Raw genomic sequence first — 72,089 nt, 5'->3', positions numbered from 1 at the left:
CTAGATAAATTTAGACTAGAAATAAGGCACAATTTTTTAACAGTGAGGTGTAACAGTGTTCACAACCCACCCCTCTTCCTGGAGCCCACTTGCCCTCCCCAATAAGGCTCAGAGAGGCTTCCAGGTTGTGCAACACCCGTGTCTTTATTTACTTAGCTTCATCCCACCACCAGTGTCCATCTATGTACAGCTTTACAGGATTAATCTCCTCCTTTACAGGCAGAGCCAGCCTTCAGCTGGGAGGCCTCCAGTTCTTCCCTGGCTGCCACCTAGCCTCTGGCTCCCTCCCAGCCTTTATAGCTCTTGACTTGTCAGGCCAGCAGGTGTTGCCAATCCTCAGGCCAGTATCAGGCCTTTTCCATCAGCCCCAATCTGTTTCCCCTGATTGGAGCTAACTGGGCAGGGGCTAATTAGGTGCTTTTGCACCAGCACCCTGCTACATACCTCCCCGCTTAAGCCTATGCTGGGCCTGATCTTCCCTGGCCCCAGTTTCCTCGGCCTCGGGTTTTACTTTGGGGGTGGCCTCCCTGCCCAGCGGGGTGGTCCCCAGGATCAACTCTGTGGGGTTTTGGCATGCCCCACCCACGAAAGGTGCATTGGATAGGGGGTGGGCCACCCCACAAATCCATCTCTGCCCAGAGGTTGTCACACCAGTCACAACCTGGGGCAGGTCACCCCAGAGGTTCTCTTTCCTTCCCTGCTGGGGGAGATGGTCAGAGCCAACTGCCCTGAGTCTGCCCCCCTATCTCCAGTTAGGGCCCTCTGCCTCTTGGAGTTTGGGCCTCCCCGTTTTGGGTTTCTATTTTCTGATCTTTCTTTAGCTGCTCTGCCTCTATCACTGAGATTCCCTCCCCTGGGTGGTCCTGTCCTGGGACCTCCATTCCCTCAGTCACTCCTGTAGGGTCTCTATCCTGACTGCATTGTCTAGGGTGCATAGCTTTCTCACCTTGAGGTTATGGGGACTCCCCTTTCCCAGTAGGGGACTGGCCCCCTCCCTCTAGGTCCTTCTCTCTTGCTCTCTCTGTTGGTCTCCTCCCCATGCCTTCTTTCCCTTTTGGGGGGAAACCCCAGGACCACAGGGTAGGGCAACCCCTCTATTACCTCCACCTGCTTCCAGGCAAACCTTCCCTGCACCTCCAGGGGTACCTGGGCCACGGGACAATACTCCCTATCCCTGTGGATGCATTCCACCAGCATCCTTTCTCCAGGGATAAATCAATTCGGCTTCACCAAGCACCGCTGTATGAGGGAGCAGGCTGAGGCCGTATCCACTAGACCCCTCTGAGGCTTTTTCCCCACCCGCACGGGGATGGTGGCTATTCCATGCCTCTTTTTCCACCCCCCAACCTTGGTCCAAACACAGAATTCAGCAACCCCACAGTCCATCACAGGGCAGTCACGGCTCTTTGCCCTGGCTGTCCACAGTGCCAGCACACAAGCTGTCCAGGGCAGCTAGGGGTTCCCTTGGGCTTCTCCCATTGCTTGTCTACCGGCTTTCCAGCAGGATGTTCTCTAGCGGGATGCTCTCTGGGTTTCTTGTCTCCCTCCCTCTGTATCTCGTAGGGTCCGATGCTCCCTTGGGGGGAAGTCTGCCTCTGTATACCCCTCCATCCTTTCGACTACGGCTTCCACGGTGGAAAGCTGGTGTTGCCGCACCCAGACCCGCATGCTATCTGGGAGGTACTGTACAAACTGTTTGAGGATCACCTGATCCATAATCTGCCCCACTGTTTGGGCATCAGGCCTCAACCACCGTGTCGCCCAGTCCATCAATTTCTGGGCAAAAGCCCAGGGCCGCACGCCCCCTGCCCACCCCCACCAGGCTGCCTAAACCTTTTGCCGGTATTTCTCTGATGAAAGCCCCAGGCGGTCCAAGATGGCTGCCTTCACTGTGTCATAGTCCCTACCCTGGGCATCTGTCAGGGCCATATATGCTGCTTGCTCCTCCCCAGCAAGATATGGGGCTAGCCAGGTTGTCCTGTCCAATCCTGCACCCAGGGCCACCCGCTCAAATGTGCCCCAAAAGGCGTCAGGGTTGTCCTCCAGGGCTATCTTACAGAGGCTAATGCCCAGGGGCCAGGTGCCATCTCCCCCGCAGGACTCACCAGTTTTTGCAGGAGCTGCTGCTGCACCATTACCTGTTCCTTGATAAAGTCCTGCAAAGTCCATTGTTGCTCAGCCTGCCATGCCAGTAAAGCTTGCCTCTCCGACTGGTGGGACTGCTGAAAGGCCTGCAGTGTCTTCTGCATCTCCCCATGTTGCTCTGTGAGCCACTGCAGAGTGCCCTCCATCTCCTGGTCACCAAACTGTGTGTCTGGCAAAGGATCCCGGACAAGCCTCCACATATAACAATGTTCACAACCCACCCCCTCTTCCTGGGGCCCGTTTGCCCTCCCCAATAAGGCTCAGAGAGGCTTCAGGGTTCTGCAACACTTGTGTCTTTATTTACTTAACTTCATCCCACCACCAGTGTCCATCTATGTACAGCTTTACAGGATTAGGCTGAGAGAACTGGAATTGTTTAGTCTGTGGAAGAGAAGAATGAGGGGGATTTGATAGCTGCTTTCAACTACCTGAAAGGGGGTTCCAAAGAGCATGGATCTGTTCTCAGTGGTAGCAGATGACAGAACAAGAAGTAATGGTCTCAAGTTGCAGTGGGAGAGGTTTAGGTTGGATATTAGGAAAAACTAGAATGGTGGTGAAGCACTGGAATGGTTTACCTAGGGAGGTGGTGGAATCTCCTTCCTTTGAGGTTTTTAAGATCAGGCTTGACAAAGCCCTGGCTGGGATGATTTAGTTGGGGATTGGCCCTGCTTTGAGCAGGGGGTTGGACTAGCTGACCTCCTGAGGTCCCTTCCAACCCTGATATTCTATGATTCATCTCCTCCTTTACAGGCAGAGCCAGCCTTCAACTAGAAAGCCTCCAGCTCCCTAACTTCTCCCTGGCTGCCCCCCAGCCTTCTGCCTGCCTCCCAGCCTTTATAGCCCTTGGCTTGTCAGGCCAGCAGGTGTTGCCAATTCTCAGGCCAGCATTAGGCCTTTTCCATCAGCCCCAATCTGTTTCCGCTGATTGGAGCTGACTGGACAGGGACTAATTAGGTGCTTTTGCACCAGCACCGTGCTACATGAGGTAATTAACCATTGGAACAACTTATGAAGGGCTGTGGTAGATTCTCCATCACTGACAATTTTTAAATCAAGATTGGATGTTTTTTTCTAAAAGAGATGCTCTGGTTCAAACAGGAATTAATTCAGAGAAGTCCTATGGCTTGAGTTATGCAGCTATCAGACCAGAGGATCAAAATGGTGCCTTCTGGCCTTATCCATGAATCTATAAATCCAGTGATCATGAGGAGAAAAATTCTGGAATCAAAATTTTAGCTGACTATTCGCTGCTGCTGCAGAAAGAAGAACAGTGTACAGCTTGCTCTTCAGCAGCTATATTGACTCTGAACTGATAACAGTGAACCATGATTTTGTGAGCAAACTAAGTGAATAAAGCTTAGAAGACTCCTGGGGGCACAGGTAAGTGGAAGTAAACAATGTGCCATGTTCAGAACAGTACCTCTGTGACCATACCCACACTTTGGTGGTTCTAAATGACATTCTAAGTAATCTGTAAAGGATTTAGTACTAGTGGGAAAGGATTCCCAAGTGTCACACACACAACAAAAATGCAATTTGAAGAAAAGGAGAAAATAAAGTGAACAAACAAAGTGTTAGAACTCAGCAGCACAGCAGGAGAGAGAGGAAGAAAGACTAAATAGAGTTTAAGGAAATGTATAAAATGACTGTCTTGATCTCTTTCAATCTCCTTTCCTTGTATTTAACCTTTTATCTTTTCGACTACATTTTGACAGTGCATTTCTTTTTCTAAAAAAACCCCAACAAACCTCTCCATCTTCCCAGTGAAAAGGAACACTCCCTCCACTACCAGCCAGGCCCTCCTACTGAAGTATGTCTGTACCATGTTTAATGGCAGGGCTTATAATCAGCAGTGCAGCAACTAGAAAATGGTTCTAATGTTAAGTATACATGTGAAAACTATCCAGGTGGTGCAATATACTTTTTTATGTCTGCTTTATGCCTGGACTCTGAAAGCACAGTAGGAAGCAGCTGCAAGCATCCTGGCCCGCTTTATAATTACACATATTGAACAGGCTGAGCTTTATCCTAACAGAAATAAAACCAAGAAAAGATACGTGCTGATCATTGCTTTGAGTTTTCTTGCTTTCATTCAATATCTCCAACTGGTTTTCTTCCTTTCCATTCCTAGGTTTTCTGCCTTAAGTGTCATATCCTCAGTCAGTTCTCTTCACTCTCCTCCGGCTCCCCTTCCCTCTGGGCTCTGTCTCAAGGAACTCGATGCACCTCAGGATTTTTTTCTCTCAACCCATATCACCACTCTTTCACCTGTCCTCATTATTTTGTCTTGTTACTTTGCTGCTACATTTTGACTGGAGGCTGGAGGAATTAAAATGACACTTCTACTCGTACTTCACAAGCCAGCCCCAAAAAACTGGCTATACTCTTACTCTTACCGAAATTATTTAAAAACCTTCCATTTGGATTCATGTGGAACTATATGTCCCCCATTTATTCATACAGCACTCAAAGCATGTTGCCTAAGGAAACAATATTTTGGCCCCAAATCTTATCCATTAAAACGTACCACTTTTAAAGGTGGACCTGAAGCAAAACAGAAGAGACAGATAACACACCCCTGGCATTGAGAGAACTGAAAACTTTATGTTACTCCAGATCCAATTTTTTCAATTGTTCCTTGTCCTCATAATGGATCAAACCAGAAACCCAGACTTCAAACACCTCAAACTTTGGCAAGCTCAAAATCCACAGGTGAATTTTGTAGTTTGGATCCTCTCTACAGCATATAGTCTGGTCTTAAACTAATAGAAGTCAACAAACAACACAATACATAGTTTTCAATGGCAATGTTCTTTAGATGTCTGAGAGCTGGTAAAAGTATTTGTTTCAAATAATAGTCTTTATGCTGAGCTGTACTGTGTTGGCACGAAGTCCTAAATTTGAGCTCTCTCCTTTTATAGGTTCAGAGTAGCTGCTGTGTTAGTCTGTATTTGCAAAAGAAAAGGAGGACTTGTGGCACCTTAGAGACTAACCAATTTATTTGAGCATAAGCTTTCGTGAGCTACAGCTCACTTCATCGGATGCATTCAGTGGAAAATACAGTGAAGAGATTTATATACACAGAGAACATGAAACAATGGGTGTTACCATACACACTGTAAGGAGAGTGATCACTTACGGTGAGCTATTACCAACAGGAGAGCAGGGGGAAAAAAACCTTTGTAGTGATAATCAAGCTGGGCCATTTCCAGCAGTTGACAAGAACGTCTGAGGAACAGTGGGGGGTGGAGGGGTGGAATAAAAATGGGGAAATAGTTTACTTTGTGTAATGACCCATCCACTCCCAGTCTCTATTCAAGCGTAAGTTAATTTATCCAGTTTGAAAATTTATTCCAATTCAGCAGTCTCTCATTGGAGTCTGTTTTTGAAGTTTTTTTTGTTGAAGAATTGCAACTTTTAGGTCTGTAATCGAGTGACCAAAGAGATTGAAGTGTTCTCCAACTGGTTTTTGTATGGGCTTCTCCCCGCCCTCATGGGTCATTACAGAAAGTAAAACTATTTCCCCATGTTTATTCCCCCTCCCCCCCCCCCACCGGCCCCACTGTTCCTCAGACGTTCTTGTCAACTGCTGGAAATGGCCCACCTTGATTATCACTACAAAGGTTTTTTTCACCCTGCTCTCCTGTTGGTAATAGCTCACCTTAAGTGATCACTCTCCTTACAGTGTGTATGGTAACACCCATTGTTTCATGTTCTCTACTTATATAAATCTCCCCACTGTATTTTCCACTGAACGCATCCGATGAAGTGAGCTGTAGCTTACGAAAGCTTATGCTCAAATAAATTTGTTAGTGTCTAAGGTGCCACAAGTACTCCTTTCCTTTTATAGGGGAATTCTTACATGCTCTCTACAGCCTGTACGCCACATGCTCTGCTGCTGGCAGTGTATGGCTGGAGCTCCCTTCTTCCCAGCAATCCCTGGCAGCTGTAGCAGTCTTTTACGTGGCTGGCAGTTGCCCAGTTTAGAGCAGCCTCCAGGTGCTTCTTTGGCATCAGTACTGGGGAAGCAGAAAGGACACCTTTGTGACCCTCTTCCTTTGTGCTCCTTGGCTGCAGCTTATGATCTGTTCCCCTATATATATATATGTAGTTAGTTTAGCCCTTTATTCCTGTTAGCAAATGATTTGTGAACTGATCCTGATTTACTTCATACTGATGAACACTCATCAATCTGTGGATTGCAAACTTCATTTTGATTATCTACTATTAATGAATGATATGTGATTGTTTGGATGATATTTTTCCTGCAGCCTGTTTGATGACTGAAACTATTTAAACCCAAGAATACAAAATATTGAGTGACAAACCATGAATAGCACGTACTCCTACTCATGTGCTATTATTTCTGGTTACATTAATTTTTACAGGAATTTTTACAAAGAACAGTCATGACCTTAAACATTTGGGTGAAATGAACCATATTCGTGTGAATGCTTGTTTATAATGAATGAAAAGGCATGAACATAATCAACCAAACAGCTGTTTATGATCTGAATGATTTTTGTTACTGCTCTTACAATGTTTGACCAGCTCTGGTATCAGTTGTTTAAAATTTTAAAAAGTTTAAAGTTTAAACATAAGACCAAGGTTCAAATACAGGAGTTCTAGAGGGAATATGTACAGTAATTAGCTTAGTATTTCTAGGGAGAGGAAGGAAGAATTCTCGTTGTGAATGTTTAGAGTTCCAGTTCAGATTTAGACTATAGGGTATTTATTCAAAGCAGATCAGAAATTTAATGGTTTAATACACATTGACTTACACAGGGAGGAGATTGAATATTACATGGCAGTTTAATATCTTGGGGGGTCTGGCTAGAGTATATATTCAAAGCAGATCAGAAATGTAATTGTTTAATACACATTGACTTACACAGGGAGGAGACGGAATATTACTTGGAGGGTCTGGCTAGTTTCCTAGGGCTTCAGCAAAACGAAGAGTGTCACATCAGGATGTTCACTTGGGGCCAGTGAATTAATCACATGGGATACAGAAGCATATGGGAGAAGCAGCTGCGAGGAAGTGTGTGGGGAGTGCAAGGCCATAGGTCTACTAGGTGCATCAGTACATGTGTGGCACAAAGAGGAAGGGCTTAGTGGGTGGCTAAATGGTAAAAAAGGAGAAGAAGGAAGAGAGCAGAGGAGAAGAAGGAAGCAGGATTCCTGCTGTGGGGGAGGATTAGAGATGAATGCTCAGTGTCAATCCTCCAGGAAACAGTATTACGAGACTAAACTTTAATGATCTAAGTATTCATAGCAGTAACACTCTAAACAGCTAAAAGTCTTTTTGCTGCTTTAAAAATGCCGAGTAGTCATTGTTTATGCTGCATTCAATCATTTTATTATTGTCTTGCAGTTTTTCTTCTGTCATCTTTCTCTTTACCATTCTAGTATTTTGAATGTGTTCTATTCATTTCCCCCTTCACTGTCTTTTTAGGCATGAACAGAATGCAGCGATGTCATTTTGAGACTGCAATGTTCAGCACAAGAAGGAATCATCCCATGTGAATCAAACCTACCTGTTTAGCAATTACATCTGAAGTAAACCCAAGCATGTAGAACTAATTGCTCACTACACCTGCAGGTATGAATAACATATGTTTCCTGTAGTGCACTAAATAAGAGTTTAACAGTCTGTGGTGTTTATTTATTAAATTACTGAGGGCACTGCTACAAAAAATGAGGTTCTGCCATCTTCCTGGGTTGCATAGCCAGTAGAGACCCTCCCAGTTTTTATGAGACGTTCCCCCTTTCTGCTAACCACCCAGACACAGACAGAGATAGGTGCCCAGGATTTTCAGTGACTAGTGACTTTTGGGTGCCTCAGCTTTTGGGTGTCCAACTTAAAGGGTTCATCCTTGGCCAACTGATGCAAAGTTAGTCAGGGCACAACTTCGAAAGGGCCAGCGCCCCACACCCTGCAACTTTCTCTGCAGGATAGCTCTCCTTTGAAGCTCAGACTAGGAGAGGAAGTGCTCTGTAATAACCCACAATCTAACCACCAGTGACTGAGGAAGGGCCCCTGTGGAAGTAAAAGAAAATCTTTTCAAGCTGATTAAAGAGCCCTCCCAAAGCAGGCTGTTCACACGTGGTTACAGCCTCCATCAAGAACATAGCAGCTTGCTCTGGGTGGAAAGATGGATGGCCCCCAGAGCTAAAACTGATCAAAGTAAACATTATAATGGAACAAGTCTCAGGAACGACAACACAGAACTCAGAGCAGTTCGAAAGAAAAAAGGAAACAGTCAGTTATTTAAAAATAAATATGACTTACCCCTTCCATACAGTTTTGTATCCTTTGGAGATCACGATATAAGTATAGTGCAGGTTTAGATGTCATTGAAAACAAAAGAAAATCATTATGAACGTGTCTATTCTTGCAATGTTTACAATAAAGAGTTTTTTAAAAAAGATCAGGGTGTTACATGAGTATTTCTTCCCAAGCCAGGTTCATGTAATATGTTTACTATTTATTTTTTCTTACCATAAGCACCACTCTCATTGTGGCCCAGGCTTCTAACCTCTGGAAATGTATCATTAGGATGTCAGTAAGAGTGCCACAACTAATTCTGACCATCTCTGGGATATCAATTCCTTAAATCCACCTTCTAGGGGAAGAAGAATAGTCTTATGCTTAAAGCACAGGCCTGTGTCCCAGAACAAGTTAGAGAAGTTTATTAAGAGACACAAAAAAATAACCTCCTCCAAAGCAATACTAACTACATCAAGGAAAGGTGGCTTTTCTGCACTTGTGTTCAGTTCTACAGCAAGTCACCCAGAATACATCTAAACTCCAGACAGGCAGAGTTGGCTGTTAATTTAGTTATCCATCACAATGAAAACTAGAGGAATCAATGTGTCTTATTCAAGATATCTAAAATACTGACAATATTTAGGTCACGAAGCAGAAGCACGTACAAAGAAAAAGTAACATGTCATATTATCACATGATAAGGAGTCACAACAGAGAGGAATAGAAATGCTTTATAAAGCAGCAAAACACAGTGGGGAGGCAAATTGACGGGAAAGGTCTGGATCTCACTGGCACTGCTTGTGATCTGCTTTGTTGAATTTCACATTTGTATGTTATAAAGTTAACAATTGCAGAAGCACACAAAACACATTGTTAAGTCTCACAGCCTGGGCAAATAAATAAAAGCTACACAGATAAGTGGATTAAAGACACCCTCTTCAACTTTATTAGAGGTTTAACTTAGCCTGATAGAAAACTGGCCTTCCCCTACCAATACTACTGCAAGACAACATCAGTGACCCCTGCCCCCATCTGCTGGAGGCTGAGTACCACAAATGACAAGTCCCATCTATAAAAAGTGCCTTTTAACTTAGCCCATTACTGAGGCTTGTCCATGTCACTTACAAAAACATTATGGGCCAGGTCCTTATCTGGAGTAAATCAGCATAACTAATTATAGTCAATTGAGGGTATGTCTACACTACAAAATTAGGTCAAATTTATAGAAGTCGTTTTTTTAGAAATCGTTTTTATAGAGTCGATTGTGTGTGTCCCCACACAAATGCTCTAAGTGCATTAACTCAGCGGAGTGCTTCCACAGTACCGAGGCTAGAGTCGACTTCCGGAGTGTTGCACTGTTGGTAGCTATCCCACAGTTCCCACAGTCTCCGCTGCCCATTGGAATTCTGGGTTGAGATCCCAATGCCTGATGGGGCTAAAACATTGTCGCGGGTGGTTCTGTGTACATGTCATCAGGCCCTCCTTCCCTCCATCCCTCTGTGAAAGCAACAGCGGACAATCATTTCGCGCCTTTTTTCATGAGTTACTTGTGCAGACGCCATACCATGGCAAGCATGAAGCCCGCTCAGCTCACTGTCACCGTATGTCTCCTGGGTGCTGGCAGACATGGTACTGCATTGCTACACAGCAGCAGCAACCCATTGCCTTGTGGCAGCAGATGGTATAATAGGACTGTCATCATGTCCGAGGTGCTCCTGGCTACGTCGGTCAGGAGCGCCTGGGCAGACATGGGTGCAGGGACTAAATTAGGAGTGATTAGACCAGGGCATTCTCTTTAGTCCTGCAGGCAGTCCTATTGTACCATCTTATGGTGAGCAGGCAGGAAATATGGATGGCTAGCAGTCCTATTGTACCATCTTCTGCCAAGCAGCCAAGAGATGTGGATGGCTTGCAGTCCTTCTGCACCATCTGCTACCAGCCAAAGATGTAAAAGATAGATGGAGTGGATCAAAACAAGAAATAGACCAGATTTGTTTTGTATTCATTTGATCCCCCCTCCCTCTGTGATGTCCTGCCTGAAATACCAGAGGGAGGGATAGCTTAGTGGGTTGAGTATTGGCCTGCTAAACCCAGGGTTTTGAGTTCAATCCTTGAGGGGGCCATTCTGTGTGACAGTGGTTTTTGTTTCTCTTTGATGTAAAGCCACCCCCTTTGTTGATTTTAATTCCCTGTAAGCCAACCCTGTAAGCCATGTCATCAGTCGCCCCTCCCTCCGTCAGAGCAACGGCAGACAATCGTTCCGTGCCTTTTTTCTGTGCAGATGCCACACCACGGCAAGCATGGAGTCCGCTCAGCTCACTTTGGCAATTAGGAGCACATTAAACACCACACACATTATCCAGTAGTATATGCAGCACAATAACCTGGCAAAGCGATACCGGGCAAATAGGCGACGTCAGAGCGGTGACGTGAGTGATTAGGACATGGACACAGATTTCTCTGAAAGCATGGGCCCCGCCCATGCATGCATCATGGTGCTAATGGGGCAGGTTCATGCCGTGGAACGCTGATTCTGGGCCCAGGAAACAAGCACAGACTGGTGGGACCACATAGTGTTGCAGGTCTGGGATGATTCCCAGTGGCTGCAAAACTTACGCATGCGTAAGGGCACTTTCATGGAACTTTGTGACTTGCTTTCCCCTGCCCTGAAGCGCATGAATACCAAGATGAGAGCAGCCCTCACAGTTGAGAAGCGAGTGGCAATAGCCCTGTGGAAGCTTGCAACACCAGACAGCTACCGGTCAGTCGGGAATCAATTTGGAGTGGGCAAATCTACTGTGGGGGCTGCTGTGATGCAAGTAGCCAATGCAATCAAAGATCTGCTGATATCAAGGGTGGTGACTCTGGGAAATGTGCAGGTCATAATGGATGGCTTTGCTGTAATGGGATTCCCTAACTGTGGTGGGGCCATAGACGGAACCCATATCCCTATCTTGGCACCAGAGAACCAAGCCGGCAAGTACATAAACTGCAAGGGGTACTTTTCAATAGTGCTGCAAGCACTGGTGGATCACAAGGGACATTTCACCAACATCAGTGCGGGATGGCCGGGAAAGGTACATGACGCTCGCATCTTCAGGAACTCTGGTCTGTTTCAAAAGCTGCAGGAAGGGACTTTATTCACAGACCAGAAAATAACCGTTGGGGATGTTGAAATGCCTATAGTTATCCTTGGGGACCCAGCCTACCCCTTAATACCATGACTCATGAAGCCATACACAGGCAGCCTAGACAGTAGACAGGAGCTGTTCAACTACAGGCTGAGCAAGTACAGAATGGTGGTAGAATGTGCATTTGGATGTTTAAAAGCGCGCTGGGGCAGTTTACTGACTCGCTTAGACCTCAGCGAAACTAATATTCCCACTGTTATTACCGCTTGCTGTGTGCTCCACAATATCTGTGAGAGTAAGGGGGAGACATTTATGGCAGGGTGGGAGGTTGAGGCAAATTGCCTGGCCGCTCATTACACGCAGCCAGAAACCAGGGCGGTTAGAAGAGCACAGGAGGGCGCGGTGCATATCAGAGAAGCTTTGAAGACCAGTTTCATGACTGGCCAGGCTACGGTGTGAAAGTTCTGTTTGTTTCTCCTTGATGAAACCCCCCACCCCTTGTTTCACTCTACTTCCCTGTAAGCTAAGCACTCTCCCCTCCTCCCTTCGATCACCACTTGCAGAGGCAATAAAGTCATTGTTGCTTCACATTCATGCATTCTTTATTAATTCATCACACAAATAGGGGGATAACTGCCAAGGTAGTCTGGGAGGGGTGGTGGAGGAGAGAAGCACTGGGAGGGGTGGTAGAGGAGGGAAGGACAAGGCCACACAGCACTTTAAAAGTTTAAAACTTTTTGAATGCCAGCCTTTTGTTGTTTGGGCAATCCTCTGGGGTGGAGTGGCTGCGTGGCCGGAGGCCCCCCGACCGCGTTCTTGGGCGTCTGGGTGAGGAGGCTATGGAACTTGGGGAGGAGGGCGGTTGGTTACACAGGTGCTGTAGCGGCGGTCTGTGCTCCTGCTGCCTTTCCTGCAGCTCAACCATACGCTGCAGCGTATTAGTTTGATCCTCCAGCAGCCTCAGCATTGAATCCTGCCTCCTCTCAACATGCTGCAGCCACTTTTCAGCTTCAGCCTTTTCTTCAGCCTGCCACTTACTCTCTTCAGCCCGCCACCTCTCCTCCCGGTCATTTTGTGCTTTTCTGCACTCTGACATTGTCTGCCTCCACGCATTCGTCTGTGCTCTGTCAGTGTGGGAGGACAGCATGAGCTCAGAGAACATTTCATCGCGAGTGCATTTTTTTCGCCTTCTAATCTTCACTAGCCTCTGGGAAGGAGAAGATCCTGTGATCCTTGAAACACATGCAGCTGGTGGAGAAAAAAAAAGGGACAGTGGTATTTAAAGAGACACATTTTATAGAACAATGGGTATACTCTTTCATGGTAAACCTGGCTGTTAACATTACATACACAGCACATGTGCTTTCGTTCCAAGGTCGCATTTTGCCTCCCCCCACCACATGGCTAGCCCCTCACCCCTCCCCGTAGCTAACAGCGGGGAACATTTCTGTTCAGCCACAGGCAAACAGCCCAGCAGGAACGGGCACCTCTGAATGTCCCCTTAAGAAAAGCACCCTATTTCAACCAGGTGACCATGAATGATATCACTCTCCTGAGGATAACACAGAGAGATAAAGAACGGATGTTGTTTGAATGCCAGCAAACATACACTGCAATGCTTTGTTCTACAATGATTCCTGAGTACGTGCTGCTGGCCTGGTGTGGTGTGGTAAAGTGTCCTACCATGGTGGACGGAATAAAGCTACCCTCCCCAGAAACCTTTTGCAAAGACTTTGGGAGTACATCCAGGAGAGCCGCAAATGCCAGGGCAAATTAATCATTAAACATGCTTGCTTTTAAACCATGTATAGTATTTTAAAAGGTACACTCACCAGAGGTCCCTTCTCCGCCTGGCGGGTCTGGGAGGCAGCCTTGGGTGGGTTCGGGGGGTACTGGCTCCAGGTCCAGCATGAGAAAAAGTTCTTGGCTGTCGGGAAAACTTGTTTCTCCGCTTGCTTGCTGTGAGCTATCTACAACTTCATCATCATCATCTTCCTCGCCCCAAAACCTGCTTCTGTGTTGCCTCTATCTCCATTGAAGGAGTCAAACAACACGGCTGGGGTAGTGGTGGCTGAACCTCCTAAAATGGCATGCAGCTCATCATAGAAGCGGCATGTTTGGGGCTCTGACCCAGAGAGGCCGTTTGCCTCTCTGGTTTTCTGGTACGCTTGCCTCAGCTCCTTACGTTTCACGTGGCACTGCTTCAGGTCCCTGTTATGGCCTCTGTCCTTCATGCCCTGGGAGATTTTGACAAATGTTTTGGCATTTCGAAAACTGGAACAGAGTTCTGATAGCACGGATTCCTCTCCCCATACAGCAATCGGATCCCGTATCTCCCGTTCAGTCCGTGCTGGAGCTCTTTTGCGATTCTGGGACTCCATCATGGTCACCTCTGCTGATGAGCTCTGGCCAGCGTGGCAAGCTGCAGGTGACCATGCAAACAGGAAATTGAAATTCAAAAGTTTGCGGGCCTTTTCCTGTCTACCTGGCCAGTGCGTCTGAGTTGAGAGTGCTGTCCAGAGTGGTCACAATAGTGCACTCTGGGATAGCTCCCGGAGGCCAATACTATCTAATTGCATCCACAGTACCCCAAAATCGACCCGGCAAGGCCAATTTCAGCACTAATCCCCTTGTCGGGGGTGGAGTAAGGAATTATTTTTAAGAGCCCTTTAAGTCGAAAAAAAGGGCTTCATCGTGTGGACGGGTGCAGGGATAAATCGATTTAACGCTGCTAAATTCAACCTCAACTCCTAGTGTAGACCAGGGCTGAGCAACCCTGATTTACACAAGTTGAGGATATTCTAGACCCCACATTTGTTTAGCTTTTCCCTCCTCTCCATTCTCCTAGTCCAACACTGGATTTTAGACTACTGGGTTTCATGTTGTCTTTCCACATGGAACTTGTATACCAAAACTGGATTATAACTGAAAACTCATAAGGAATATATGCATTTTCAAACCAGTACAGATCAGCAGTCCATCTAGTCTTCAGCAGAGTTGTGTCTGTAAAACATTGACACTAGTAAATGTTTTTGTAGACTCACACTATTAAACTGTTTCAATTAAACCATTGTCTAACTATTTTAACCCTAATTAAGAGTCCTTCCTTCCTATTTCAGAGCCCATTGTGTGAGATATGAAAGGAACTGTTACACATTTTAAATGAGTCTTACAAACAGAATTAAATCAATACTGCACTGAAAACATACACAATTAGATTTCAGAGTGGTAGCCGTGTTAGTCTATATCCGCAAAAACAATGAGGAGTCCTTGTGGCACCTTAGAGACTAACAAATTTATTTGGGCATAAGCTTTCATGGGCTAGAACCCATTTCATCAGATGCATGGAGTGGAAAATACAGGAGCAGGTATAAATACATGAAAAGATGTGAGCTGCCTTACCAAGTGTGAGGTCAGTCTAACGAGACAATTCAATTGACAGCAGGGTACCAAGGGAGGAAAAATTACTTTTTAAGTGGTAATGAGAGTGGTGCATTTCAGACAGTTGACAAGAAAGTGTGAGTAACACGAGTGGGAAATTAGTATTGGGGAAATTAGGTTTAGGTTTTGTAGTGACCCAAGCACTCCCAGTCTTTACTCAGGCCTATTCTGATGGTGTCCAGTTTGCAAATTAATTCCAGTTCTGCAGATTCACGTTGGAGTCTGTTTTTAAGTTTTTTTTGTTGAAGAATGGCCACTTTTAGGTCTGTTATTGAGTGACCAAGGGGATTGAAGTGTTCTCCTACTGGTTTTTGAATGTTATGATTCCTGATGTCAGATTTGTGTTCATTTATTCTTTTGCTGTATGCCTTAACTGCTTCACAATCTAGTCAGTGAGGCTTGCGTGATTCAGCATTGAAGACTCTTCCTGCTGAATATGAAGTTTGCTTAGAATAAATAATATGAATCAAATCATGTGATTCATGCGCCAAATTAAAAAGCTGACATTCATGGATGGAAAGAGGATAAATCTGCAACTTCTACGTTCAGAAGTACATGAGTACCAGCACAGCTTATTTGGCAGTAAAAGTCATGGGGATAGTACTTAAATAATTGATGACAGCGTGGTTGCTTTGTAAATTCCTAATCTGCCATTTGCAATCATACCTAAGAAAATCCATTGATCTTCTGTGAAAATTGCTTTCTTTCCTGAGTTAATTGTATCGTTTATAATTCATAGTGTAGCAATTTGAGAGTCCTCTTAAAAGAAGGGTTCTCTGTGTATCTGAGGTGCAGTAGTGCAATGTATAGAATATACTTCTGGGAATTTCCATAGTGGTGGTGTTGTGGCTTTTTGTGCTTTTAATGAGGTGCATTCATCTGGTTTCTTTAGAGGTCATGCATAGATCTGAGTGCAGGCACTCTGCATAACATAGGATAAAAGTGAACGTTTACAGTACAATTTACTTGACTTTTTTAATGAGAAGTAGCGCAGTCACGTTCTGAGTTCCTCGCATTGTTTTCACCTGGTTATCTAATTGTTAGATATTCTTTGCACTCAGTGCCTCCACCAAGCAGCCAGGTACATAAACTAACAGACATTCCCTACGATCTGTAAGACATTACTCATAATAAAGGAAGAAAATCAAAGACTGACAGATTATAAAGCTAAACAAACATTTTATTCCCAGAAAGAATAAGGGGAAACTAAAAGAAAGGAAAGGGACCAGACAAGGGACTTGAGGCTGTCAACCAGTTGCACAGCAAAAAATGTGAACTACTTCTAAGTTAAGTAAAAAATAACTAAAATGCCCCCGAAGTGTCCCCACAGGACTTGCTGGTTGATGGAGCTGGAGCTCAATGAGAAGGGCTGGCATCTCTTGCTGGGAAACTGATGAGTAGCCCTTTCAGATGAAGGGCTTCCCTGGCTGCATTAAGCCCTGGCTGTCCCATGGTACAGGAAAGGCCTAACAGGCACAGTTGGCAATCAGTCCTTCCAGGTGTGGCTGAGTCTTGAGGTTCATTTTGTCCTTTGTGCAGCTGGGGGCTCTGAATCAGTCTCAAGCCCTGTGGCTTGAGAGAGAGACAAAATAGCACCTCCCTTTCTGCAGCATCCATCCAGCACCCTCAAGCTGTTTGTGCCTCTCAAGCACAGACACGATTTTTGTAACAGGTTATGCAGAAGAAATCAAATTCTGGAGTAGAGGGGTTCCTTAACTGTACCGGAGGGCAGAATGGGGGTTAATATGTTCAGATATGGAAGAAATACACTCACGCAAATCGGTGCAATGGAGGTGTGGTGCTCTGGGAATAAATCAGAGTCGTGTAATGAATTAGGCTGTTGTTTATAAGACCTCTGCCTTATTTGTTGTAGAGGTTGGAAGGTGCGTACGTATGGGATATGTGGGAACACGTGGTCCAAGACCCTCCCAAAACATAAGGTCCAGCCCCCCCTAAACCAAGGGAGAGGAACTATTGAGCTCAGGCTCCAAATGATTACTTAGGGCAACAAATGAAAAACAAGGAGTGGGAATGGAGGTCAAAGGTTGAAAATTAGGGAACCAGAATGGGACACTCCAGGCAGTGCGTGCCCCTCCTCAGAAGCATCTAAGGCAGCAGTGGATGCTGCCCACAAAAACTACACTCGGTGACATGATTTGACAAGAGACTAGAACTATGCATCACAGTCATGGAGTACCACTCTCCCCACTCTAGCTTCCCTTGTTGTGTGATGGATGGCCATCTTGGCCAGTGCCAGGAGAAGGTTGATGACTTTGTGGGACCACAGATGGGGTGTGTTAGGATAAATACAAGAGGGGTAAAGTGCAGCCAGAACCTCAGTAAGAGTGTCAGAAGGAGTCAGAAGAGGGGCTACAGCCTGACACACACTACTTCAATGTGCACCAGGGTCTCTCTCTTGCTGCAGAAGGGACAGGTGTCAGGGGACTCCATGAGTTTCAATGCATTCCTATCCGGAGTTGTGTTGCTAGTGGTGTTGATCTGTAATTCAGAAGAGGAAGGAATAGTTCTTCCTACTGTAGGATTTCCTTCACTGTCTGTACAGTCAATGGCTGCTTGTACAGTAAAGTGGGCTGCTAGTAGTTTGATCAAAATAATATTTTGTTCGCAATGACAAATTCTACTGCAATGAATTATGGTCCATTGTCCATCAATAATTGTTATGGAATACAAAAATGACCAAAAGTGCACTTTGGTTTCTCAGTAACATTGTGAAATATTATGTCTTTCAAGTATATTATTTCTATATACCAAGAAAACTAGTCAACAGCAATCAGGTAATGCTGTCCTCTGAATTCATATAGAATCATAGAATATAAGGGTTGGAAGGGACCCCAGAAGGTCATCTAGTCCAACCCCCTGCTCGAAGCAGGACCAATTCCCAGTTAAATCATCCCAGCCAGGGCTTTGTCAAGCCTGACCTTAAAAACCTCTAAGGAAGGAGATTCTACCACCTCCCTAGGTAACGCATTCCAGTGTTTCACCACCCTCTTAGTGAAAAAGTTTTTCCTAATATCCAATCTAAACCTCCCCCACTGCAACTTGAGACCATTACTCCTCGTTCTGTCATCTGCTACCATTGAGAACAGTCTAGAGCCATCCTCTTTGGAACCCCCTTTTAGGTAGTTGAAAGCAGCTATCAAATCCCCCCTCATTCTTCTCTTCTGCAGGCTAAACAATCCCAGCTCCCTCAGCCTCTCCTCATAAGTCATGTGTTCCAGACCCCTAATCATTTTTGTTGCCCTTCGCTGGACTCTCTCCAATTTATCCACATCCTTCTTGAAGTGTGGGGCCCAAAACTGGACACAGTACTCCAGATGAGGCCTCACCAATGTCGAATAGAGGGGAACGATCACGTCCCTCGATCTGCTCGCTATGCCCCTACTTATACATCCCAAAATGCCATTGGCCTTCTTGGCAACAAGGGCACACTGCTGACTCATATCCAGCTTCTCGTCCACTGTCACCCCTAGGTCCTTTTCCGCAGAACTGCTGCCTAGCCATTCGGTCCCTAGTCTGTAGCTGTGCATTGGGTTCTTCCGTCCTAAGTGCAGGACCCTGCACTTATCCTTATTGAACCTCATCAGATTTCTTTTGGCCCAATCCTCCAATTTGTCTAGGTCCTTCTGTATCCTATCCCTCCCCTCCAGCGTATCTACCACTCCTCCCAGTTTAGTATCATCCGCAAATTTGCTGAGAGTGCAATCCACACCATCCTCCAGATCATTTATGAAGATATTGAACAAAACCGGCCCCAGGACCGACCCTTGGGGCACTCCACTTGATACCGGCTGCCAACTAGACATGGAGCCATTGATAACTACCCGTTGAGCCCGACAATCTAGCCAGCTTTCTACCCACCTTGTAGTGCATTTATCCAGCCCATACTTCCTTAACTTGCTGACAAGAATACTGTGGGAGACCGTGTCAAAAGCTTTGCTAAAGTCAAGAAACACAATAAACACAATAAATCACAGCTAGTCTCTCCCAAGGTCTGGTGAAAAAATGCACTTTCATAAAGCTCATTTCTCTGATATCAAATATGCATCAAACATAGCCAGAATCCTTTCATAGGCATTTTTGTGACTGTCTTCAGTAAAGTTAAAGGATTCAAAAAAATGGTCTTCCTGCTTTCCCCATAGCATAAATTAGATTCCTGAATGTCTCCAGTTTCCTGGTGGAGCTTTGTAGCAATTTGAAATGTTGCAAAAATACTGCTTCCAGTCTGTCCATTGTGAAGGTTTATCAAAGTTTATGTTCTCTAGGGCATGTTGATGAGATCCTGCAAACTTTATTGCTTTGTTCCTTTTCTTTGCAACCATTGTTGTTTTGTTCTTTCTATTTGTTCTCCCCTGGCACTAGTTTACTTCTGACATCATGCCATTTACTTCTTGTACACAGAAGGTTGCAGGGCTGCTTCTAGCAGGTCAGGCTTCTGTATATATATATAATATATAGACTGACTACATAGCTTAGTTTTCAGAAAGATATACACCAGATCTTCCATAAGATCTTTTAATGCTCTGTTAGGTATGGGTAAGGTTAGGTTCAATAAGGTATTTTACATACAGCACCACCTGATCGTTCAACAGTATAATACAGTTTAGCATTCCATTCCATAGACAGACAATCTTAATTTGGCATGTTCTAACTTTCTAGGTGTGTGTGTGTGTGTGAGAGAGAGATTGAGATTTACATGCATACACTGACATGCTTTCAGGTTTGACTTCAGTGTGTCTTTATATTGTTAGTACAGAGAGTGAACACCTAGTTGTCTCTGTGCTACTTCCATAAGAGCCTATGGCATGGTTACCCAATAGTTAATTCCAGGTGAAAGGACTGCTTGTGTATGAGAAGTGTTTATTCCAAATCAGAAATGAGTACAAACTGAGAAACATCTTCAGTTTTGGAAGAATAAAATACTGTAATTCAAAGCAAATGTAAAGAAGCAGAAAAAATCCTAACACAAATCCCCATAAAATAGGACCAGAGAACATTATGATTAATGACTGTGAGGAGCAATGAGAACACACAGAGACATACTCTCTCTCTCTCTCACACACACACACACACAGAAGTACCTAACCCACCAAAAACACAAAAATACCCAAACCAAAAAAAAAAAATAATAAAAAAAATCCCAACAAAAACAGGAGTTTGTTCCCTATCATATCTTTTGTACACTGGATTCTTACTGATCCAACAAGTATGCTGACCCTCCCTTTTCAATTTGTATTAATTACAAACTCAAAACAAACAAAAGCTCCCTAATAAACTAATTTCTATTTGAAGAAATTAATTAACATCCTTACCTGCAAACAGAAGAGGATTAAATTTTTGCTGTACTCTTGGCACAGGAGACAACAAGGTCAAACACTCCATTTGCCTGAATTTTCAGCACAGCATGTGGGAAATTGAATATGCAGCTGCCATTTTTAAGTTGAGAGAATGATGCCTATCTTACTCTGCTAGGAGTGCATACAAGAGCACCCATCCTACTGAACATGCACTGTGTATAGAATTTGTCAACTGTCAAAGTACTAGTATTTAAAAAACTATAGGTATATGTGAGGTCAGGAACATGCTAGAATCACAAACAGTTACATGTGGGACAGACAAGATTGTCCAGGACCATTACAGGCTGTTGTATCCTTGCTTTGCACTCTTCACGTTTTTCACATAAATGTTAATGTGACTTGCTTTAAAGAGATTAATAGAGATATGACAAATCTGCTGCCATCATGCTCTGTTGGGGGCTGTTGCTTCTGAGTTGCTGGGTCCAACCTGATGTACTTTCAAGCTTGATTTCAATGTATCTTTATATGGTTTGTACTGGACACCATGAGAATGAATGTCTTGCTATAGCTGACCATAAAATAGGGCTTTGAGTATTCTTGAGTTGGCCTTGTGAAAAAGATGCACAGGCCAACACAGCTGAGTTTTTATGAGCATGCTTTGAATGCCAGAGATCCAACAGTGATTAAGGATTTTGATATTCGGACTCTTGTCCTACCCTTTGACCCTGAAAACAGACTGAAGGCAGTAAGGATGGATCTCACAACTCTACAGAAGCATTGGGAGCACAACTTTCCAATAGACATTTAGCTTAGTGATTATTTTAACACTGCTATCATTCCATAGGTCATGAGACAGCATTCCAAATGCAAAGCTGGCCTTGGCCATGCAATGGGTAATCTCATCATCAGTTGTGGTATTCAGTGACAGCATACTCCCTATGTAGCAAAACTTCCCCATGGACTTCAGCGGAGAGTTGTTTATCTAATTCAGACCAACATGTACATCTCTCAGAACAGGTTGGTCCAATACTTCCATTTTCTTTAGGCCAATTGTGAAAACAAAGGAATTGACTGCACAAGTGAAGTGATCAGTTAAAAACTGAATGTCATCAATCGTGTAGGCAACCAGTGCACCATCATCAGCAAATAACTTCAGACAAACAGACCAAACTCCAACAGAAACTCATGGAAGTATTTCCCTTAGCTATAGAAGCCTCAGTGGAAGTTGAGACAGCCTGGAAACATTTTTAGGATATGACCTATATTATGGCTGCTGAAGTTCTCAGCTTCGTTAAGAGGAAACTGTAACATTGCACTCCATTTGCACATCAAAATATGCTTATGAATGTATGATGTAACTGGAATATGCTTTATGCAAAAGGTCTCTTGTAAGGTAACACTACAAAGCTTATAATCTACTGAGTGTGTTCATCCTATTTGTCTGCATGTATTATATCTATGTGTTGAGTTAGCAGAATAAGATATAAACTTGTATCACTGATGAAACATATTAAGTGGACGCCGTTAAGGGTGCTCCAGAAACGATCAGTTGTAAATGGCCTTAGTTACTTGAAAGCCTTCCTGTGTATGTGTGGGCCAGCAATGGGGAATGGGAGAGTAGGGGTCTTACAGTGATATGTGACCGTGTCACCTGATAATGAAGTCCATCTTAAATCTGGTACTTTTCAATTTAGAAGGAGAGGTGGGGAACCAGAGAGACAAAAGATTCCTGCCTTGTGCCAAAGCTATAAAAGAGGATTGAGCAGGACAAAAGGGGCTGCCAGTCATGAGAAAACCCCTGCTTACCACCTAAGATGTCTGCTGGAACTAACAAGGACTGTACAAGGGGAAAAGATTGGGCCCTGAGTAGGAAGGAGTCTAGTCTGTGAAAAAAGCTTATTGGAACATCTCTGAGGATGAGATATTACCTGTAATCAGTTTCTTAATGTATTAGGCTTAGACTAAGAAAGGGATAGATAATAGGACAGAAAATATCATGTTGCCTCTATATAAATCCATGGTATGCCCACATCTTGAATACTCTGTACGGATGTGGTTGCCCCATCTCAAAAAAGATATATTGGAATTGGAAAGGGTTCAGAAAAGGGCAACAAAAATTATTAGGGGTATGGAACAGATTCTGTATGAGGAGAGATTAATAAAACTGGGACTTTTCAGCTTGAAAAAGAGACGGCTAAGGGGAGATATGATTGAGGTCTATAAAATCATGATTGGTGTAGAGAAAGTAGATAAGGAAGTGTTGTTTACTACTCATAACACAAGAACTAGGGGTCACCATATTAAATTAATAGGCAGCAGGTTTAAAACAAATAAAAGGAAGTATTTCTTCACCCAACACACAGTCAACCTGTGAAACTCCTTGCCAGAGGATGTTGTGAAGGCCAAGACCATAACAGGGTTAAAAAAAGAACTAGATAAATTAATGGAGGATAGGTCCATCAATGGCTATTACCCAGGATGGGCAGGAATGGTGTCCCTAGCTTCTGTTTGCCAGAAGCTCGGAATGAGCAACAGGGGATGGATCACTTGATGATTACCTGTTCTGTTCATTCCCTTTAGGGCACTGGTCACTGTCGGAAGACAGGATACTGGGCTAGATGGACCTTTAGTCTGACCCAGTAGGGCCATTCTTATGTTATGTTCTTATGACTTGCGAGTTTGTTTTATTTTGCTTTTGTGACTTACTTTGTTGTGTCTGTTATTACTTGAAACCACTTAAATACTAATTTTTATACTTAATAAAATCACTTTTGTTTATTAATAAACCCAGAGTAAGTGATTAATGGCGGGGAGCGAGCAAGCAGCTGTGCATATCTCTCTATCAGTGTTATAGAGGGCGGACTATTTATGAGTTTACCCTGTACAAGCTTTATGCAAAGTAAAACAAATTTATTTGGGGTTTGGATCCCATTAGGAACTGGGTGTCTGGGTGCTGGAGACAAATAACTTACAGAGCTGTTTTCAGTTAAGTCTGCAGCTTTGGGGGCATGGACCGGACCCTGGGTCTTTGTTGTTGAGCCAGATATGCTAGCTTGCTGCAAGACAGGGTTTCGGAAGTCCCAAGATAGCAGGGAAAATGGGCTCAGAGGTAATTTCAGCACATCATGTGACAGTCCCAAGGGGATCTCTGTGACCGAACCAGTCAGAAACATCAGGACTCATTTGATGAGAATGACCTGAAATGTGTCAACTCTTGAACTCCTAGGAAGCCTAGGAGCTAGGAAGGCTACATATCCAGTGAGCAAAACAGATGATCCAGCTCAAACTTTGAAAAATGAAAATCTAGTGCGGGGAAAAGAAAGTGGTAGAGTTACAACTGGCAGCAGACCAGACACCAAAAGCTTTTTTTCTGGCCTTTGTGCTATCTATGGCCACAGGTTCAATGGGATACCCCTCTATGCACACTGGACAACAATCAACGCTTAACTGGAAAAAAAAAAAAAAAGAAATACTTTCCCAATGATGGAACATTTCCGTTAACTTCTTAATCACAATTCCAATATTTCTTCCACAACACCCATTAAAAAGAAGAACTTGCAGTAGCACCATCTTATGAGACCCTAAGAGCAATCAAGCAGATGTCAAAAAGGAAAGCATATGGACAGGATGACATTTCAGCAAAGATACATATGCAGGGTGGGTATCACATTGCAAGGCACCTCACATGGCTCTTGCATTATCTGCGACCAGAAGTCAGTGCCACAGATTCAAGGATGCCAACCGTGTCCATCTCTATAAACATAACAGTGATAGGGCAAACTGTGATAAGCACAGATTTCTCTACTCTCTCTTGCTGGGAGAATTGTTGCACAGGTCATATTGAATAGACTTACCTCCCATCTTATGGAAGCCATCGTCCCCAAGTCTCTGTGGATTTCAGTCAGGAAAGGGCACTTTAGACACAATCTTCACAGCCCATCAGCTTCAGGAAAAGTACTGGGTGCAAAACCATGGTCTTTATATTGTTTGTCAACCTAGCTAAAGCTTTTGGTGCTGTAAATCGTAAGGGACTCTGGAAACTTTTGTTCATCTTTGGATGCCCTGCAAAGTTTATTTCTATAATTTGGACCTTCTATGATGGGATGATAGCCAGACTGGTGGAAAATGCTGAAATAAAGAACTCCTTTATGGTCACCAATGTTACCACACAAGATTGCATGCTGGCTCCCATGCTCTTTTCCATCCTTTTTTCAGCTACGCTTAGGGATGCATTTTATGACATTGACAGAGGAGTATTTATCCAGTTCCACACCGATGGGAAGTTGTCCAATCTTCAGTGCTTCTGTGCTCATGCAAAAGTACCAGATTTACTCAAAAAGGAGCACTGAATATTCAAATACATTAAATGTGGGGTATGGGTCTATTTTCATATTGCAAGTTTTCATTTAAATACACCTGCTTCAAAATGGGTCAAAATTCCAGTTTGTTAAATTAGTTTTGCTTTAAGCTTTTAAATAAATATAATGAATAGAAATGGAAAGGATATTGTGTCTGTCTACATACCTCCACAGGTAGCTGCATTCTAACAGTACAGCTGGTATCCCACAGTCCTCTTGTTTACCAGAAATGATCTCAATGCAGTTCTTGAGTTATAACAGTAAACCTTTTTGTTTGAACTATCCCAGTCTTCATTTTGTACCTTTTCCCATCAACATTTGTTATGGGTGGTTAAAACATTTTATAAACTTTTATCCACTTCGCTACAGTTGAACTCACTAACTGGAACCTAACAATCTACCCCAATTCTACAACAGGGCTTATGTGCTTAAGTGCTTTACTGAATCTAGACTTAAATCTTGATTAGTTGGTGAGACTGCAATATTGAAAATAATATTGAGTTATAGCTAGTGTGGGTAGCAGAGTTATTTTGAAGTTAACTAAAGCACATCATTTGCAACTAAAAAGGTTTCTCCTCTAAATATGCCAGGTTGAGTACAGAAGAATCCATCTTAACTAGAGCTATTAGAGAAATAATTGAATACTTCAGGGGATTGATAATGAGATATAAAGCCTTTCATGTCTAAGTCATCAGTTCAAATCAAGACCAGCTGGCAATGAAAAAGCTATTATCTGATGGCTGTTCGGGGTTATATCTCTGTGAACTGAATCTGGCTCTCCCAGACTAGTTCTTTGTAGATTGGTTTGGCTTAGAGTCACTCACTCAGTTGATGATTTTTTAATGAGATTATAAGTTTGGTTGATAAAGGTAATAGTGTTGATGTAGTGTACTTAGATTTCTGTAAGGCATTCGACTTGGCACTTCATGACATTTTGATTTTAAAAAAATTAGAATGATATAAAATTAATATGACTCACACTAACCATTTTCATGTGCTTTCAATAAATATCACTAGTAAATCTCCATATCACATTAAGATACCGTAGCTATTCATATTGGCAGATTATTGTGGTGCAAGTCTTACCACACAGACCAATAATTACAACCCCCCACAGACCAATAATTACAACACAGAATAGACAGATTAGATTACCGGGTTCTGACAGAGTTACGAATATTAATTTTATGGCGGTCGATTACTCACAGTTAACTCACACGATTAACTAAAAAAATTAATCGCGATTAATTGCAGTTTTAATCGCATTGTTAAACAATAGAATACCAATTGAAATTCATTAAATATTTTTGGATGTTTTTTACATTTTTGTATATATTGATTTCAATTACAACACAGACTACAAAAGGTACACTGCTCACTTTATATAATTTTTATTACAACTAATGATAAAGAAAAGAAACAGTATTTTTCAATTCACCACACACAAGTCCTGTAGTGTAATCTCTTTATTGTGAAAGTGAAATTTAAAAATGTAGTTTCCTTTTTACATAACCGCACTCAAAAACTAAACAATGCAAAACTTTAGAGCCCACAAGTCCACTCAGTTCTACTTCTTGTTCAGCCAATTGCTAAGACAAACAAGTTTGTTTACATTTACAGGAGATACTGCTGCCCACTTATTTACAAGATCCCCAGAAAAGTGAGAACAGGCGTTTGCATGGCACTTTTGTAGCAGGCATTGCAAGGTATTTACGTGCCATATATGCTAAACTTTGCATGCCCCTTCATGCTTTGGCTACTATTCCAGAGGACATGCTTCCATGCTGAGGACGCTTGTTTAAAAAAAAAAAAAATTAAATTTGTGACTGAACTCCTTGGGGGAGAATTGTATGTCTCTGGCTCTATTTTATCTGCATTCTGATATATATTTCATATTACAGTAGTCTTGGATGATGGCTCAGCACATGTTGTTCATTTTAAGAACACTTTCACTGCAGATTTGACAAAGGGAAAGAAGGTACCAATGGGAGATTTCTAAAGATAGCTACAACACTCGACCCAAGTTTTAAGAATCAGAAATGCCTTCCAAAATCTGAGCGGGACCGTGTGGAGCATGCTTTCAGAAGTTTTAAAAGAGCAACACTCCGATGCGGAAACTACAGAACCTGAACCATCAAAAAAAAAACCAACCAACCAAAAAACAACCTTCTGCTGGTGGAATCTGACTCAGAAGATGAAAATGAACATGAGTCGGTCCGCACTGCTTTAGATTGTTATTGAGCAGAACCTGTCATCAGCATGGATGCATGTGCTCTGGAATGGTGGTTGAAGCATGAAGGGACATATGAATTTTCAGCTTATCTGGCATGTAAATATCTTGCAACGCCAGCTACAACAGTGCCATGAGAACACGTTATCACTTTCAGCTGACACTGTGAACAAGAAGTGGGCAGCATTATCTCCTTCAAATGTAAACAGGCCCTTTCGATGCTGATTCCCAGTTTACAATTACATTTCAAGATCTATCAGTTAGCCATCCTTTAATCTATGTAATGTGAGCCATATTAATTTTATATCATTCTAATTTTTTTAAAATCAAAATGTCATGAAGTGCCAAGTCAAACGCCTTACAGAAATCTAAGTACACTACATCAACACTATTACCTTTATCAACCAAACTTGTAATCTCATTAAAAACTCATCAACTGAGTTTCCATAAACCCATCTTTTTTCATAAACCCATGTTGATTGACATTAGTTATATGACCTTCCTTTAAACTCTTTACTTACTGAGTTCTATATCAGCCACTCCATTATCTTGGAATATTTTAAAGAAAGGATTACAGGATTAAATGAAGGCTTCTTGCTCTACCATTTTTGGGTGGCTTTGAATACCAAGGACCAGATCTTTGGCAGGTGGAAGTCAGAGTAGCTTCACTGATGTCAATGTAGCTATACTGACTTACATTAGCTGAGAAAGTGGCCCCTGGAGCCAGATTTTCCACTGTTACACCAGCTTTACGTCAGCGTGACTGCATTTGTTAGAGAAGCTAATGGAACAATTATCAGTCATAACTGGTTGACTAGAATGGCCATAACACTACCATATTTCTCAGGATCCTATCAAAGACCACTTTAAAACCTACATAAATGAAGTGTCATACAAATGTTAGGAATATTGTAAACATTTTATTGGTGCACTTAGGCAGTTTTAAATAATGTTTACATACAATAACTCACATTCATTTAGTCAAATATTTCAAACAAAAAAACCCAAAAGAAAACAAGAGGCAGTAGTTTGGCACAGAGCTTTTTCAAGATAGGGAAAGAAACTCAACTAAACTACACAAAATCTAGCCATACTACAGAATTCACACATACATAAGATGATGATGTTTATATGGACTTAAAATATTACACTGGCAAAAATAAGTGAACGTATTCCAGATTGGTACAGAAAAGTATACAATACATATACACAAATAGGGAATTAAAATAAGCAGAAAATACCCTGTTTTAAAAGGGAATCTCCTTTCCAAATAGTTTTGAATTTTAGTGCACACCCCTCTGAATTTAGAGTATTTCTGTATGTACAAAGAGGTACAACAAATTGTTATAGTATTTATTGCAACAAACTAAGCATACCATAATATACACACTTTAAATACCCCCCCAACCCTGTTGATATATTGGCTTCTTATTCCTCCTGCATAACCTCCTCTTTCTGTTGATTTAAGATTAATTTCTCTCAATGAAAGGCACATACTTATCTGCAACAGAAGAAACAGAGGTGGTAATCTTTAAACATATACATTTTTAAACACCTTTAAAAACAAAAGAAATTAAAATATTTTTGCTCTGATTAAACCTGTCCAAAAACCCAATAACTTCTGGTACTGATAAAAGGAGTCTGCCTCATACATAAAATATCCTTCCATCGATTTGTTATACTGTATAATGATGGAATAGTGCATTTTGAAGGATGATTTCTCCATGCTAGGTTTATCTTTACAAAAAGAATAGTTTAAAGACTTAAGATTCTATAGTATGTACTGCAAAGTATGTATTGTATTTAGGAACCAAGGATTTGTCAATCTGAGTTCTTTTAAAACTAATATTGTGTTTCCACAATATTCAAATACACCAGGTCTGATCCCTTTCAATCCAAACATGTTCACTATTATGATCTACTGAAATGCCCTATTTCTAAGTAACAAAGGCTTTTGTGGTTTTTTCCCCTGATTCACAACTTCAGCAGTAAACTTCTTGGCTGGCTAACGTCAGGATGTTTCACCTGCACAAAGTAGATGCTTCTTCTTGTAAATCTTGAAGAGGATACTTGAGGGCTATATTCTAACCTCTGGGACTTTTGCAAGTAATTTGAATGCCAACAAGTATTCTCTAATGCAGGTTGTCAGGTGTTTGTTTTACACGGTGTTTTGTTATTTTAGAGAACCAGTGTGGCAAGTCTTTCTGAAGAAGCAATTTATAGCTTTTTATCTTATCTTACAGAAGAGATAAAATACAAACACCTGTTTTTCCATGACATTTGTCTACAGCTATCAAAGTATCCCACAGCTGATTGTTATCGGGAACTTGGTTTCAGTTTTCAGTGCTGTTGGTTGTCTACTTACAAGTATGTCAAATTGCAGTTCCAAATCATCCTGTACTAACTCTACTGGCTCAACCATTTGTTTCACGACACAGTTCCAAATTGCCCTCCTTGTTTATAAAGCCCTCAATAGAGGAACTCCAGCCGACCTCACATATCTTTTCTTTAGTCCCCTTCTACCTAGCACCAGACTCCCCATGGTTATTTCACACGAATTTGACATAGTGCAAGCACATAAACCTTTGTAGCTCCTCCCAGCTAGAAAAACCTGTATGCAATCTTAGCCTCAGGAACACCATTTATTTTCAAAAAGTTATTCTTTCGTATTTCTCTTGCTCACTTCCATTTTTTAAATTTTAAAATTAGGCAACTACTTCACTCCAAATTGTTTTTGAATAGTTAACAGATACTATACAAATTCAAATCATATGTCAGTCACTAGATTCTTGCAATATTGAAGTACACCTACATACATTATAGCCAGTCATCCTTAAATAGGAAATTTTGTTTTTGTGTTACAATTTTAATTTCACTGTAGCATGTAGTAATTTGTTTTTACCTAAACAATAAAAAAAATAAATGAATCAGTCTGTAGAACAGAAAAGGGTTTATCAGTTTTAAAAATAAAAATAAAAAGGTTTTCCTGTATAATCTGGGTTGGAGTTGCAGCAGATTTCTATGATAAAAATTTTGTGCACATCAACACCACCAATGATAAAAAAAACCTTTGGAAGTAAAATTATACCAGTCAGCCAGATGTTCAGATGCACTAGGTGCCTTCTCTACAGGCAACTGCAAGATTCTCCTCCATCCCTAAATCAACTCTCTAGGCCTTTAAATCCTTACCTGTCATTCCTTTAAGAATAATACAGATCCCGATAACCATTAAAACATACTGGTTGAAAAGTGATGAGTTTCAAAAGATTTAATTACACCAGTGCTTGCCATGAACCTACCAAAAGTCCAACCAGAGTCAACACGCTCCTAATCATGAAGATGTACTTTTTAAGCATCCTACACCCAGGTTTCAAATTTCTGCACTAATCCTCCAAACAATGCCACTGAGCAGCAATACTCAGTAAATACTGTGTGTAAATGGGAATGTTAACTTAGCAGCAACTGTTTGAAATGTTATTCTCTACAGGTAACTCAAATGGACTACCTGAACAAGCAATGGAGGAAAACACTGGAAGACAAAAAAAAGGGGGGGTGGGGTGGGAGGGAAGAAAGAGGGGTCCTAATAAGCTGCTGAATCAACCTCTTGCAAAGGCTGAGAGTTTCTCTACAAGATTAAATAAATTGTGCAATATGAGATAATGTAGCAAGCCTCTGATTTACATAGATTTTCAAGATTAATTTCTTCTTATATTATGGACTGGATGAAATTGGAAGCCCCTGGAAGCCATTTGCCCTAGCTTTTCATCCTGAGATGGTGGCTCAAGACACTTGAATAATGAATTAGGACTTTGTAGCTCTCTTTCCTTTGCAAGACAAAAAAGAACAAGTTCAATTCTCTGCAACACTTTTACCTTAATATTTCTTAAATATGAATGTTTAGCAGGCTATTCTCTTCTGGAGACATTTATGCTATGTCTGTGCTGTGTACATAGTACAACTATAATTTTCTAAATTGGTTAACTGAAACTCTAGGTAAGTGATACTCAGACTGAGGCTTGTGAGCCGCAAGTGGCTCTTTAATGTGCTAAAAAAAAATGCCAGAGACACATAATATGTTATTAACCAAGTATAGTTGATAAAATAATAACACTTGGTCAGTCATTGTGCTGTGAGAATAATATAGATAGAGAGAAGTAAATGAAACAATTCACACTACCGTGGCTCTTTTGGGGAATGTTGATAGCTAATTTGGCTCTTAAGTCTGAGTATCACTGCTCTCTGTTAACTTAAGTTTGGTTAGTTTGTCCAGAGTTACTCTGTCTCAAATCACTATTCTTGCAGAACTCAGATTCTGCAAGCTAGTAAACTGTTGAGGTTTCAGTCTTGTGGAGTACAGCAACTCTACAGAGCAAATATTAAGCTGCAGTCTCCTCTTATAAAAGTGGAAGCAAACACAAGTGATTTTCAAAACAGAGCATGAGCATATCATCACCATGCTAGTATATTATACAGCAAGTATAGGATGGGTCAAAATCCCTTAATCCACGTAATAATAAGAACAAGAATATTTAAAAAGACTGAAGACAGACAAAACTGAAAAGAAATTTTGCTTTGGGCTTTGCAAGGACACCATTAGTAACACATGAAAATAGATTTTTAAAAATAAAATGCTTTTCTATCTAGGTTCTGATACTGTTCCCATCACTGTGGCACCTAAAGCACCTCAAACTGATTTCTTAGTGTGTATCACTTTCCATTGCATTGCTAGTATGGTGCTATAATCACTTTTACCATGGAGAAGTCACATTTCGTTAAATTTTCTTATAAAAACGCCATCTCAAAGTAGTAGTGTGAATTTTACAATGGATAGTCTCTTCGTATCTAACAACTGCGTCAAGGAACAACTGTTATTCTCCGGTCCAGTACATGGTTGGTTCCCATAACCACCACTATTTTCTTTAGTTTTCTTAGATTCAGAACAAAAAATGTCTGGTTCTATTTTCTGACTGAAGCATCTTATTAGAATCTTCAGCAGCAAGATGTGTTTCTTATTTACATTAATAGCTGCCAGAATGTATAGCAATATAAGCAGATAAATTAAATGTGGGTAACAGCTGTCATTCTAAAGACTACAAAATGTTTTTCAAATGAGCAATTTTAATTATTTATTTTATAATTTAATAGTTTATCATCTCTGAACTGTTGGAAGGAAGGTTCCAGTTTCTAGCCACTGCATTGGCAACCTAAGTTCCAGAGGTATATTTTGAAGGGGAACAAATACGATTTACTGAATATCTCATTAAAACTGACTAGATCTTTGGTACGATCCCATTCAGATTTAATCAACTGTCAAATTTGTCCCTTTGGGTTTTATACTGTACAGCGATATATTTAGCCCTCAGGCCGCTAAGGATGCCCATATACACCCTTTACATCACACCTTTTTGGCTGGCAAAATGGAAAAACGAAGGCAGTCTTGATTTTCCAACACACTTGTGTCAGCAGTTCTCTTCTCCGTTTCCTCCTCATTTATTCTGTCAAGGGAGAAAGATACACTGCTCTACTGCAGATATTGCAATCTGCTTTGCACACTTAGATTGAGGTACTTCATGACAGGTTGCATAGCTAAGAGGATCTGTGGCAATTTAACTGCTTTTAATGAAGATGCTTTGCTGAAGACCACCGAAGTATATTATGTGAGAATCTCAGAAATGCCTAAGTCTAGAGAGAAATGATAGGAATACTATGCAAAATTAGATACCGTAGTATTAATTAGCTATCATATAATGGAATAATTTCCGAAATATAAACATACTGGTTTAGAAGACTTATGGTCTAAGTATTAACACTGGGCAATTTGATCCATAAAGACAGAAAAATATATGGAGCAGTCATAAAAATAGAGGCCTTTCTAAAGTCATAGCAGCAAAATAAATAAATATAAAATACTGAATAGTTACAATGACTTTGAAACCAACCTAATAACTATCAAAAAGACAAGAAGAGAAAAGGTTTTTTAAAAAAAATAGGGCACAGAAGATGCTCTCTCTTAGTGCACAGTAAGCTTCAAGCTATGGATTTGATTTCTGGCATATTTGCAGAATGTGAATTAAGTTTAGAGAATGACATACAAAGGTAGAAAGTGGGATAGTGAGAACATCTGTTACATACACTGCAGTGTCAAAATCTAGAAAATCTAATATAATCTGCAAAAGGTTTTTAAGAGGAAAAAAATTAGACTGAGTCATATTATATTCTGCCAAAACAAAGAAAAATATATACAGGAAAGAGATGTGTATCTGTACTTTTGTTTTCCAAATGTAGCTCCTCCATGTGACAGATTGGAGTGGTCTACTGCATTAAATTCTACAAACAGTAATCTGCCTCACCACTAAGTGAGAGACAAGGTGGGTGAGGTAATATCTTTTAATGGACCTACTTCTGTTTGTGAGAAAGACAAGTTTTTGAACTTACACAGAGTTCTTCTCTATATGTTGAGCTTAGTATTTTAAAAACTGTCCTGTACCAGCTACACATTCCTTTTAGATCAGATACTCCAATTCTCAGCAGGTGAGATAACATTTAATCTCTGTATGAAGTGAACTTGAAAGCATCTCAGATTCCTCCTTGCTTTACACAAGACTCATTTACAGGAGTACAAAGTAACTTTACAGCCACAGATGCCAAGAATGGGTATTTGTATCTACATTTCTAAGCAGAGCTTAGACTCCTTGTACACTTTGTGACAGACCCAGACCAGTGGGGTACAGGAGTCTGCTAGAAGGCAAATATACTGGCCACTGGATGAATAGTTTTCTGTTCCCTGAGTGACCAGAGCAAGGGCTGTGCTAGAGCAATCAGGAACCTGCTAGAACCAATTAAGACAGGCAAGCTAATTCAGACACCTGGAGCCAATTAAGAACATACTAGAATCAATTATGACAGACTAATCAGGACACCTGGTTTAAAAAGGACCGCCCACCAGTTCGTGGAGCACGTGCAAGGAGCAGGGAGCGACAAGGTATGCTGCTGGAGGATTGAGGAGTACAAGTGTGATCAGGCTTCAGGAGGAAGATCCTGTGGTGAGGATAAAAAGGTGCTGAGGGGAGGCCATAGGGAAGTAGTTCAGGGAGTTGTAGCTGTCACACAGCTGTTACAGGAGACAGACAGGGGCTATCCACAGGGCTCTGGGCTGGAACCCGGTATAGAGGGCGGGCCCGGGTTCCCCCAACTCCTGATCGGACACAGGAGGAGTTGACCTGGTCTGTGAGCAACACCAGAAGGGAAGGTCTAATTTGGAAAGGGATCTGGCCTGTCCCTGACCCACTACGTGGGGCAACAGAGACTGTGGAGATTGGCCAGCATGGGGGAAATGGAGAACAGTGATGAGGTTAGTTAAGTGTATGGCAGGTTTGAGGCTCTAGTAGAAGTGGCTAAATGGAGGGCTGCCGTGAACCTCTGAGGTGAGCAAATCAGCCAAAAAGTGCAGGACCCACCAAGGTAGAGGAGGAACTTTGTCACAACTTGAAAAAAATTAAGTCATGCCAACTTGTTGGCATTTATTGGAAAGCCTATTGAAGTACCTGCCCTATCTCTAGCTACAAGGAGGGAAAATAAAGTCTTCACATAACCCCGAGCACTAGATTTAGGCACAGAATTGTGAACCACACATTTTTTCTACATAGAAGTGAGGAAGATTGTGGCACAAACACCCAAAGGCAACAACATTAGATTTTTAATAATTGTGCCATTTTCCCATGGTATCTACCCTGATGAATTTTCAGTTAGGAACAGTTAGGTTCTTAAATATAGACTGAAGTGCCTATGTTTAGCATCTATAATGCACATTGAAGCCAAGACTGTAGATGTACACAACTTCTGAAAACTAAGCCACTTTAAAGAGTCCCTAAATTTAGACTCACATTTGTTGCATTTACGTGGTCCACCAGACTTTCTGAAAATCTGAATATAAGCTGAGAGTCCAGATAAAGTAACCATATGCAAAAGCCACTGACCACATGTAAAATTGTAATTTGTCACTTTGCTGAACAAGTGTGATGCTCCTCGCCTAACTACTTCATTTGAAAATTAGTATGTACAATAAGTGCTTTGCTTTTGAATATGTAGTGAAGTTGCTTGACCCCCATCATTCCTCCATCCTATAAGAGTGCACTGAACTTCTAAACACTAACCTTCGAGGATGATTGGCATCAAACAATGTTGTATCATCATCATCGTCATCTTGTTCTAATGGCGTCAACTCCATATTTTCTATGTTGGTGTCCAAAACTCCATACCTTCGGGTCTTTTTGTTTCTTTTTCTGAGGCTGAAATACAACGTTTTTAAAGTTTTAATCTTTAAATTGCTGAAATAGAAAGTTATAACTGTGAGATTACTGTATTAAAGAGAACAGTTTTAGTTCTTTAAATTATAGATCTGTATTTAAATTCTTCATATTTGCACATTTAATATATGCTAATCATTTAAAATATTTTCTTTATCTCAATAGAGTAAAAGTAAAATATCAAAGATTAACATTCCCCTGAGAGCCAAGTTTTCAAAACAGGAAGCCTAAAATACCACAAATATGTATAAAATTTTTGTGAATAATTACTTTAACAGTAGATCCAAGATAGGTAGTTGCAAACCCACATGTTTGAGTCACCTATCTACCTATGTGCAAATACCATCCACGATTTGCAGTAATTTCAGGGCAGGTCTACACTATGGCAGGGATCGACGCTCTGAGATTTATCTATCGGCGGTCGATTTAGCGGGTTTAAAGACCTGCCAAATCGACTGCAGATCACTCTCCAGTCGACCCCTGTACTCTACCCCGACGAGAACAGTAAGGTAAGTCTCCTGTCAACCCCCCTACGGCGAACATCCCGTGATAACTCGACCTAAGGTATGTCGACTCCAGCTACGTTATTCATACTGTGGTAGTGTAGATATAGCTATACATACAAATGTAGGTATGCAATTAAGAATGGACCTCTGGTTCTGAAAACTCTCTGGTCAAACTGGAAAATCCTGTTAACCTTTATGTCACATGCTGTACACTTCTATACTGAAGAATAGATGCACAATGCAGAGACAAGATATCTGACCAAAAAAGGGTCTAATGGAATTGTATCTTAAAAAAAAAAAAGCAAAATGAGCAGAACTATGGATGCTGCAGTGTTTTCACTCACTATCTGCAACTAGACTAAGTAGTAAACACTACAACTCTTATTAGGCAACTATTTGTTACTGAGCCAAACTGTTACTAAGCCAAATGCCAGACAAAAGCACGTAGCTGAACATCTGCAAAGTATACCAATCACTCTTTATAGAAATAAGGGCTCATGATCACATACTTCATATCAATGGCATTGTCAAGGTTCCTTCCCCACTCTGAACTCTAGGCTAGAGATGTGGGGACCTGCATGAAAAACGCCCTGAGCTCATTTTTACCAGCTTAGGTTAAAACTTCCCCAGGGTACAAACTATTTTACCTTTTGTCCCTGGACTTTATTGCTGCCACCACCAAGCCTCTAACAAATATAACAGGGAAAGAACCCACTTGGAAACATCTTTCCCCCCAAAAATTCCTGGGGAAGGCTTGATAAAAATCCTCACCAATCTGCATAGGTGAACACAGACCCAAACCCTTGGATCTTAAGAACAATGAAAAAGCAATCAGGTTCTTAAAAGAAGAATTTTAATTGAAGAAAAAGTGAAAGAATCACCTCTGGAAAATCAGGATGGTAAATAACTTACAGGGTAATCAGATTCAAAACATAGAGAATCCCTCTAGGCTAAACCTTAAGTTACAAAAAGACACAAAAACAGGAATATAGATTCCATTCAGCACCACTTATTTTATCAGCCATTTAAACAAAACAGAATCTAACACATATCTAACTAGATTGCTTACTGACTTTTTACAGGAGTTCTGACCTGCATTCCTCCTCTGGCCCCAGGAAAAAACACAACACAGACAGAGAACCCTTTGTCCCCACACCCCCTCCCGCCTCCAGCTTTGAAAGTATCTTGTCTCTTCATTGGTCATTTTGGTCAGGTGCCAGCGAGGTTACCTTAGCTTCTTAACCCTTTACAAGTGAAAGGGTTTTTCCTCTGGCCAGGAGGGATTTAAAGGTCTTTACCCTTCCCTTTATATTTATGACACGCCCCCCAAATCACAGATAGGGTGAAACGCTAGCTGTGATTTCTTCCTGGAGCTCTAGGAGAAAACAGAGTTAAGACACATGCACCTCTAAATATACTATCAAGTATATAAAGACTAACAATATATATTCACATCTCAAGGACGATTTTAACCATTTGATTCTGGGAAACTTTCAAAGGAGAGTGCATCAGCCACTTTGTTAGAAGCTCCTGAGATGTGTTGTATGTCAAAATCAAAATCTTGGAGAGCTAAACTCCACCAAATAAGTTTTTTGTTATTTCCCGAGACAGTATGAAGCCACTGTAGCACAACATGGTCGGTTTGCAGGTGGAAACGCCATCGCCAAGCGTATGGGCGTAGCTTTTCCAGAGCATAGACAATAGCATAACATTCTTTTTCACTGACTGACCAGTTGCTTTCCCTCTCAGACAGCTTCTTGCTGAGAAACACTACAGGGTGGAATTCTTGATCCAGTCCTTCCTGCATTAAAACTGCTCCCACACCATGCTCGGACACATCTGTGGTTACTAGGAACGGTTTGTTGAAGTCTGGGGCCCTTAGCACAGGGTCAGACAGGAGTGTCGCTTTAAGCTGGTTAAAGGCCTTCTGACACTCTTTGGTCCACTGAACGGCATTTGGCAGTTTCTTTTTGGTTAGGTCTGTCAGTGGGGCAGCAATTTTGCTGTATTGCGGTACAAATCGCCTGTAATATCCGGCCAAGCCTAAGAAGGATTGGACCTGTTTCTTTGACTTTGGGACAGGCAACTTTTGGATAGCATCCACTTTGGCCTGTAGGGGGTTGATAGTTCCTTGACCCACCTGGTGTCCAAGGTAAGTCACTCTGTTTAGGCCTATTTGACACTTCTTAGCCTTAACAATTAGTCCTGCCTCCCTTATGCACTCGAAGACTTTTTGTAGATGTTTCAGGTGTTCTGCCCAGGAATCCGAAAATACGGCCACATCGTCAAGGTAGGCAATTCCATATTCTCCCAATCCCGCTAGGAGACAATCTACAAGTCTTTGGAAGGTGGCGGGTGCATTCTGCAGCCCGAAAGGGAGTACATTAAATTCATACAGCCCAACATGTGTGGTGAAGGCTGACCTTTCCTTGGCGGATTCATCTGGCGGTACCTGCCAATACCCCTTGGTTAAGTCCAAGGTAGAGATGAACTGGGCCCGTCCCAGTTTTTCTAATAGTTCATCTGTGCATAGCCCTGGATAGTTGTCTGGGCGAGTTACAGCATTTCATTTATAGCAGTCCATGCAAAAACATATCTCCCCATCTGGTTTGGGAACTAGAACCACTGGAGATGCCCATGTACAGCCAGAGGGGCGGATTACCCCCATCTGTAGCATATCCTGGATCTCCCGTTCTATAGCAGTTTTAGCTTGAGGAGACACCCGGTAAGGCTGGACTTTAATTGGGTGAGCACTACCTATGTCAACAGAGTGGTATGCCCGTTCAGTCAGTCCTGGGGTGGCTGAGAACGTCGGTGCATAGCCAGTGCACAGCTCCTTGATCTGCTGTCACTGCATATGTCCAAGGGTCATGGAGAGGTTCACCTCTTCCATGCCACCAGCCCTTTTCCCTTCATAGTAGACACCTTCAGGCCACTCAGCGTCATCTCCTCCCTGGGCTGTAAACTGACAAACCTTTAATTCTCTGGAATAAAAGGGCTTTAGAGAATTAATATGGTACACCTTAGGCTTTCGGTTGGAGGTGGGGAATGCTATGAGATAATTAACAGTTCCCAGGCGCTCCTGGACCGTGAGTGGCCCTTCCCACGATGCTTCTATTTTATGGGCCTGGAGCGCCTTTAAGACCATGATCTGGTCCACTACTTTGAAGGAATGCTCTCTGGCATGTTTATCATACCAGGCTTTTTGCTCTTTTTGAACATCCTTTAGGTTTCCTTTAGCAAGGGCTAAAGAGGTTTGGAGGGTGTTTTGTAGGTTGGTTACAAAGTCCAGAATGTTAGTTCTTAGGGAAGGTGTAAACCCCTCCCATTGCTGCTTCACCAACTGTAATGGCCCCTTAACCTCAAGGCCATATGCAAGTTCAAATGGTGAAAACCCTAAACTGAGATGTGGTACAGCTCTGTAGGCAAAGAACAACTGCTGCAACACTAGGTCCCAATCATTGGAGTGCTCATTTACGAATTTATGTATCATGGCCCCCAAAGTCTCATTAAATTTCTCTACCAGGCCATTTGTTTGATGATGGTAAGGGGTGGCAACCAAGTGATTTACCCCACAAGCTTCCCAAAGGCTTTCCATAGTTCCTGCCAGGAAATTAGTTCCTGCATCTGTGAGGATGTCGGAGGGCCAACCTACCCTGGCAAAACTGTCTGCTAGTGCCTGGCACACATTTTGAGCCCTGGTGTTGCTTAGAGCTACTGCTTCTGGCCATCGGGTGGCAAAATCCATGGAAGTCAGTATGTACTGCTTTCCTCTGGGTGTCTTTTTCGGAAAAGGACCCGGAATATCCACAGCTACTCGCAGAAATGGAACCTCAATGATGGGGAGTGGCTGGAGAGGGGCTTTGACCTGGTCTTGGGGTTTTTCCACTCTTTGGCATAACTCACAAGACCGGACATAGGTAGAGACATCCTTGCCCATTCCCTCCCCGTGGAATGACCTCCCCAAACGGTCTTTGGTCCTGTTCACCCCAGCATAGCCACTAGGATGATTGTGGGCTTAGCTCAAGAGCTTGGCCCGGTATTTAGTTGCAACTACCAACTGTCTCTGAGGATGCCAGTCTTCCTGGTGTCCACCAGAAAGAGTTTCCTTGTATAGAAGTCCTCTTTCTACAACAAACCTGGATTGATTAGAAGAGCTGAGAGGCGGTGGGTTGCTCCGTGCTGCCGTCCAAGCTCTCTGGAGGCTTTCATCTGCTTCCTGTTCGGTATGGAACTGTTCCCTTGATGCTGGAGATATCAGTTCCTCATTGGATTGTGGACCTAGGTTTGGTCCCTCTGGAAGCAATGTAGGGGATGGGGCTGTTTCTGTTGACTGGGAACCGCTCTCCGCTGGTGTACTATGTTGGGGTTCAGGCTCCGGCTGAGCCTCTTGTGTAGGGTTATGGGCTGCTGCGGGTTCAGGTTCGGTGCGGCCCTCTGGTGTTGGGGTTTCAAGTATGGAATTCAGTGCTGGCAATGGGTCTGGTGCTGGTTATTCCGCAGGTTCCATGCTGGGGCTGGCTCTGTCTGGATCTCTGGGACTGGATCCACTACTGCTGTTGCAGACGTTGGCATGGGGTCCAGTTCCATCATCTCTGACTGGGTCCTGGTAGACGTTTCCGGAACAGAGCTAGGCAAGACAGCTTCACATGATTGGCCAAGTCTTCCCCCAACAGCATGGGGATGGGATAATCAACACAGACTGCAAAAGTCCACGTTCCTGACCAGTCCTTGTACTGGATAGCCAACTTGGCTGTAGGCAAATTGAAAGAGTTGCACTTGAAGGGTTCAGTTGTCACTTGGATCTCTGGGTTGATTTAATTTGGGTCCACTAAGGAAGCATGGATAGCTGACACTTGTGCTCCAGTGTCCCTCCACGCAGTGACTTTCTTCCCACCCACACTCACACTCTTGCCCACACTCCGCTCTGAGGATATCTGGGCCTGAGGACCTCTGGTGGGATTCCGGTGGAAATCTGTTGGGGTTCTTGGGGCAGCTGGCCTTCACAGGCCCCGGCTCATTACATTTAAAACACTGTCCAGCTGACGGGTCACTGGGGCGAGGTGGGTTGCTGGAGAATGGCGTGGCAGGACAATAAGGTGTCTGGAGTGTTCCTTGGTGTGTAGTTGGGGCCTTGGGCCGCCCCCAGTGGTAGGGTGTGGTCCAAGGGTGTCCCTTCTGGTATCCGCTCTAACTGCGACCAGCGTTGTTCCTCTCTCCACCCGTTTTGTTCCAGCTTGCCCCGCCTCTCTGGCGGTCTGGGACTGCTCGTATCGATCAGCATAAGAAGCAAGACTTTTTGCTGAGTCCATTTCCTTACCCCTTAAACACTGTTTTATTTCCTCCTTGGACATAGTCAGGAATTGCTCCTGAGCTATCAAATCACACATTCCGTCAAAGCTAGTGACACCCCTTCCTTGGACCCATTTATCTAACAGATCCTTCATCTGATTTAGATAAGCCACTTTATTTAGTCCAGGCCCTCTCTTAAAGGTTCGAAATTTTACTCTGTATGTTTCAGATGTAATTTGAAATTGCTTTAAAACCAAATCCTTGAACTTATAGTCAGAAGCCTCACCAATAAGCATCTTATTGAATATGTCCAGAGCTCTTCCAGTTAATTTTGCAACCAATGTGGTCACTTGTGAGCTTCAAAAAATTTTATGGAGAGTGCACAGTCTCTCAAAGGTGAGAAAATATTCAGCAATATCACTGGATTCATCATACTGTGGACATAATCGCTCCCATTTGTGGATTGTTGGAGAAGGATGGTTAGGGTTATCCAGTAGATTCCATTCAGCCTTTGCCTTCATCTCCAGTGCATGCTTCCTTTTTCCTTCTCCGCCTCAGCATGCTTCCTCTCTTTTTCCTTTTCCTCCATTTCTTTTTCCCTTGCCTCCATAGCTCTCCTGTGGGCAGCCTCTTTGGCTGTTTCTGCCTTGGGCTCTGTCATGTTTGTCTCTCTATTTTTAACTAACTTTACACCCGACAGTTAGAAATAAAAAAAAAAACAAAAAAAACTTGGCTTGTCAAAAAAAAAAAAAAAAAGTTGTGCTGTAACCGGATACCTATGTTCTCTGATAGCGATTGTCAGCCTACAGAAAAATCCTTAAAAAAAAACCAAACACACACCTTTGTCTCCAGGCAAATAGAGAGAAAAAGCCTCTAGTTGCTCTTAGCTAAAAAAAACCTCTTCAGGTCTGTGAAGACTTGTCATTTTCCCTGCAGGAAGTTAACTACCCTGCCTTTAGGTAGAGAAAACTCCAGCTCACAGAAGACAAATCCCTTTTGTCTCTGCTCTGGCCCCCAAGCGGAGACAATACAAACTAACTGCTTACAGCTTAAAACCTGCTTTCCAACAGCCCAAAGGAAAAAAAAATGTTTTTTAAAATCTGTGCTTCTGGTTCAAAAAATCTCAAATTGATCTCAAAATGATTTCAAGTTAATCCCACCACTCTGCCACCATGTTAAAGTTCCTTCTCCACTCTGAACTGTAGGGTACCGATGTGGGGACCTGCATGAAAAAACCCCTTAGCTTATTTTTACCAGCTTAGGTTAAAACTTCCCCAAGGCACAAATTATTTTACCTTTTGTCCCTGGACCTTATTGCTGCCACCACCAAGCGTCTAACAAAAACAACAGGGAAAGAGCCCACTTGGAAACATCTTTCCCCCCACAATCCCTGCAAGCCCTACACTCCCTTTCCTGGGGAAGGCTTGATAAAAATCCTCACCAATTTGCATAGGTGAACACAGACCCAAACCCTTGGCTCTTAAGAACAAGGAAAAAGCAATCAGGTTCTTAAAAGAAGAATTTTAACTGAAGAAAAAGTAAAAGAATCACCTCTGGAAAATCAGGATGGTAAATACCTTACAGGGTAATCAGATTCAAAACGTAGAGAATCCCTCTAGGCTAAACCTTAAGTCACAAAAAGACACAAACAGGAATATACATTCCATGCAGCACAGATTATTTGATCAGCCATTTAAACAAAACAGAATCTAACGCATATCTAACTGGATTGCTTACTAACTCTTTACAGGAGTTCTGACCTGCATTCCTGCTCTGGTCCCAGCAAAAAACACACACACACACACACAGAACCCTTTGTTTCTCCCCCCCACCCTCCAGCTTTGAAAGTATCTAGTCTCCTCCTTGGTCATTTTGGTCAGGTGCCAGCGAGGCTGTTTTAGCTTCTTAACCGTTTGCAGGTGAAAAGGTTTTTCCTCTGGCCAGGAGGGATTTAAAGGTGTTTACCCTTCCCTTTATATTTATGACAGGCAACATTTACACACCTGCGCATTCAGATTATGCCACTGTTTTCATTACAAGTCTCTTTTTCTAGGAGTTTAGCACATTATGGTAAACATACATTCCAGACTGAAACTTTATACATGTAATAAAACAAATAAACTGTTCAGTCAAAGTTAATGTTGATGGATGGCAAGACGACACGACTGTCCATGAAGACCACTGGTCCCATATCCAGGAAACAGGATCCTACCTCTGAACACCAACACCTGCTACTTGGGTATTTGCTCTTTTTGTTTGTCTGCCATACTCAGCCCTACATCTCTGCTTTAAAGGAGGACTTTCAGCATTTAGGAGGAACAGCAGGCAACAAGGCTTGTACAGTACACATTTTGAGGCACTAGCACAGATGGGGAAAAAGAAATTAAGTCAGTTATATTGAAATAAAGTCAAGAAAGTGAAAAGACTTATGCCTATCATCACGTCAAAATAGTTGGTGTTTTGATCCTTCTCTCACATCACCCCTTTAGGCTGTGGTCCTGCAAAAGTTTACACGTGCCTAATTGCAGTGTATATAGGCTCATTCAACTTAGGGGGATCACTCATCTACCTACTTGAAGTTCCCCCTAGCAGAAGTCTTTGCAGGATTGGGGGACGTTCAACAGTGATCTCTTTGGAACATGGTATACATCTCTAGTATTCTGTGAGATGCTAGATTCATAAATAATAATGCTGGAAAAATTGCAATTTTTGAAGGCTTTCTATTTTTAACTCCACTAATGACTTCCTTTAAAAGAAATTTGATAGGCTCATAGTCCTCATTGTTACATATTGTCCCCCTTTCCAGAAAGTGCCAAGTAAGTGGGTAGAAAGAGTTATAGAACACAAAGATCAACATGTGATCAGAGATAAAGAAAATTGTGCCTCTTAAATCCATTATTAGTATCTGCAGTAGCACCTATAAGCCCCAGGCGCGCACACAAACTGCTCTTCTTCTGACGAGCTTACAAATTAGTCTAATGGAATTCTTTGAGAAGGTCTATAAAACAATGGATAAAGGAGAAGTGGTTGATACAATTTATTTGTACTTTTAAAATGCCTCCAACGAAGTCCCTCCTAAAAGTCTATTAGGGAAACTAACTATTCATGTATATCCACAGATATAAATCGGATATTTGCAGAGCTGCAGGGCTCTACCAGGAATCTCAGTGGCAAAAGCAGCAGCAGCATGTTGGGCCACCACTCACAGGAGCCAGAGCCTCGTGCAGGCAGCTCCTCCAGCGTGGCTGTACCACCCCAAGCCCTGCCCACTGGGGTGAGCACCAAACTGATGGGCAGCTGTCTCTGGTCGCACTAGTGTGTGCAAGCAGCTCACACACTCCCAGACAAGAGTCCCTTCCATGCAGTGGTGTTTCTCTCTCTTGTCCAGCGGTGTGTGAGCCACTTGAATGGTCACTATTAGGAGATGAAATTCAGTCTTAATAGACGCTAGGTGATACATACTGGAAGGAAAAAAATGAAGTACTCATGCACATTGTTGGGTTGCAAGTTAGCTGTCATCACTCGGGTGGGGGTGGGTCGGTGGTGGTGGGGAAACCAGGATAAAATCCTGGCTTCACTGAAGTTAACAACAAAACACTCACTGATTTAATGGAGCCAAGATTTTACCTCTGGACATTACTGTGGATAGTGCAATATGCACCACTGATCAAATAAGTAAGCAAGATGATAAAATTATAAAAGAATGGGATAGAAAAAGGATACTAAAAATGTTATATTATGTAAGTAAATGGACCTCATCTTTAATACCATGATTAGCTCTGATCACCCTGCTTCAAAGTAGATATAACAGAAGTAGAAGGGGACCAAATATTAGTGACAAATGATTAGATATATGGAAAGATTGACATACAAAGCACTGAAAATACTGGGACTGTTAAGCTTAGAGAGGAGCTAAAAGAGAGGACATGACAGAAGTATATAACAATGAATGGCATACAGGAGGTAATGAATGGCATACAGGAGGTAAATTGGGAGTTTCTATTTACCCTTTTAAAATACAAGTTCGCATCCCATGTAAAGACAAATTTAAAAACTGAAATGGTTGTTTGTCTGTTTTAAAAAAAGCCATAATGTATACTCAGCCTATGGAAGTCAACATCCCAAGATACTGGGGCCGACAGAGTACAAGAAAGGATTAGACTTCACATGGGTGACAACAAGTTCTATAGTTACATGAGGTGTTTTTTTTTTTTTTTTTTTTAAATCTTAACCACTTGAAGAGCAACATGTCAGTATCACACATTAAAGAGTTTAGGCTATTAGCCTAGTACTCTTCTGTTAGCAGAGACATACCTTGTTCAAACAATTAGATAGCTTGGACAACAATTTTACTCCCTCTCTCACCCCGTCCACTAAGTCAAGAGGCTGCAGCAGCAGAAACGGGCTCTGAAAAATCCTGATCCAGCTGGAGAGCATTCACTTGGGGTAGGAACTGAAGACAGCATGTTGATGGCAGGGCTGCAGCAGTGGGACTGTTTCACTAACATAGCAACCCAGAACTGGGTGGGCACAAAGGTGGCTTCAGATCCCCTTAGTCCCATTCTCTCCAGACTGCAAATTCTATACTGCAGTTAAAAGGAGCAGCACAGAATCTCAGATCTTGGATTAATTCAGATTATCCATTTTTCCATTCAGGTAAAAAAGGAGTAACAGTCCTAACAGCTAGATATTTATTACTACTCATCAATACATGTAAGCTCCATTGTCAAAGTAAATAAAATCACTAAAGCCAGTGCGTTAAAATCTTTTAAGAGGAGAGTGAAAGTACTTTACACTTCAGTGTATGAATCATATTTCACATAACTTCTTGGTAAAAGGACAGGGATACCTTGCTGTGATTGAGCAAAGCTGAACAGGTCTTTACAGTTCACTTCAGCTAGTATTTTTTCTAGGACTGGATACCTTCTGATCACAGATTTAACTAAATACCTTAGATGAGTACAATTAATGTACCTGGTTTTTCAAATGCATATACCAAGTGCTTTTACAAACAAACAAAAAAAAACACCTACAATCTGGAGGTCAAGAAATTAAAAATTAAGGCAGCACCTAACCCCCCCACCCAAAAGCACACACACAATATGAACTTTGCCCTTTTATCCATAGCACTCTGTGCTCTCTCACTAGAAGACAAGTATAATTCTTGACAATTATTACAGTTAGATAACATGTTAAGTGCCAAAAAAACAGGCTGGTTTAGCCAGAAATCTTGCTACTAGAGGCCTCAAATCCCATACACATCATTAAAAATAATCAGTCATACAGAGAACTAGAAGTAGACTCCACTACCCCAAGGCTCTGCTTTTCCTCATTCCCATCAGAGGAGAAGTCATACACCAGATAATGAATTCAGGAGGATTGAGATTTTTTGTTGTTTTATTTTTTTAATGTAAGATTCTAACTTAGAGCAACATTTAGGGGAAGGACATTTGGGGGAAGTTAGTCACTTTTCTTGTGGCTACCCTGGTATAACATTGTAAAGTCTGCTTCTTCAGCTATTGGCCAGAAGCGTCAGAGACACAGAGTCTGACCTACAGTCATGCCAGAACCCCACAGCACTGCAGGAAAAAGTCATATGAAAAGTTTATTTAAGAAAGAGAACCAGAGGTACCTCTAAATAGAGAGCAAGAAACTTCAATATGTGCAACTCTGGACTTCTCCTCTTCTCAGCAGGATTTACAAATCTGTTACCCCCTTTTACAACATTAGAAGAAGATGCTCAGGCCAGGAGACAGGGCTAAGCAGACCTCAGAACCTTAGAAATTAAAAAGGATTAGTTCAAGTGTACATTGTTCTGGAGGAGGGGAATGGAACCAAGTAGTTTTCATATAAACACTTCTCAGATGGTTGAGAATTAATGACTGACAGAAAACTGACTCTGCACTCTAGAACAACCCCTATGGAAGAACACTGTGCACATATATGTTTAAACTATAGGATCAAAGCCCATCAGAACCTGAGTGGGCTTTATGAGCAGCCTTCCCGCAGTCTGATGGATCTGTTACCCTTCTTGTCCCTTGCTGAAATCAGATCCATTTATCTGGTTTTAGAGAATAATTCTTTTTAAGAACTGAATTAAATGGCTCTAAATATTCTCAGAACTAGAACCTTCTGCCATTTACCCCTTCTTCCCTGGATAAGGAGAGAAATCCAAGAAATGTATTTGTTAACAAGGCTAGGACAAAAAGAGGTTTCATTAGTGTTGATAAGTAAGGCCCTAACAAATTCACGGCCATGAAAAACGCATCACAGACCATGAAATATGGTCTCCCCTGTGAAGTACTTTTACCCTATAATACACCAATTTCATAGGGGAGACCAGCGTTTCTCAAGCTGGGGGTCGCAACCCAAATGGGGGTCACAAGGTTATTATAGGGGGATTGTACTGCCACCCTTACTTCTGCGCTGCCTACAGAGCTGGGTGGCCAGAGAGTAGGCACCCAACTCTGAAGGCAGCATCCCTCCAGCAGCACAGAAGTAAGCGTGTAAGCAATACCATATTATGCCATCCTTACTCTGCACTGCTGCTGGAGGTGGTGCTGCCTTCAGAGCTGAGCTTCCAGCCAGCAGCCACCACTTTCTGGCCGCCCAGCTCTGAAGGCAGCACCACACCAGCAGCAGCGCAGAAGTAAGAGTGGAAATACTGCGACCCCACCACACAGACGCTAACCTTGCAGCTCCCCCTCTCCCTTTCCCTCCTCCCTCGCTTTTGGGTCAGGACCTCTACGGTTACAACACCGTGAAATTTCAGATATAAATATCTGAAATCATGAAATTTACAATTTTTAAAATCCTATGACCATGAAATTTACCAAAATGGACCGTGAATTTGGTAGGGCCCGCTTCCAGGAAGATTATCTGCAGCATCCTTTCTTAAATGGGACAGACTGTTGGGCTGCTATAGTCTGAGCTATAGCATTTCCCCATCCAGTTTTATTTATGCTGTGTAAATAAAATAGATTGTAGTTTTGTGTGTGTGAGACACAAATCCTGGTATGACGACAATTACAGATATGCAATGCATAACATACTGATTCTCCACAGTGGACTGATATTCCCTGGTACCCTGTACCTTGTGTAGTCATTTACATATGGGCAAAATGGGTGTAACACTTTACTATTCCAGCATTTTACACTTCCTTTGCCCATGTGTAAATGACTACCCTTGATGCAGAGCAACTGGTAATTAAATCTACGGAGGTGAATTTGAAGTTTGCCTTCTGTAAACACCATACTTCAGGAACACCAATTGCTTCCTAGCCCTAGAAGTCAGAGTAAACTGGTAACTAACTTGTATAGAAGTCAGTTCTGTCTGATGAGCAGTCCTAAAATAGCTTTCTACTGGAAATGAAATATTTTTCGGTATATACCCAACACAGAACAACACATACCGCCCCACTTCATTAATTTTCATTTTAAGACTATCATTTTAGATAATCTGGAGAGCTGCTTATTAAGATGACTTACAGGATGCAGCGTGCGAATCCCAGCTTGAGGAGACACTTACGATAGTTCTCATCAAACTAGCATGCTAAAAATAGCAGTGTAGCCACGGTAGCACCACGTACAAGGTAGACAGGCAGTGGGGAGCACTGGGAGGGGCTAACCACCCCAAGTACATACCCAGGGGGTACATATTCAGGTGCCCAGCCTGAGCTGCTGACCATGCTATTGAAGCTGCACAACTATTATTAGCATGCTATCTTGATGAAGCTAGCACAAGTATGTCTCCTACAGCTGGGAATCACACCTCAGCTTCAAGTTCAGACATGCCCACAGGCTGAAGATATTTGATAGCTATAGGTTAGATGATATAGATTCACCACATACCTCTTCTAAAGTGAAACTCTGAACAGGATAACAATCTTTAGTTATGCTCCTTACAAGTAGTAAAATAACTACTATATTTCCCACAAGTTACGTAAGTGCATCATTTAAATGTTTGGTGATCATCCATAAGGGAAAACAGCAGTTTAACGGTCTTGTAAAATAACTCAGTTTAAAGCAACTTATATGCAATACAGTTTAATGTTCCAACAGAACACACTACAAAGTATTAACTACAGCTAATTCGAATTCTTCACTAACGCATATTTTTAACTAAATTGAATAGTTAACTGTGCAGAAAAATTCAATTTACATCAAAAAAGCTGTCATCTTAATTAAAAAACCCTATTCTATAAAAAAAAAGTTATTCCTCGAAAGTGAGCAGGATCTCTCTTCCATGAAGGGCATTCATGAGGTGCAGATTTTATACCCTTGAGAGAAATTTAATAATCACCCTTCAAAAGGGATTTTAAATAATTTAAAATGAATTTTCTAGGAAACTAAGTCCACGATAAGCAGTTTAATACTGACATACATTTTGCATGTTCTGTTCTGTTTTACTCAGTGTGCCAAATTAAGCATTGCACACTGAAAACATCTAAAAAAAATAAGAATCAAAAGCTCTACTTATTTCATTTGCTACAATTTTATTTCCTCACCAACTTTAGAAAACTTATTTTAAGCACTAGGAGAGTTTTTATTTTCCTCACAAATAGGACCAAAATTCCCATGAGAATCAGTAATTCTTCCTCTTCACCAGTAAACGAACCACAAAAGCTTGCCCACTACTGGTTGTCCTATGGCACCTCATTTGTATGGGTTTTTTTTTTGTCTGATTCCTTTGATGGAAGATATCAGGGTTAACAGCTAGGGAGCAGACGGATCTGTTACATGGTAGACGACATTAGAAGGGGCCTAATATGAGAACTAGTTCTCAAGGAAATTAAAAAAAAAAAAAAAAATTAAGAGCCAGCAACAGCTTTAAACCCTTGTATTTATTAAAATGACTCTGATGATATCAGATGATTAATTTTTATTATTGCTTGAAATGGTTACTGCAAATGCTCACTGAACAGTAGTTTAGTTTTATGGCAAGTGTAAGGCTAGTCACCTAACTAATGAGGTTGCTGTGTAAAATGCTGTAAGAGCTAGTAATTCTGCCCTATTTATGTGTGTCAAGTAGGCAAACATCAGTCTCTTCACCACTACTGAGTGGTATTTTCTTTTTTTAAATAAAAACCAGACACTTTAAAATTTGGCTAAGAATATGTAGATATTACACCTTCCATAGCTTATCCCTGAATTAAGGGTCTACCACGCCTCTCTTCAGGAAAGCTTATGAAAAATGGCAAACAAACTTGGTAACACCGAGGAAGTCATCTTCCAAGACAGGCTTTTAGTTAAAGTGTGAGGGTTGAATCAAAAAGTTTATTTTCCAGATTATTAGGGAAGTAACTCAGGGACATGCAAGTTACAACACTTGTAATTCTAAATACCGTCAAAAGCCACCTACAGCCATACATAGGTGCTCTTTTAGTCTTCTTATGTATAAATCAAAAAAGTCAAAATAGATAATATAACTAAGTTGGTAGGGAACTGGAATGAAAGTCAGGTCACCTGGGTTCTATTATTCCTGACTCTGCCACTGACCTGCTGTGACTTCAGGCCTCAGTTCCCTCACCTGTAACAAGGACAGTTATACCTATCCACCAGCATAAAGTAGTTTGAGATCTACAGCAGACAGACATTAAACAAACCAATTATATTTTACTGTAATTTTGGCAAATATTGCTGTAGCTAAAATGCCAGAAGGAAGATGTTTGGAGAGACTTTGGAGAAGGCCATTGGGGAAAATGTGTGTGGGAGGGGGAAAAAGTGTGTTTTCAGGTCTACAGCGGTGAAGGAGAGTGTGGCATCTGTGTAGTTACACCAATGTAGCAGGAAAAGTGAGCCCCTAATGTATATTCACTGCAATGATATGGTTTACCTTGGCTTCCAGCCAGAGAATGCAGCACCAATGCAAGTCAGTCACTTTTTACATTGATGCAGAACCCTCCTGTGTAGACAATGCCTCAGTTCTCAGGAATTCCAGAGAGGATTAACAGGAAGTTTTGGGGTTATAAAAGGAAAAAAAATTAAAAAAAAAAAAAAAAATGGATCATAGAATCATAGAATATAAGGGTTGGAAGGGACCCCAGAAGGTCATCTAGTCCAACCCCCTGCTCGAAGCAGGACCAATTCCCAGTTAAATCATCCCAGCCAGGGCTTTGTCAAGCCTGACCTTAAAAACCTCTAAGGAAGGAGATTCTACCAACCTACTACACAAAGGATCAAGCAGAGGAGACTGAGAATTAAAACTGGTTTGGTCAGACCTTGAGAACCTTGGCATGGATGCATGTTCTGCATCCCCAAAACCACTACCATAATTAACTTATCAAGCTATGACCACAACAAACTGATATTTAATTACTTTGCAGGAATATGTTGCCACTCACCATCTATCATTTTTACTCTAGCCAAACAGCCAGTAAAAAAACAAACACAAATCTAGACAGCTCCCTACTACACAAAGGACAGCAAAAGAATAAGTTTCAGTCTAATAATGGTAGTCAGAAGAAACAAAGGACTATAAACAGTGCTAGAGCGGAAGCCTTTCAGGAATATGACGACTATCTTTTGGATGGAAATGCTGAAAGGCATAATAAGCAATTTTACCACCCATGAATCTACAATATACAGCATCATTCCTTCACTTTGGAGGTCTGTTTCTGTTACAGGAACAAGCATTACAACCTATGTACTGTTGCCAGAATTGCTAGTGATGGTAGAGCAGCTCTCAGAAAAAAGAGACTCCATCTTTAAAGGGCATTCTCAAAAGCATCACCCTCAGAGGAAGCAAGGTTAACCATGGGTCTGATGATGGAATAAGAAGAGTAGTCTGGTCCCTACAATGAGGTGGTTCACTTGTATTGCATGAATTCCATGTTTCTGGAATTGTTTAAAAGAGTAATATGAGGTTACAATCAAAATTAATAAATTAAGAATAAAATCCCTCTCAATGTTACATTTTTACTGTACCATCTTTTACAGCACTTCACTATTTTCAGTAATTTGTATTTATGATCCAAACACAACCCTCACTGCAGTGAATAATAATGACCCATAATAAGCTCTCAGAACTAGCGAAGAGCAAACTAGAATCTACACATAGAAGTGGACACACACTATTCAAGATTAACAGCAATGCGTTTTTTTTTTTAATAGGACTTAAGGGCACGTTTGCTGTTGTACATTCAATCACCATAAAACTAGCTTTAATCAGAATGGCAAGAGGGGTACTGGTGAGTTTACTCTTGGCAGCTATTGTTTGGAAGAACATTTTTATTTTTTAAATCAGGAATCGTATCTTTTTCAGATCAAGTCCACTTTCACAATGAGTCACCAATAGAGGGTAAAAAGACTAATAAATCAAATAATCTTTCATTACCTCACAGACAGTACTTTGAAGCAGTTAAGCAGCCTTGACTAGGCAGCCTTTATTAAACTTCATCAAATGCTTGCAAACTGAAGTGTTTTATTGAAAAACTCCAAACATATCAAGAGCTGGTGGAAGATACCATTTTATTTATTAGAGCTGAGTGAATTTTTTAAGATTAATAGTTTATCTGTGGAAAAATGAAGTTTCAGGTTGACCAAAAGTATTCATGAATGTGACTCAAATTCACTGAATAGTACCAGCCAGTTTTCTTTTCCAGCCTAGAGAGTCACAAGGCAAGTTAGGTGATATTCACAAAACCATCAAAGAAGGTGGAGGCATTGCCACCTCTATATTCCTTATAGCACCAGGATTAGCTACCTGCAATACAGGAAACTTCGGTTCAAGTCCCCATTCTTCCTGATTCACAACAAAATTTTGAACTTGGGTCTCCCACATTGCAGGTAATGACCCTAACAACTGAACTATAGTGTATTTGGGGGTGGGTCATAATTTGTCTGGTTGAAGCTATGCCATGTTGGATAAATAATAAAATATTCAATGGAGCAGAGACTGAAACCAAGGTGACCAACCCTCTACCCCCCAGGATGAGTACTCTAACCACCAGGCTAATACAGAGTCATTCTGTATGAGTATTTACAATAAGTGGAACAGCTTGAATAGAGAGCTCCACCCCAGAATACCCTAGAGTCTACCGGTTATTGCATTCACCTGCAATGTGGGAGACCCAAGCTGAAAAATTTGTTGTGCATCAGGAGGAATGGGGACTTGAATGCAAGTCCCCCACATCCCAGGTGAGTCCTCTAACCACAAGGCTATGGGGTATAACTGCAGCAACACCAACACCAGTTTTGTGAATGACATTTCCAAAATTTGCTTTGCTCTTAATTAAAAAATAAAAAAAAACAGTTAAAAATGCTGGAAAATAAAACTTGTCATTTGACCAAAACCTAATTTTCTTCCATGTTTTTTCTTGCACAGAAAAAACAAAACAAAAAAATCATTTTAGGTCAATGCAAGATGATTTTTGTTTGTTTTTGGTTTGCTGGTCAAAAGAAAACAAACAGCAACACACACACCAAAAAAACAACCACCACGAAACAAACAAAAACCCCACCAAATTCCCCTTCCTCACCTCAGTGATTATTCGCACAACTCTACTTATTATACACTCAAGTGAATGAGATGCCAGGGGCCCTCAATCCCACTTACTTTAATGGATCCAAGGGGAAAATGCTCAAGCTTGCATTCCAAAATGGCACATAAGGCCTCAGTCCTGCAAACGCACCAAGGTGGATTTGATTTAAATCACTAGTCAGGATGACTCAATTTAATCACGGATTTCTACATAAAAGTGCATTCTTGTTGGTTGTTATAACCCTAATACATATTCTTCACAACTCAGAAACAGATGCACGTTTCATTTTTAGAAGGTACACAGTATACATTTTTAAACAGTAATTTATACTGAAAACTTATCAGATTAGTTTTATAGCTAAATCAGAAAATGAATAATTGTTTGATTATTTCATTTACCAAAGGTAATTGAAGCAGATGTTTATGAAGTCATTGGGAGTTGAACTATTTCCAATTGAACAGGTTAATCATTAATATTCGGAGGATTTTCTTGCCATTCTGTATTAGGAGGAGAACATCACCAGACAGATATTAAAATTGTTTTTTTTAAACAACGTGTGTATTCTGGATTTTTTTCTTCAACAGCAAACATATAACATTTTAACAAAACAAGCATATACATTTTTGAATTTAGTTAAATTCAAGTTTTTTTAAAATCAGGTTTGATTTTGATAAAATTGTTTAACTACAATAGTTAAATGAAATATTAAAAAATATTAAATCTACTACAGTCAGCCAGGTCAATACAAGAAACTTAAAATATTGGCTTCTGCAGCTAAATCAGTCGTCTTCACCTTCATTTTCCTGTTTGTTCATAATCTGGAAAAGAAAAACAAGCTTTCCTGCTTTTTAAGGTCCCAAACGATTTCTCAATTTGGAATGAATTAGTCCAAAGGAAGAAAATATTCTTTCTGCACCAGCAGAAGAAGCTACTGCTGTTAAAAGTGAGATCATGACTTCAACAGTGTCTGAATCCCAGCGCTTAAGTGACTTCCGCCAGTTCACTGGTATGACTTTCTTTAAAACATCAGCAGCAAACATATATTTCTTGAATGGTTCTTATTCCCAAACTGGGCAGTCTCTTTTAGGGCCCGCTGCCATTATAGGTTTTCCCTTCTAGTGAGAGAATGGTTTGGTAGATCTCAAATCAATGAAGGCTACACTCAGAAAGACCTCAAGACTTCTGGAATATGCTGCGCAAACAGTTTCACTTTGGTTTCTACTGCCTGTCCCTCCCTTCTCACATTTTTCTCCAGACTTCTTCTCCTTGTCCAGATCTATTCTGCCCCCAACAATCTTCTATTCCTTGAACTTTTTGAAACATTGCACTTTTAGAGAGAGGTAAGGGATTGACTCTGTGTACACAAATGTGCAGAAGGATGGTAGGGTTGAGGTCTGTTATTTCTTACCTCTAGATATTATTTATTTTAAAACATTTTTGCTGTTAACAAGTATATTACCTCTGGAGGGACAAATCACAATTTGAGAACTGCAAAACTAAGCATCTCTGATGGTATCTTCTAGACTGAGCACTGAGTCCTATTGGGTAGATAGAAAGATTAACCTAAATAATCTATACAGAAGCCCCTGGAACTCCATAAAATTGGGTCCCTAATCCATGAACTACTGAAACTCATTTACAAAACTTTTCTTGAACATTACATGATGTCTCATACTATTAGAATTTATAATCCCTATTCCATGATGAGATATCTTTCAGCTATAATGTATCTTAGGTTTTTTCCTCAAAAAACACTTTATCAAAAAAAAAAAAAAAAACTATTTAAATAAATAAAAGACATTGATTTTTATTCACCCTGAAACACACACATACTTAACTAACAAAATCAGACTGATTATGCACATGCTTAAGGTTAAGCATGTGTCTGTTTACAGCATTGGAGCCTAATCCACAAATTGCCTTTATTCACATGAAATAATCCTATTCAGCTCAATGAGGTTACTCTCATAAGTAAGGACTTGTAATATTGGGCCCTGTAAATCTATCAATCCATTTGTTTAATTTGCTCTGAGTGATATATTAACCACTGTAACAGTTTGGCAAATTTCCAGATATCAATCTAACAATATCCCTCTAAACATCCATGGATAAAGAGTGATATTCTTCAGAAAAGAGATTCTTTATACCAAAAGCAGAGTCTTGGATAACCAAAGATAGAATCTTTAAAATACAATTTTCTTTCCACTGTTCATGCTGTTTACTTTTGAATTTTTCTAATCTAAAAAAATGAAATTAGCCCAGTCAGATTCCAGTCTTTAGCTTGGAGGTTCTTAGTGTAGTCATGCAATTTTTTTTTGGAGCACAAACTGCAGGGGAAGGTTTATTTAATAATAATAAAAAAAATCATGGCAAGAGTTTCTATTGGTTCAGTTTTGCAAGTGGAGATTTGCTTGGAAACAGATCTTCGTTCCTTAGATATTGATCTGCACATTCCTCCATCTGATGAATTGATAACACATAATTGTGTACATTGGCTTCTTAAAATCTCTTAAAAGTGAATGTCCTTGATCACGACTGGTGCAAACCTGACTATAATGAAGGCTAAAGTTCTTGAATTATGGGCAATGACAATACGGGCACCAATACAATGGCTAGCTCCTGTCATGAAAGATTCTCTGGGAGTGAAAGGTAATCTGTCAGTCCTTTTCACTAAGGGAACCGGAAATGGACCAATATTCACCACGAATTTGACCCTTATTTCATATGCTGTAGGCTAGCCAATCATACTTCAGAAGATGATGATTGTTCACTACCAAAGTAGGTGAAATTTAAACCTGCAACCTTGACATGAAATCATGTATATCCTCTACCACTCCAAGAGCCATCTATTCTGCCAGGAGCGCCAGTGTTACGTAGTTTTCATGCTACACATGTAACTTTGACCTTGAAACCCTTCATCTTTGCTAGCATGTGCATTTATTCTACAACATGATCTGCAAGATGTTGGTTTAGAAATTTGTTTACCAGAAGTGATGAAAGAAGGTTTCTTAAATTCAGCATTAAAAAGTGAGGCTGTAATATAAAACTATCACTCATGTGCCAGTTTTATTCATACGTGACAGAACATGCAGTGCATAACATTAAGAAACTTTTACCCACATTAGGACAGTGAACATCTATTCTGTAATCTAACTTTGTTTCCACTTATAAAGCCTTTGCTTTTTGAAGTTATTTTTCGGTTGGATACAATGCATGAATTGTCCACGTGCATCATTCAAGGTGCTATGGTGATGGGCTCTATTATAAGAACCTATACAGGTAGGTGAAGACCATCTTAGCTCAAGAAGGGGTTGGAAGAATTGTATATTGCCTTTTTCAATGGCTGATTTTACACTAAGGTCAACAGAAGTGTATGTATGTGGTTTAAGGCAGCATTATGATCCTTCTGGGTTGTCCAAAACCAGTTTTGCACTTTCATTTTTTCTCTTATGGAAGAAGGATTTATTTAAAATACATGACTTGCTGGTTGGTACAAGGATATTAGAGGCAAGGTGGGAGAGGTATGACCTTTTATTGGACCAACTTCTTGCTATTATCTATTAGTAAATAGGTTTCAGAGTAGCAGCCGTGTTAGTCTGTATTCGCAAAAAGAAAAGGAGTACTTGTGGCACCTTAGATGCATCTGATGAAGTGAACTGTAGCTCACGAAAGCTTATGCTCAAATAAATTTGTTAGTCTCTAAGGTGCCACAAGTACTCCTTTTCTTTTTATTAGTAAATATTAATCCTTCTAGTCCTTTCTTTCTGTATATTTGATTCATTTATCTATCAACTATTCTTCAGAATCTTTATAATATTAACTAAGACTAAGTTGAATTCTAAGGCCCAGAACACTGACCGACAAGTAACCCTACTCAGGAATTTTATGCGTTAGGCTGGTTTCAGAGGAACAGCCGTGTTAGTCTGTATTCGCAAAAAGAAAAGGAGTACTTGTGGCACCTTAGAGACTAACCAATTTATTTGAGCATGAGCTTTCGTGAGCTACAAAGCTCATGCTCAAATAAATTGGTTAGTCTCTAAGGTGCCACAAGTACTCCTTTTCTTTATGCGTTAGGCTGTATTTAATAATTCATAGCATCTTCAGGTCTATAAAACTCCAGATATTCTAGGAAACCCTCTCCCCGTTGTTAAAATATAGCCTTACATAAGCATATATAAAGGCTTGGAAAACTAATAAGGGATGATTGTTACAGCAGATGTTTTGTGTTGGGGAATCAAAACAGAAGAATGATCATGGGATAAGAAGGACCCACTGAGAGATACTATCTTGAATTGTTGGGCCTCTCAGCTGTAAAATAATTATGCCTTCACATATAAATCAGGTAAACCGAGAGTGTGTAGAAATGACATCAGAACATATATTTCTTTGGCAAAAACCCTGTATGACGAAACTGGTAGGAGAAGTTAGTTGGGGAATGAAACTGCACATCCCTCCAGATACAGTGAAGAAGAGAGACAGACACACCTTAGATCTGACAACAGAGTGGTAATGTATCTTTTCATTCTGTATTCTATATAGTGCTGTACTAATCTCTGATTGATAATCATTGATTAAATAATTCCAATCAAGACTATTTTTCAACAATCTTGACTTGTCACTAACTCAGACATGCAACATTCTGCTGGTGAAAGAGACAAGCTTTTGGGTTTACACAGAATTCTTCTTCAGGTCTGAAAAGATACTCAGTGTCACACCTAATACAGGGTGGAACAGATTGTTTAGTATAAGGAATTAACATGTTATAAAAGACCATACAAGCTGAAGTGGGCAGTTAACATCTTTGCAGTTCTAGGGCAAAGGAGGGTTAGTGGGTTATAGATTGTTCTAACTAAGCCATAAAACCAGTGTCTTTGAGGCTATGTCTACACTACAGTTTGTGTTGGCAAAATTTGTCACTTGGGTGGAATATTCACACCCTCTCTGAGCAACATAAATTAAACTGACATTAGCATTCATGTGAGAGCGTCTCCTGCCAACATCACTTATGCCGCTTGCAGAGGTGGGTTTTTTATGCCGATAGGAGAGTTCTCTCTCCCGTCGGCATAGAGCATCTTCACCTAATGCGCTGCAGGGCGCAGCTGTATCGGTACCTGTATCAAAAGAACTGCTTCATTAAGGAAAAAAACTGCAGTTGCACACCACTAGTTATCAAACACCTTATGGTGGAAACCATATGGGGTATCATTAAACAATTACAATCTGTGCTTGACAGGGGCCACATCCTGAAAGAAATCTTTCCCAAACTCCCTCTTCTGGCCTCCAAACACCCCCCAACTTCGGCATATTCATTAACAGAAGCAAGTTTCCCACAGACCAAGACACACAAACTCAAAGCAGCACTAGACGTTGCCAGAACAACAGACACAAAACTTGCAGACATACCACCACTGCTATGATGATTAGTACCCAGCCAAACATACCTTTCAAGACATGTGGTGTACCTAATCCATTGCACTAAATACCCCAATAACAAGAATTACTTGTAATAAAAGTAGATAAGAAACTTTCAGAGTGAAGTCAATTTAAAATTGACAGGTCCCCTTAAAGAATCAGATCTGAAGCTTGATGGTACTTGGTGCATGAAAATATGTCTCTCCCCCAAAACAAAACAATAACCATCCCTGTAATATTTCTGCAAATATATAAAAGTAACTGGTTTTAAAAAGAAAGTTTCACACTATATAGTGCTTTCATTCTCCATGTATCTCCAAGCTTTCCAAACAAGTGATAAGTGCATATGTGGAAAATATGCAAGCATATATGCTTGCTACCATTACTATTTTATTAAATGAGAGGAAAATCAGCATGGACTCCAGGATATCAAAAAGAGCGGATAGGGAAAACTAACGTCAGAGAATACAGTCCAAGGTGCAAAATGCCAATTGTGCCAGACTACAGTTGAAAGAAAGCTTTAGGACTACTTAAGTAATTAGGTCACTCATCTTAACGTACCTGAGTGTTCTGGATCTTATCAAAAAGATAATATTCCTTTTTAGAAGAGATGTTATATAATGTAATATACTGGTTAGCATACTGCTGAAGGGCTCAAATATTAACTTTGAAGCTTACATCTTTTAATGAACAATGATCAATCTATCACAAAAGTGAATCAACTTGGTATATGTTGAATCTTTAAGACATTTAGCAAGTTAAAGACTGCAAATCACACAGTGCAGCTCTGCACTGGATCATCTATGCAAGACTCACTCTTTGGTGACATAGGACAAACCAAAGGCATTAAACAGAAATAAATATTTAATTATGGGTTCTTCAGTCTAGCAGAGAAAGATATAACACAGGGGTAGGCAACCTATGGCAAGCGTGCCAAAGGCGACATGCAAGCTGATTTTCAGTGGCACTCACACTGCCTGGGTCCCGGCCGCCGGCCCCGTTCAGCCCACTGCTGGCCCCGGGTCCCAGAGGGCTCTGCTGCCAGCCTGGGGTCCCGGCTGCCGGCCCAGGGCTCTGCTCCTGGCCTCGGCCCAAGGCTCTGCAGCCACCCCCTGGGGTTGTGAGGGGTGCAGACAGTGGCAAGAACCTTAAAACTTGTTCCAGCGCCACTGGGATATTTTTAAGTCCTGATTTGCTGCTTACATCACTATCACGCCACGTGGAACAGCACACTGCATTTGACGTCGTGCGTGCTGTCTGTCGCAATCCCCCCCCCCCCCCGTGAGTTGAGGGGTACATTTGACAAAATGTCAGCTCCTAAGAAAGCAAAGTTAGATGTCTGTTTATTTCAGCCTTCTTGGACAGAGACATTTGGATTTATTCAAAAGAAGGACCGTGCTGTTTGTGCTTTCTGTTGTGAAAGTGTTGTTTGCCACACATCAAGTGTTTGACATTTTGAAACGAAGCACAAGAATCATAGAATCATAGAATATCAGGGTTGGAAGGGACCCCAGAAGGTCATCTAGTCCAACCCCCTGCTCGAAGCAGGACCAATTCCCAGTTAAATCATCCCAGCCAGGGCTTTGTCAAGCCTGACCTTAAAAACCTCTAAGGAAGGAGATTCTACCACCTCCCTAGGTAACGCATTCCAGTGTTTCACCACCCTCTTAGTGAAAAAGTTTTTCCTAATATCCAATCTAAACCTCCCCCACTGCAACTTGAGACCATTACTCCTCGTTCTGTCATCTGCTACCATTGAGAACAGTCTAGAGCCATCCTCTTTGGAACCCCCTTTCAGGTAGTTGAAAGCAGCTATCAAATCCCCCCTCATTCTTCTCTTCTGCAGGCTAAACAATCCCAGCTCCCTCAGCCTCTCCTCATAACTCATAACTCATAACACTCAAGAAAGAAAACCTTTCTTGATGAAGCAGACAAGACTGAATTAAAAAGGCAGTAGCAGGATATGAGAAGCAAAGCAGTGTTTTTAAATGCTTAAGTGTAAGTAAAAATCAAGCCACAGAAAGAAGTTACAAGATTGCACAGGGCATTGCAAAAAACGGAAAGCCGTTTACAGATGGGGAATATATATAAAAAGTTTTTTTCAGCAGTTCTGAGGTTTTGTTCAATGATTTGCCAAATAAAGATACGATTGTATCTAGAATAAAAGAACTGCCGGTCTCTGCCAGACCAGTTGAGAGACATGTAAATGAAATGGAAGAAAACATTAACGAAAAGCAGACGACTGCATTAAAAGACACAGCAGTGTTGAGCGTTTCAGTTGATGAGAGCATGGATATATCGACGTTCCACGTTTGACAGCTTTTGCAAGATATTGTGCTTCCAATGAAATCCAAGAGGAACTTCATTGCCTAAAACCCCTGCATGGCGCAACAAAGGGGGAAGATATAATGGAAAGTTTTGTAAGCCATTTTGAAGGAGGAATTCACATCAGAAAAATATTTTGTGTGACAACAGATGGTGCTCCTGCCATGGTCGGAAAACAGAAGGGGTTTGTGAAGTTACTTGGAGATCAAATTGGCTGCCCGGCAGTCAAATTTCACTGTATCATCCATCAAGAAAACCTGTGTGCTAAAATTTCTAATTCAGAGCTTAATAATGTGATTAATACAGTGGTGCAAAGTGTGAATTTCCCTGTTGCTCTATCTGCTTTGACTCATGGTTTCAAGCACTGCTAGAAGAGATGGACAGTGCTTATAACGACACTTTACTTCACAGCAACATTCGGTGGCTAAGTCGTGGCACGGTTCTGGTGCACTTTATTAAACAGTTTTGATGCAATCAAGGCCTTTTTGTCAGAAAAAGGACAAAACTACCCTGAACTGGATGCTGACAAATGGCTGCGTAAGCTCATGTTTCTAGCTGACATCACCACTCACCTAAACAAACTCCACCTCTGTCTCCAGGGTTCAGGACAAACGGTTCTAGATCTTTTTGAAGCCTGGAAGGTATTTGTTGTAAATCTAGCAGTTTTTTCCTTGGGATATTTGAACTTTGCCTTTCCGCTACTTTTAACACATAAAAGAGCTATCGACACGTTCCACTGTCAGTGTCAATGAGATTGGAATGTACATGCAAGAACTGGAATCAGAATCTTCTGACAGATTTCAAGATTTTCAGCACTCTGGCCCAATGCTTTCTTTTCTAGTTAAACCTGAAAAGTTCAATGAAAGCGACTTGGATTTGTCTGTATTTCAGTGGATGGGTGTTGAAGATTTCAAAATGCAGTTCACTCAGTTAAAAAGCTCAGAATTGTGGACAGCAAAGTTTGGAGATCTGCGGAGTGCACTTGAAGCTACCGAGAGAGCTCATTGGGCCTCTATTCTGACCTGCTGACATCCTTGCCAGTGAAATTTAACTGTTTCAAGAAAATTGCGTTTGCAATGCTTTCCACATTTGGATCCACATTCCTGCATGAACAGGTATTTTCACACATGAAATCTGTCCTGTCCCTCTCTGAGCTGGTTAACAACTGATCATTCAGAAGCCTGTGTGAAGCTTAAAGTATCCAAATACTTGCCAAACATTGGAAAACTCAGCAAGGAAAAGCAAGGGCAAGGATCACACTCAACTGATAAGATCTGAATTTTAATTTAATTTTAAATGAAGCTTCTTAAACATTTTAAAAACCTTATTTACTTTACATTAAACTATTGTTGTGTTATATAACAGACTTGGAGAGAGACCTTCTAAAAATGTTAAAATGAATTACTGGCACGCAAAACCTTAAATTAGAGTGAATAAATGAAGACTTGGCACACCACCTCTGAAAGGTTGCCGACCCTTGATATAACATGATCCAATGGCTGGAAGTTGAAGCTAGACAAATTCAGACTGGAAATAAGGCTTACATTTTTAACTGTGAAAGTAATTAACCACTGGAACAATTTCCCAAGAGTGGTGGATTCTTCATCACTGGCAATTTTAAAATCAGGATTGGATGTTTGTGTAAAAGATACACTCTAGCAATAATCTGGGGGAAGTTCTATTGCCTGTGCTATACAGGAGGTAAGACTAGATGATCATAATGGCCCTTTCCAGCCTTGGAATCTATTAAACATATCAGACTGTATTTATGTATCTCTGTCTCTCATATGCACACGTTATCTTGAACGAAAACTGGTAACCCTATTTTAAATAAATATGCTGAACTCGCAAAAGAGTGTAAAAAGGTGTTGCTCCAGGACTAAACTTGGTCATTTTTCTGATTTAGATTAATAGATTCTAAAGTCAGAAGGGACCCCTGTGATTATCTCCTACCAAACAGGCCATAGAGCTTCCCTAAAATAATTCCTATTTGAACTACAGCATATCTTTCAGGAAAAAAAAAAAATCCAATCTTGATTTAAAAACTGCCAATGATAGAGAATCTAATAGAACCCTTGGTAAATTGTTCTAATGGTTAACTACCGTGTCTGGTTTTAGGATACAGATCATCTTTAATTTAATGTAAAAAGAGTCTGAAAAATAATGACAAGTTAGCAATGAAGAGCAGCATTACTGGCATACAAAGGCAAGTCTACACTACAGCGCTACGTTGGTGCAGCTGCACAGGGTGGATAAAAATCCATAATTTTTTTGATAAAATGCTTTTTGAGGAAAAAACTTACCTAAAGATTGAGTTATAATATAACTTAATTAAAACTAAGATATCTCATCATGGAATAGGGATTATAAATTTTAATAGTATGAGACATCATGTAACGTTTAAGAAAAGTTTTGTAAATGAGTTCCAATAGTTCATGGATTAGGGACCCAATCTTATGGAGTTCCAGGGGCTTCTGTATAGATTATTTAGGTTAATCTTTCTATCTACCCAATAGGACTCAGTGCTCAGTCTAGAAGATACCATCAGAGATGCTTAGTTTTGCAGTTCTCAAATTGTGGATTTGTCTCTCCAAAGGGAATATGCTTATTAACAGCAAAAATGTTTTAAAATAAATAATATCTAGAGGTGAGAAATAACAGACCTCAACCCTACTGTCCCTTTGCAAATTTGTGTACACAGAGTCAATCACTTACCTCTCTCTAAAAGTGCAAAGTTTCAAAAAGTTCAAGGAATAGAAGATTGTTGGAGGCAGAACAGATCCGGACAAGGAGAAGTCTGGAGATAAATGTGAGAAGAGAAGGTGTCAAGGTTCCTTCCCCACTCTGAACTTTAGGGTACAGACGTGGGGACCTGCATGAAAAACCCCCTTAGTTTATTTTTACCAGCTTAGGTTAAAACTTCCTTAAGGTACAAATTATTTTACCTTTTGTCCCTGGACCTTATTGCTGCCACCACCAAGCATCTAACAAAATATAACACGCAAAGAGACCACTTGGACACGTCTTTCCCCCACAATCCCTCTAAGCCCTACACCCCCTTTCCTGGGGAAGGCTTGATAAAAATCCTCACCAACGTGTACAGGTGAACACAGACCCAAACCCTTGGATCTTAAGAACAAGGAAAAAGCAATCAGGTTCTTAAAAGAAGAATTTTAATTAAAGAAAAAGTAAAAGAATCACCTCTGGAAAATCAGGATGGTAAATACCTTACAGGGTAAACAGATTCAAAACATAGAGAATCCCTCTAGGCAAAACCTTAAGTTCCAAAAAGACACAAAAACAGGAATATACATTCCATTCAGCACAACTTATTTGATCAGCCATTTAAACAAAACAGAATCTAACGCATATCTAAGTAGATTGCTTATTAACCCTTTACAGGAGTTCTGACCTGCATTCCTGCTCTGGTCCCAGCAAAAGCAACACACAGACAGAGAGAACCCTTCCCCTTCCTCCCCCCCCCCCCCAGCTTTGAAAGTATCTAGTCTCCTCATTGGTCATTTTGGTCAGGTGCCAGCGAGGTTGTCTTAGCTTCTTAACCCTTTACAGGTGAAAGGGTTTTTCCTCTGGCCAGGAGGGATTTAAAGGTGTTTACTCTTCCCTTTATAGTTATGACAGAAGGATATATGCTTGTTTTGTTAAAATAATATGTTTGTCACTGAAGAAAAAATTCTCGAATACATAACCATTGTTGTTTCAGTTAAATAAAACAATTTAAATGTCTGTCTGGTGATGTTCTCCTCCTAATACAGCATGGCAAGAAAATCCTCCGAATATTAATGATTAACCTGTTGGAGATAGCTCACCTTCCAATGACTTCATAAACATCTGCTTCAATTACCTTTGGTAAATGAAATAACCAAACAATCATTCATTTTCTGATATAGCTGTAAATATAATCTGAAAAGTTTTCAAAATAAATCACTGTTTAAAAATGTATAGTTTGTACCTTCTAAAAATGAAACCTACATCTATCTCTGAGTTGTGAAGAATACGTATTAAGGTTATAACAACCAACAAGAATGCACTTTTATGTAGAAATCCATGATTAAATCGAGTCTTCCTGACAAGTGATTTAAATCATGATTTTAAATCAAATCCACCCTGCAGCTGCACCAATGCAGCTGCGCCACTGTAGCGTGTTTGGTGAAGACACTCTATGCCAACAGGAGAGCGTTCTCCCCTTGGCACAATCACTCCACCTCCGCGAGAGGTAGAAGCTTTGTCAGCAGGAGAGCATCTCCTACTGATATAGTGCCAGGGTGCTTAGGTCGCTGTAACTTGTCTTTTTCACATCCCTGAGTGATGTAAGTTATATTGACTTAAGTGGTAGGGTAGACCAGCCCCAAGTCTCAAAAGGCAAGTCAAGAATAAGCCATAGAGGACTTTTAAATCAATATTTCTACACAGGGACATTAAAAGTGAAGACAAGTAGACACATGCTTGAGTAGATACGCACAGAGGGGTTAACGTGGTCAAAACAACAAGTATTAATCATAGAATCATAGAATATCAGGGTTGGAAGGGACCCCAGAAGGTCATCTAGTCCAACCCCCTGCTCGAAGCAGGACCAATTCCCAGTTAAATCATCCCAGCCAGGGCTTTGTCAAGCCTGACCTTAAAAACCTCTAAGGAAGGAGATTCTACCACCTCCCTAGGTAACGCATTCCAGTGTTTCACCACCCTCTTAGTGAAAAAGTTTTTCCTAATATCCAATCTAAACCTCCCCCACTGCAACTTGAGACCATTACTCCTCGTTCTGTCATCTGCTACCATTGAGAACAGTCTAGAGCCATCCTCTTTGGAACCCCCTTTCAGGTAGTTGAAAGCAGCTATCAAATCCCCCCTTATTCTTCTCTTCTGTAGGCTAAACAATCCCAGTTCCCTCAGCCTCTCCTCATAACTCATGTGTTCCAGACCCCTAATCATTTTTGTTGCCCTTCGCTGGACTCTCTCCAATTTATCCACATCCTTCTTGTAGTGTGGGGCCCAAAACTGGACACAGTACTCCAGATGAGGCCTCACCAATGTCGAATAGAGGGGAACGATCACGTCCCTTGATCTGCTCGCTTTGCCCCTACTTATACAAGCCCCTACTTATACTTATTCTTACAGCAAGACTCTGAATGGGTGTAAAATGTGACACCCGTGCTTGGGGATTAATACTTGACATTGTATTTATGTTTAGGCATCTATAACTATGCAGTCAACATATTAGATTGGTACTTGACCTGTGGCATTCAGTACAAGGGAGATGGTAAAGGAGTGGTCCTCCCTAGAAAGCGCTGCCCAAAGTATCTGCCATCAGTAAGGCGGCAAAGCAGCTAAGGACCCGAAGGTGGTGGGCCCATGGGCGTGCAAGGCTAATGCCAGAGCAGTTTCTCCTGCACAGCACGCACAGCGCGAGGGGCCCGCGTCATACCCCGCGGGATGCCCCCGGGACAGGGTGTGCTGGGCACGCCGTGTTTGGCTCCATAACCCCTCACCTGAGCGCTCATTAGCAACCCCCCCCCACCACTACCCCACCCCGGCGTGTGCAGCGAGAAACCCTCGCACCCGGGTCCGGAGGCGGGACACTGCCGGGGAAGCGCGGACCCCCGCGCCCGGCCAGGCCCAGAACCCGACAGGGCCCAGTTATACCCCCGCGCTCACCGCACGGTCCGGATCACGAAGTAGACGATGAGGGCGGCGCTGGCCACCACGAGCACCGCCAGGGCGCGCTGGGTCATGGGCTGGTTGCGCTCGGGCGGGGCGGACACGGCCAGGCTGCTGCCGCTGCTGCTGCCACTGCTGCTCCGCGTCGCCTCCCCGGGCGTGCCGCCTTGCGGGAGCGTCGAGCGGGTCTCGCTGATCGCCGCGGCAGCCTCCACGCACAGCGCGCCCAGCAGCAGCCGCAGCCCGGCCAGGAGCCAGCGCAGCAGCGGCGGCGGCGGCATCGCGCCCCTTCCCTGCCCGGCCCGGGCACGGCCTCCCGCCGAAGCCGCCGCGGGCTAGGCGCGGCCGGGCCCTGCGGCAGAGGAAGCGGAAATTCTCATCATGGCTCCACGTCCGGCCGGGCCGCCGCTGCCCTGGACGCTCCCCGGCCGCCGCTGTTGCTATCAGGTGACCGAGGCGCGGCGCCCCAGGCTGAAACTGGGGTCGGCGCATGCGCGATTGCAGCTCAAGCCTGAGGGCGCGCGGCAGGGCGCGTGCGTGGGGCCTTGGGCAGGCTGGTTGCTGCTGGCCGTGGCGCTGGGCAGGAGCGGACTGCAGGCGGGAGTCAGGCACGAGTCAGGACGAGAGTGTGAGCAAAAAGGGGGCTGCAGTAGGGTGACCCACCCCAGACCCTGTGCTCTGGGATAAGGCAAGAGCTGGAGGTACCTGGATCCTGCCTGGCTGTCTTTGGCTCTCATCTCCTCCCCCAGTTGCACCATCCACCACCTAGGGAACAAGCCTCGCTGTTCCTAGTGCAAGTACACGCCCGCTCGTAGCCCGTGGCTTCCCAAAGCACGAGCGCTGCTGCAGCCCAGATCTGGATCCATTCAGGTTTTGTCTCTCACTTCCAAGGCTCCTGGCAGGAACAGGGACCACGTGTATCAGCCCCTCCTACTGCGCCCAAAGCATTCCAGACCTTGAGTGTATGACAGTGCATGAGGCTGTGAAATAGATCCGGCACCTAGAGCAAGCGGGATCTTGGCAATTTTTGGCCCTAACCCCCACACTGTAAAGAAAAGAAACAAAACAATTAGAGCGGTTTCTAGTTCGTCATAAATATCTTCCTGCTTCTGAAGAAAAATGTGCCCTGTGAATAGGGTGGGTTTGCCAATTTTCTAATTGCATAAAACCAAACAATCTTGCCCTGCCCCTTTCCTGAGGCCCCGCTTTGCTTTCCGAGGATCCGCCCCTGCTCACACCATCCCTCCTCCTTCCATCGCTCATTCTCCCCCACCCTCACTCACTTTCACTGGGTTGAGGTGTAGGGTTGAGGGCTCTGGTGGGGGGGGGGGTGGACTCCAGGGTGAGGCTAGAAATGAGGGGTTCAGGGTGCTAGAGGGGGCTCCTGGCAGGAAGTTGGGGTGCAGGATGGGGTGAGGGCTCCTGCTGGGGGTGTGAGCTCTGGGGTGGGGCCAGAAATGAGGGGTGCAGGAGGGAGCTCTGGGCTAGGGCAGGGGGTTGGGATGTGGGAGGGGGTGTGGGCTCTGGGGTGGGGCTGGGAGGTTTGGGGTGTAGGAGGGGGCTCAGGGCTAGGGCAGGGAGTTAGAGCATGGGAGGGGTGTGGGGTGCAGGCTCTGGGAGGCAGTTTCAGTCCAGGAGGGAACTCAGGGCTGGGGCAGAGGGTTGGGGTGCAGGTTCTAGGAGAGAGTTTGGGTGCGGGAGAGAGCTCAGGGATGGGGCAGGGGATTGGGGTGCAGGCTCTGGGAGGGAGTTAGGGTGTGGGAGGTGGTTCTGACCTGGGACAGGAGGTTGAGGTGTGGGAGGAGGTTCGGGGTGCAGGCTCTAGCTGAGGAACATTTACCTCGTGTGGCTCCTGGAAGCAGCCAGCATATCCAGCTCCTAGGCAGAGGGGCCAGGGAGCTCTGTGTGCTGAGCACGCCTGCAGGTGCCACTCCCGCAGCTCTCACTGGGAGCTGTGGAGTCAGTACTCGGGGCAGGGGCCACCTCTGCACCTAGGAACCAGACATGCTGGCCGCTTCTGGGAGCCACGTGGAGCCAGAACAGGCAGGGAGCCTGCCTTAGTCCCGCTGTGCCACCAACCAGACACCTGGCAATCTCGACCAGATGCCTAGTAACCCTACCTCTGACACATTTTGGTCCAATAGCATTGGAAAAATTACCAGCTGGTACCTAGCTCATGCTGGATCATGCCAGGTTTTAATCTCAATCTTCTGAATTCTACTATCTGAATAAAAAGTAATGTACGAAATCCTAATGACCTTAAATGCCTGTTGCAAAAGGTACAGAATTGCAAAAACAAGCTGGTTCCAGCGACTTCTTTTTCCCAGTCTCCCAAATCCTACCACCTAACTGAAGAAGTGCAGTTTTTTCAGCTCTTTTGGAAAAAAACAGATCTCAATACAGCAATTACAATTTTGATTTTGCAAGAGAGCCATTTTCTGTTGAAAAAACACTGATGGAAAATTTCCAGCCTCTCTATCCAAGATATTTGCAGTCAAGAAGTGAAGGTAGAATTAACTTTTCAGAAATGAGAAATTAGGCAATGAGTAATAGTTTTCTGAGTCCTGACAAAACTATAGAGTACTTTCTGATGGACGGTAGAGTCGCTTCTTCAAAAGAAATATTCACAACCTCTATTAGTAGGGTTTTCATAGACTCTCTACTTTTTTTCCCCAACAGCCACAGATTTCATGAATCAGTCTCATTTAGTGGCTTTGATTTCCTTCTGTACATTTTTAGGGCTTCCTGAATGTGCCAGAATCTGGAGTGGAGAGTGTTGTTGTCAGTCTGGATTTTTCTGGTCAAACAGGAGCAAGAACATGTATTTCTATTTTAACAGTACAATTTGGAGACTATGAGCCAAAATAATTTAAAATCCAGCAGGCTTCAGGAATTGCAAATATCTTTGTGGTGCTAGTGTGTTTGGTTGGTTGGGTTTTTTTTCTCCACAACAGAACATGTGGCTTCCACAAAATCAATATTTTCTAGGTTTTTTTTTATTTTTCCAAGGTTTTTTTATGTTGAGAAAAATGAAACTAATAATTTAATTTCAGCTAAGGTTGTCCCATATTGAAACATTTTGGTTTGTTCAGACAAAGAGAAACATTTACTTTCAGACCAATTTGACATTAAACTGTCTGCCTGAATTGCTGGGGCAGCTGACCGGAGCTGTAGTTCAGGTGCCTCATTGCACCCATTTTCCCCTATTGTCTGGACTCCCTTGCCAGACTACATAGAATCATAGAATATAAGGGTTGGAAAGGACCCCAGAAGGTCATCTAGTCCAACCCCCTGCTCGAAGCAGGACCAATTCCCAGTTAATTGCAATGCATCTTCCATGATGCATTGCAGCTGCATTATGGTCTCCCTCTGACAGAACTGCCAGAGTGCATCATGGGTGTCCGTGACTGCAGTGCATCACTGAAATTTTTTGAAACTTTTAATTCCACCCAAATTAATATTTCAGCATTGTGTCCTGGTTTTAAGATGTACACAAATGTAGAAATATTGGAATTTCCTACAGGATGTAAATTTTGATTTTTGATTACCTCTAATCTTGGACCCTGTGACCCTGTGTACAAGAAAGGTGACCATTTGTATCACTGCTGTTACCACTGTTATACAATTACCATAAATCTTATACAAAGTGTGTCATGTAAAGTTTCAATGGAAACCTTATCCTGTTTTACATGTATCATCTTTGTATCTGACGTTATGAATATTGGCTGTGTGCTTGTATCTTAAACCTGTGTTTTGTTCCTGGGTGACACCCTCCAGATACAATTACATCAAGGTTAGACAGCTGTGTATCGATAGGCCATCAAGGACTCTCAGCTCTCACAATGGGCTGTTGAAAAAAGCTCATCTCACCCAGATAGCTCTTCCTGAGGATGCTTCAGACAACGAGGAGCCAATGGCCACCCCCTGTTATTCAGCAAACCATGTAAGGACATGTAATATACTCTTGTGACCCTGGACTCCATCTTGGGCCAGTAATTTTCCACAGACAGGGGCTGTGGGCTTTGTTTGGGACAGCAAACTTCCATCCACATGACAAAGGATATAAAAGACCTTTGAGACCCTTCCATCTTGCCTCTTTTTGCTCTAATTCTCTGGACTGTGGATTTACAACTAAAAGGAGCGTCTTGAACTCTGGGCTGAGGACCTTCCAATCTTTTGGAAGTTACCAGAGAAACTTTAGAAGACAGCAGTCCATCATTGCTACAAATCTGATATAAGGACTTTGCAATCATATATATAGTTGTATATTATCTAATAACCATTTAAAACTCTCCCCTTTTATTAATAAATCTTTAGTTAGTTTACTAAGGATTGGCTGACAGCATGGTTTTTGGATAAGATCTGAAATACATACTATATGAGGGTAAGTGTCTAATCCTCTGGGATTGGTAGAACATTATGTATGGTGAATTAGGTTTTCAATAACCGTCTGAGACCTGTTTATCTGGTTGGGAGTCAAGGGCTAGAATGCCTAAAAGGGACTGTGTTTGGCTTCTGGTTAGCCAGTATGGTACTGCAAAAGCTCTTTTGTTACTGGCTTGATGAATCTAATTATAGAATAAACCACCAGTTTTGGGGGATTTTCGGCCATATTTTCTGAAGTCTGCCCTGAAAATGGCATTCTCAGTCTGACCCTTCCAGGAACCCAGTCACAGATCTCTCTCAGGCAAGTTTCAGGTAGCATATGGCATACAGACTGTCTAGCTCATGCTGGTGGATTATCTCCTTTATGGCCAAGGATCATACAACTATACTCACATTATTGGATCACTCCATAGAATTCCTTTCAGTTGTTTGTAGAATGCTGCTCTCCAATAACATAAGGCTGTACCAGAGTTTAATGGAAATAATCCCAAATGGCTTTGATCGTTCATCGAAGATTGATTCTAGAGCAGTGGTGGGCAACCTGCGGCCAGTCAGGGTAATCTGATGGCGAGCCATGGGACAGTTTGTTTACATTGACAATCCACAGGCATGGCCGCCCGCGCCGCTTTCCGCAACTCCCAACGGGAATAGTGAACCGCGGCCACTGGGAGCTGCAGGCGGCCATGCCTGCGGACGGTCAATGTAAACAAACTGTCTTGTGGCTCACTAGCAGATTACCCTGACAGGCCGCAGGTTGCCCACCACTGTTCTAGAGGGTCATCATGGGGAACTGCTCCCTTTGCCTCCAGAGTT

General features: G+C 42.0%; 1 protein-coding gene across 1 annotated transcript; it reads right to left on the bottom strand.

The window, feature by feature from the left end:
* Positions 1 to 27,791: 27,791 nt before the first annotated feature.
* Positions 27,792 to 67,351, bottom strand: FAM174A (family with sequence similarity 174 member A). The gene is made up of 3 exons (XM_048851414.2): positions 66,888 to 67,351; positions 35,045 to 35,179; positions 27,792 to 28,392 (listed from the first exon to the last, which is right to left on the bottom strand). The coding sequence occupies exons 1-3, from the start codon at positions 67,169 to 67,171 to the stop codon at positions 28,389 to 28,391; spliced, it is 423 nt and encodes a 140-aa protein (XP_048707371.2). The 5' UTR covers positions 67,172 to 67,351; the 3' UTR covers positions 27,792 to 28,388.
* Between the last annotated feature and the right edge of the window lie 4,738 nt (positions 67,352 to 72,089).

This window comes from Caretta caretta, chromosome 5, assembly GCF_965140235.1.
Source record: "Caretta caretta isolate rCarCar2 chromosome 5, rCarCar1.hap1, whole genome shotgun sequence".
In the NCBI taxonomy this organism is placed as follows: domain Eukaryota; kingdom Metazoa; phylum Chordata; order Testudines; family Cheloniidae; genus Caretta; species Caretta caretta.
The sequence above is the reverse complement of the archived record's forward strand: the minus strand, read 5'-3'. Positions and strand labels throughout refer to the sequence as shown.

Coding starts and splice junctions, on each gene's coding strand:
- FAM174A (XM_048851414.2), bottom strand. CDS start 67,171: ATGCCGCCGCCGCCGCTGCTGCGCTGGCTCCTGGCCGGGCTGCGGCTG. Junction 35,180..66,887: donor TTCGTGATCCGGACCGTGCG/GTGAGCGCGGGG, acceptor GTTGTATTTCAG/CCTCAGAAAAAGAAACAAAA.